The 61,164-nt window shown below is 37.7% G+C and overlaps 3 protein-coding genes and 1 long non-coding RNA gene across 4 annotated transcripts in view; all 4 read right to left on the minus strand.

Moving 5' to 3' along the window:
* Positions 1–17,654: 17,654 nt before the first annotated feature.
* Positions 17,655–20,889, minus strand: LOC104889291 (shikimate O-hydroxycinnamoyltransferase). The gene is given in 5 exon segments (XM_010674486.4): positions 17,655–18,082; positions 18,085–18,567; positions 19,902–20,261; positions 20,264–20,372; positions 20,374–20,889. Coding segments are annotated over 5 exon segments (1,353 nt in total). The 5' UTR covers positions 20,575–20,889; the 3' UTR covers positions 17,655–17,882.
* A 15,201-nt stretch (positions 20,890–36,090) lies between these two features.
* Positions 36,091–39,498, minus strand: LOC104889292 (anthranilate N-benzoyltransferase protein 2). Its single transcript, XM_010674487.4, has 2 exons — positions 38,631–39,498; positions 36,091–37,028 (listed from the first exon to the last, which is right to left on the minus strand). Exons 1-2 carry the CDS (start codon positions 39,295–39,297, stop codon positions 36,364–36,366), a joined length of 1,332 nt encoding a protein of 443 aa, XP_010672789.1. The 5' UTR covers positions 39,298–39,498; the 3' UTR covers positions 36,091–36,363.
* Positions 39,499–44,750: 5,252 nt separating this feature from the next.
* Positions 44,751–47,992, minus strand: LOC104889293 (shikimate O-hydroxycinnamoyltransferase). The gene is made up of 2 exons (XM_010674488.4): positions 47,001–47,992; positions 44,751–45,663 (listed from the first exon to the last, which is right to left on the minus strand). The coding sequence occupies exons 1-2, from the start codon at positions 47,671–47,673 to the stop codon at positions 44,978–44,980; spliced, it is 1,359 nt and encodes a 452-aa protein (XP_010672790.1). The 5' UTR covers positions 47,674–47,992; the 3' UTR covers positions 44,751–44,977.
* An 11,613-nt stretch (positions 47,993–59,605) lies between these two features.
* The window catches only part of LOC104889294 (uncharacterized), a 2,524-nt gene continuing 965 nt past the window's right edge, over positions 59,606–61,164 (minus strand). The window contains exons 1-3 of the long non-coding RNA XR_002039437.3: positions 61,050–61,164; positions 60,790–60,847; positions 59,606–60,523 (exon numbers count right to left, since the gene is read on the minus strand). The exon at positions 61,050–61,164 is cut by the window's right edge and continues 965 nt beyond it. This is a non-coding gene — a long non-coding RNA (uncharacterized LOC104889294). The remainder of the gene's footprint in view (positions 60,524–60,789; positions 60,848–61,049) is intronic.

Genomic DNA, 61,164 nt, shown 5'->3' on the forward strand with positions numbered 1-61,164 from the left:
GGCAGAGAACCTGGTCTGTATTCCAAAACGAGCACAATATTCCCGAGTTGGTCCACTGTTGAATTGCCGACCATTGTCCGAGACCAGGGCTCGGGGCACTCCAAACCTTGTGATTATGTTCCTCCAGATGAAGGCTTGGACCTGTTTGTCAGTGATGGAGGCAAGGGGTTCGGCTTCATCCACTTGGTGAAATAGTCTATGGCCACTATCAAGAACTTCCGCTGACCCGATGCTGGTGGGAAGGCCGAGCAGGTCCATGCCCCATTTGTCAAACGGTAGAACTGCTTGAAGGGATTGAGGGGGTAGCTGGGGATCTGGGAATATCCGAATGGATTTGGCAAGATGGGCATCTTTCACCAATTCTTGGCATCTGCCTTGAGGGTAGGCCAGTATACCCAGCCCTTAGAGCTTTTCCCTGCTATGGTTCTCCCCCCTTGATGGCTGCTACACGCCCCTTGGTGTATTTCCCTTAGAATGTAATTACCTTCTTCAGGGGTTCACACATTCAGCAATGGGTGCGTGTATGACTTCTTGTAGAGCTGCTCGTCATGCCATAAGAACCAACCTGCTCGGTGCTTGATCCTTTCGGCTTCTTTGGCATCTGTTGGGAGGACTCCATCCCTTAAGTATCCGACCACCTCATCCATCCAAGTGGCCGTTCGGTCTAGAATCAACTGTTCCTTGGCATTTATGCTGGGCTGGCGAAGCACCTCCCACATGATAGTCCGAGGGGCTGACCCTCTGCCGAACTAGCCATACGAGCCAGAGCGTCGGCTTGTTGATTCTCCGACCTGGGTATGTGGCTGATGCGGAAATGGGAGAGTTTTTTGATGAACTCTTGTGCCTTGGCCAGTACATTCTCATATTGTCCTCCTTGGCCTCGTACTCTCCCGAGACCTGACCGACTATAAGCTTGGGAGTCTGATCGGGCCTCAATGGCCGTGGCCCTGCAAGAATGCACAGCTGAAGTCCGAGGATGAGAGCCTCATATTCCGCTTCATTGTTCGACCCCGGAACTCGAATTTGATTGCATACTCCATTTTTTCTCCGACCGGGGGCTTAAGCACTAGCCCCGCCCCACATCCTGACTTGGTGGAAGAACCATCCACGTATAGTTCCCACTCTTCATTCTGGCCGACCGGGGGCCGAGTTGTGCATTCAGTTATGAAGTCCGCCAAGGCTTGAGCTTTGATGGCCCTTCTGGGCTCATATTCCAGGCCGAAATCAGCCAACTGGTCAGCCCAATCAGTCATCCGACTGGAGTGGTTCCTGCTTTCTATGACCTTGCGGAGAGGCTGTCCGGTAAGGACCTTGATTTGATGGGCTTGGAAGTATGGTTTCAGCTTTCTACTAGCCATGACGAGGGCGAAGACCATCTTCTCCACCTCACTATATTTTGCTTCTGCCCCTCGGAAGGCATGGCTTATGAAGTAGACCGGGTGCTGCGTCCCTTCCCTTTCGGCTACCAGAACGGCACTTAGGGCGTATTCGGATACGGCCAAGTATACAAACAATGTTTCCCCCGGCAAGGGGGACATGAGCTTGGGAAGAGTTGATAGATGAAGTTTGAGGGAGGCGAAGGCTTGCTCAGCTTCTTCGTCCCATGCGAATCTTTTCTCTTAAGGGCCTTGAAAAAGAATAGGCTCTTATCAGCCGACCGTGATAGGAATGTCCAGGGCAGCTAGACATCCGGTTAGGCGCTGCACTTCCCTGACGTTCCGGGGGATTTCATTTCCAGAACTGCCTTGATCTTGTCGGGGTTGGCCTCAATACCCCTTTCATCTACCAGAAATCCGAGGCACTTACCCCCTTTCACTCCGAAGACGCACTTTTTAGGATTGAGCATCATACGATACTTCCTCAGTGTGCTCAGCGTCTCCCTCAGGTCGTCTGGATGATCAGAGTGGGCCTTGCTTTTGACGATCATGTCGTCAACATATACCTCGATGTTCCGACCCAACTGATCACTGAAAATTTTATTAACTGTCCGCTGGTAGGTGGCTCCGGCATTTTTCAGTCCGAATGGCATCATTTTGTAGCAGTATACCCCTTGCGGGGTGGTGAAAGCGGTATGAATCCGATCATGTTCCGCCATGGGAATTTGGTGATAGCCTGCATTAGCATCCATGAAGCTTAGAAGGGCATGACCAGCTGTCGAATCGACTAACCTGTCTATTTTGGGCAGAGGATGGTTGTCTTTCGGACAGGCCTTGTTCAGGTCTGTGAAATCCACGCACATGCGCCAAGCCCCCTCGGCTTTTTCACCATACTACATTAGCCAGCCATTCCGAGTACTGGCATTCCTCAATGAATCCTGCCTCGAGCAGTTTTTTGACCTCCACTGCGGCAGCTTTGCACCTTTCCGGACCTTGATGCCTTAGCTTTTGCTTGACCGGCTTGTACCCTCCTTAATGTTCAGCTCATGACACATAATTTTGGGGTCAAGCCCGGCATCTCTGAGGCCTCATAGGCGAACACGTCCTGGTATTCCCTGAGCACTTGCACTACTTGTGCTCTTGTTTCTGGGTTTAGGGCCTTGCCCACTCTTACAGTCCGACCGGGTTCTGTCCCGATCTCTACTTCTTCGTCTTCCTCAGCTGGCTGAGGTCGTTCGTACTGTTTGGGGTTTTTGTTATGTACACCCCCAAGTTCCTTGGTGAACTTTCTTCCCTTTTCTCTTCTTCGAGTCCTCTTGGACGTCGATCTCAGTTCTGCTCTTTAAGCTATTAACATAGCATTCTCGTCCAGCCTGTGATCTCCCTGAATTTTTCCGACCTTCCCCTCATCTGTTTCGAACTGCATGAGGAGTTGGTACGTGGAGATAGCAGCTTTTGTTTTGTTCAGAGTGGGTCGCCCCATTATTATGTTGTATGGGAGGGGATGTCGACCACTAGAAAGTCGATCGGTAGGCTTCTGCCTTTGCCTTTCTCACCCATCCGAGTGGGAGCTTTATCGATCCCACGGGTTTACCGAGTTACCCCCGAAGCCTATGAGTGGCTGGTCGAGTGGTATGACATCCTCTTCGCTGTACTTCAGCTTTTTCAGGCATTCTAAGTTATGATGTCAGCGGACGACCCACTATCGACCAAGACTCGCCTTACCCGGGAGTTGGCTACCTTGAGCTCGATGACCAGGGGGTCATCGTGGGGTACGCTGACTGGTCGACTGGATTCCCCGAAGGTCATCACAGGACAGTCCGACCGGCTTGGTTTGACCTCGAGTACTTGGTGCTTGAGGTTTTGGAGATGAGCTTTCCTGGCTCGGCCGGTTAGGCCCCCGAAGCGAAGCCACCCGAGATGACCCCAATGTAGCCTTCAGTACCCCACTATTGGACTGACCGACCTTCTGCTTCCCTTCTCTTCACTCGTGTGCTTGAGGTAGCGGTTCAGCTTCCCCTGGTCAGCTAGATTGTCCAACCCTTCTTCAGCTCCCTGCAATCTTTTGGTATGACCACATTCCCGGTGGTACTCCGCACCACTGGCTTTTGTCCCTCCGGTAAGCTGAGGTCCGGATGGGTTGGGGATTGGGCAGCATGGACTTGTGCTTGATGTCCAGGTATATTTCTCTTCTGTTTTTATTGAAACGAGGGTCGTTTCCATGATCAGTGAACCTATCCGACCTACCGCCCGTTTTCTGCTGTTTGGGCTGATCTCTGTTTTTCCTTCTTCCTTTCTCTTCTTACTTCCCTCTTCCGAGTGGCGGCAAATATCCGCCGCTTGGATAAATCTTTGAGCCTTTGCCATGGCCTCTGAGAAGGTTTTGACCTCACTTTCAGCCAATGTCCATCTTAGCCGGCCAGGTTGTAATCCGGACATGAGAGCAGCAAAGGCCACACATCTTGTAGGTCGGATACTTTCAGGGACTCCTCATTGAATCTTTTTATGTAGTCGGCAAGACTTTCATTCTTCTCTTGCTTGACCCCCATGAGGTGCAAGCTAGTTTTCTTTTGCCTCTTTCCGGCCACGAACTGATGGGTAAACATATCCTCGAGTACGGTGAAGTCGGTGATGATTCCGGCCGGCAATTCTTGAAACCAATTTAGCGCGAGACCTTTCAGGTGGTAGGGAAGAACCGACACCATGTGGCCTCGCAGCTGGTCTGCACACTCATCTGGGCCTTATAGTGGCCATATGATCTTCCGGGTCGGTTAGGCCCGCGAATGGTTCAATAATGGCGTTTTGACTTTCCCCTGGGTAGGGGTGTCAATAATTTCTCGGCTGAACGGGGTCATGAACTTGAGACTCCCGCGCCGAGCTTTAGCGGTTTGGACTGAGCGGAGTCACCATGCCCCTCGCGCTGAGCAGCCTTACGATCTAGGAACTGACGAGCATCATATCCCTGACTACGGCGTTTCTCGTTAAGGATATTTCGAGCATCTTCCGGTTTGCGGCCAGGATTTCCCCTTGGCGATCTGGAAACATGGGTCTCCTCCCTCCGGAGGGCTGCTTCCCGAGGTGCCGACCTCTCGCCCAGAGGTGGGCGCTCATCTTGCCGAGAGGGGGGCCTTTGAGACCGAGTTCTCTCCTTAGCAGCTGACCTTTGCCGGTTAGGCTGGTCATGAAGGGAGCGAGGGTTTCGCTCTTCCCTATGAGAGGGCCTCTGAATGTTGTCCTCACATTGCTGGAGGTTGAGCTGGTTATGCCCTTGCCCTTGCTGGAGAGTGGTCAGCATCTGCATAATGCTTTGTTGCAAGGTTTGTTGCAGCTGAGCTGCTATGAGTGCAATGTCAGCTGTGAGTAGAGGTTGGGGGTCAGCGCGTTGTATTTCCCGAGAGGGAGAAGGCTGAAGTTCCTGAGAGAGCTCCAGGTTAGGGTCCAGTGTATGAACCGATGGGGATCTAGTTCGTGCTACCTCCTTGGTTGGGGTGAGGGTTCCCTCTCAGTTTGTTGAGGTTGGGTAGATCTGTTACGGGCGTTCTTGGAAGGTGCCATGGCTGACTAGCACTGTGATCAAGTCCTGCTGAGCAGCAAGAGAGTCTTTCGAAGTGGTGGCGAAGTAACTTTTTGTACAGTCCCCACAGACGGCGCCAAACTGTTTCTGTCTAGAAATTAAGGTTAATACTCTGTGCTGAACAAGTCCTTAGATCCGAGCAGGGCTGGTTATCAGTTCACCGGGAACCTGCAAAACACAGAAAAACTACCCCGGGGGTTGTTCCGGGATCGCCCCTCCGACGCTCAAGTCAGTTGATGATTGAGGTAGAGAGAGAGTCTAGAGTGAGAAACTCAAGTTAGTTAGGTGAGTATTCAATACCTTTGCATTGATGGGACAAGAGGTATTTATAGTGGTGAGATTTCCATAAAGTGGTGTGCTGGACATGACAGCTCACTTGGGGATTGGTGATACCTTTTCAAAGGGTGATTCTGGTGGGGCCCACGATCCTTAGGTGGCGGCGCCACGCAGCATGATTTCCTTGGAAGGATTTAATGGGCCCAAACAGATAGATTTATGATTGTTATGGAAGATCTTGGCCCATAACATAAAGATACATAATGTTGATGTTCTGAAATACATTGTATCGAGATATGTGGTGTGATTTATTGACACTAGGGTGACAATGAGACAGGTTAACTTGCGAGCTATTTGAGATCATGACTCGGTCAAAAATCGACTCGAGTAGCTTGAATCAAACTCTTGACTCGAGATTTTTCTGAGCCAAATTATTTACTCGACTAGAATACTCGTGATAAACTCAAAAAGAAAATTATTATTTACTACAAAAAATAAAGTGCTTAAATTCAACATAATATCTATTGATGAGGGACAATTTAGTATCACTCATGTATATATTCTAGTAGTTTTTGCATAGTAGTTTAGGAATTTTGGTTTTTTCTCCTTTGTTTTTCTTCTTTGCATACTTCACCATTGCATAATAACATCTAGGATCATTCTAGATCTTTCCCCCTCCCCTTTATCACTAGTGTCCACTTTGGTGTTGTTTTGTGGAGAAAAATGAGGAATGACAGGGGAGGAGTGAGCGCTTCTTAGAACCTAGGGGTTGACCGCCCATAGGTGTTTCAGGCTAAAACATAAGCTAAGCAATAAGTTTTGAGAGAGGTGTGAGCGACCACTGAGTGGACAAGGCAAGAGACTTTTAGCGACCTAGGAGCTACCAATGATCGAGCGATCCTGTGCTTAATTTGGTTAAGAGCGGGTGCTCCGAATTAGCAAGGAGTGGGCGCCCCTTGTTGTTCTGGCGACTTTTTTTTCAGCAACACATAGTACATAGAGAACATACTGCTATTACCTACCGACGCAACCGAGCAATAAAATCAATAATTAAAATCATTGCAGTCGTGGATCCAGTACTCGTTTACTGCTGTTCGTTCTTCAACAACGCCACCTACATATTACCTACCAACACGGGCGAATCCAGCGTGGATTCAACTGAACCCACACAAACTACAAAAGAGTGTTGTCACGACGCTTTTTAACCCATTTGGCGAAGCCAAAAAGCGTCGCTAAATTTGCTTGCGACGTTGTCAAAAAGCGTCGCGCCAATTGAGTAGGTAATTCACGACGCCTAAAAGCATCGCCCATTCTCGACGCCTAACATAGTCCCCAATTGTCTCGTCGCGTAAAAGCGTCTCCGTTAATGATGACTTGCAGCACCTTGCCGCGTCTATATCTGGACGCTTTTTGGCGTCGTTAAAAGAGAAGTTGGATTCAAATTTTAATATTTATTTGGCAAAATTTCATGGCTATAAAATGTATTATTTCGTTTTTGTATGTAGTCCCTTTTGCTATTTTTCCGAATTAACAAATAAATATATATACACACACACATATGTACATGTACATTTACTCTAGAATAAAAACAAACATTCAAACTTGTATATATATATATATGTATATATATATATATATATATATATATATATATATATATATATACATATATATATATATATATATACATATATATATATATATATACATATATATATATAATATACATATATATATATATACATATACATATATATATAATACATAATATATATATATATATATATATATATATATATTAAGGTAAAAAAAATACTTTGATCAATATATTATAAATGTATATATACTAAGATAATTAAAATCCCTACAAATATCATATTCACCAAAATCCTAGCCATAATATATGTATTTTTCTATAAACGTAATTGCAAATTGTATGTCGTAGTTAAGTCTAATTAATAAAAATATCCAAAGTGAAGTAACCTTGCTTGAAAATAAGCTAACTAATAAGATCTAGCGCGCTAGCAAAATAGATGATGATACGATGGTAGCTACTTTGAAGCCATCCGTTCTTGATCTGTTGCACCTTCATTATTTTCGAGTACCTTCAAAAAGAGATAAAAAGACAAAAAAATATAATCAGTAATGATAATATATATAAAAGTTTAGATCAGCAAGCTAAGAAAAATGGCTACAATTATGCACCAGCACGCATGAAACTTTTTAAAACGAACAAAATTTCATTATGTTAAGAAAGATAATAAATCATACAATAGGTTTTAGCAAGATGCATCGAGGTAGATACTGACATCTAGTCAATCTTCAAACTATTAATATATTAGCAAGAAGGAAAACACTATTTTGAACAACAATTCAGAGTGGAAATCATCTAACCTGCCATGTTCACGCAAGTCCAACAAATCTCTATTATATAAAGGAAGGGGGGAGCAATGGTGTCCTCTTTTGAACCGACTATTTTACCCCCTTCTCTTTCTAAATTACAAAAGAAATCTCAATACCAAAATGGGGGTTAAACAAAGCCACCGGAAATTAATTTTCAACAATCACTTATATGAGGAAACTTTACAAATCACTCATAAAATTGAGAAAATCACGTTGTAAAAATCACGCAAATCACTCAAATGATCAGAAAACTTTACAAAAACTAAAAATTAACCTACAAACTAAAACTATACACTAGGACGTCAATACATACAAAAACAGTCACAAAATTCACTTACAAATCATTGTTCTTAATAACCATTCACAATTACATACTCACAAAAATTATCTATAAACACAAATTTGAGAAAAACATAAGATTTTGACAGTGATATCACACATTCGTCCATCGGCGGTTTGCGAACTTTCAAATAGGTACATAATTCTTTTAATCTTTAAAGTTATTTCACATTAGTCGCCTGTTATGTAGTTGAAAAAATGGAGATAATAGCAATTAGTTGAAAAGGGCTTTTATATAATTAGACTTAAATTTGATTCATTTTCATATAAAATCAGAACACAAGATGTGTATAAAATTTGATTTATTTATGACACTGATGAAAAAGTTACAAATTTAGTTCTTTTTTTCAAATTCCAATATAAAATTTTTGCCCAAAACTTTTGCAGAATATCAATGTTCAGAAATAAATTTTGAAAAACAAAACAATATCAAACCTTTTTGCGAACAACTTTTGCAAAAATCCATTTTTAGAAAAAAAATACATTAATTTGCAAAAACCATTTCATGCAAAATCAAATTGTGTATGAAAATTTTGAAATTTCATTCATCCGTAACTGAAACTCAAAGTGTTCAAATTTAGAAAAGGAGAAAAATTAAAAATGATCATTTCATGCGAAATCAGATTGTGTATGAAAAACTTAAAATTCCTTTCAAATATAATTGAAACTCAAAATGTGAATATTTAGAAAAGGAGAAAAATTAAAATGATGAAAATTCTTAAATATATCAATTTGTGAAATTAGAATTTAGAAGTTAGACAAGGAAAAAAACTGAAATTGTATATACTTTTCGATTACAATTTTGGGATCATAGAGAAATTACTGAAATTCATATCAAAACCTATTACAAATTACAAAAATGAATAAAACCAAAAAAAAAAGAACATGACGACATTTAGTAAAGAACATCATATTGAATATAAAAGAACATGCGCATATAAGACTTAAGAAACAAAATTAAACTATTCAAAATCACAAAAATGAATAACAACACAAAAAGAACATGGAAGAATCTTATTCACAAAATGGAGGTGAACTTAAATACTAACTTCCATTTTCAGTTTGTTTACTACTTAGTATTAGGCCTAAAAATATCATCGCACGCATCGCGTGCACAAAAGGCTAGTTAAAATAATCTGAAGCCATCTATATACAAAACAAGTCTCTAAAACTTAAAATAAAGTAGTCTCAAAACCAAAGAGCTAGCAGTAATTCAACAAACAACAATCAGCATTCTAAGGCAGCATGGCCTGACCAAGTGTTGCAGATTGCAGAGTTGGCACACTTGGAGAATATAAGTCAGGAAGCTGATAAAAGAAGATCAAAAATACAAGAGATACTACAGAACACAGTAGAGGGCATGGTCTCCATGGTGAAAAATAGAGTGGCATGCTCAAATCAACTGCCACAAGATGAAAATGAAAATAACAAACTAGAAATGACTGCAAAGACTATACTTGCAGCAGCAAGAGGGGTTATGCAGATTGACAAGAGGCCAGGGTATTCAAAAGTAAGGCCTTAAAGACATGCTTTGGGTGTGGCTTTAAGGATTAGCAAGTAGCAACACACAAGTTGAAAAAAGCTCGTATTCTCAACGATATCATGAACCTAAGTAGTAATTGTGCTCTAAATTTCTAAAATTTGTCCAACACAAGACAGGAACACAACATCTCATCACGCAGCTGCTACTCTAGGGGATGAATAGAACTTTACATGTAATTTCCCTCAAGGTATACTTTCCCTTGGATGAAATGGACGCTAAATAATCAATTTCTTCCCCTCTTTTACCCTTTGAGAAACAACCAATTAAAGCATCTCTGGGGGGTGGGAAAGCAGCACATCCTGTTTCTTCCTCCCCCATGTCAATTTTAAGTTCTAGTTGTTTTGAGGATTATTACACTTGCTGGCTTTCTAGACTTCCACACTAAATTAATTCCTACACCATGTAATTGGACTATCTTTTCTCGCCAAAACCTTATAGATATAGCGGGCGAGTCCTAGTGTAGTGTGTTTTAGAGAACTAGAAAATAATTTACAGATAATAGTATTTACCCTGATAAGACAAATGCCTTGAACTCCAGCTTCTAATTCTAGAAGACATTTTTTCAACCAAATTCATACAATCTTTCACAGCTATTCTTTTAAAACAAATAGGAACCCCTAGGTACTTAAAAGGCATCTTGCCTAGTTTGAACCCAGAAGCATCCAATGTTCTTTGTACCTCATTACTACTCATGCCAGTAGTGTAGACTTCAGATTTATTCTCATTAACCTCCAAACCAGAAGCCTCTGAGAAGTGTTTGAAACCCTACAACATAGTGTAAACAGACACAAAATTTCCTTTGCTACACAAGATCACATCATCAGCAAAACATAAATGGTTCAGCTTGATACCAGCACATCTGGGGTGAAACTAGAAAAGATCCCTCTCACCTACATATTTCAGAGTCCTTGTAAGGTACTCCATACAAATCACAAAGAGAAGAGGGGACATTGGATCCCCCTGTCTCAGCCCCCTCTTTCCTTCAAAGAATCCACAATACCTCCCATTTATCAAGAGAGTGAACTTTGGAGACCTAACACATTCCATAATCATCTGTATCATTTTCTCAGGGAACTTCAAAGCTTTTAACATAGCCTCCAGAAAACTCCAATCTATGGAATCATATGCCTTTTTCATGTCCATCTTAATAATACACCCAGGACTACTATGTTTCCTTCCATAACCCCTCACTAAATCCTGACAGACCATCACATTATGAGCAATAAATCTCCCCTGTATAAAGACTCCCTGATTTTTAGCAATAATATCAGGAAGGACATCTTTTAATCTATTACAGATTATTTTTGTGATGCTCTTATAAATCACATTACAGCAGGCTATGGGCCTGAATTCAGATACACTACTTGGACACTTGACTTTAGGGATTAAAGCAAGTATAGTAGTATTGATCTCTTTTAAAAGCTTACCAGTATTAAAGAAATCCATCACTGCTCGAGTACGAAGCACTTATCGCAGGAATGACGTTAGTAGAACACATGGGAGCAAAGGCGTTGAAAGTTTTCAGCGACTCATTGTTGATTGTTAGCCAAGTCAAAGGGGAATTCACAGCAAAAGATTCAAAAATGGCTATGTATTTAGAGATAGCTCAGCGTAAGAGTACAATATTTAATCCATTTGACATTTTGCAGATACCAAGAGATCAGAACACGCAGGCAGACGCATTGGCCAATCTTGGATCCTCCTTAAGGGACGTTTCATTCACTTCCGTCCCTATAGTCCATCTAACAAACCCTGCAGTCGCTAAAGGTGATGGCGAAATCGTCGCGATAGTGGCTGAACGACTTCAAGACGACCAAGATATCGTTGGTAACGTCAGCAACATCATAGCTGCAAGCGACCTTGACACTGAGGGGGTAAGTGTCAGTTGGACAAAACTCTTTTATGACTATCTTGCTAACGATGTGCTTCCGGCAGACAAGGCAGAGGCGCAAAATTCGGTTTAAAGCGTAACGGTACGTGCTTATTCAAGGAGTACTATTCAAGAAATCTGCCATAATGCCCTATCTGCGTTGTTTGGAAAAAGATCAGTGGGGGCAAGTCTTAGAAGACATGCATGAAGGGACATGTGGAAATCACTTAGGAGCTTGTCCAATAGAGCGTTGCGCATGGGATACTATTGGCCCACAATAATGAGGAAAGACGCGATAAGGTATGTTGCTAAGTGCGATAGCTGTCAACGACACGCAGGTATGACACATAAACCTTGCGAGATTTTGCACCCTACTTTAACACCTTGGCCATTCATGAAATGGGGCATGGACATAGTTGGCAAATTACCTCCAGCCCCAGGCCAGAAGGTCTTTATATTGGCACTAACTGATTACTTTTCTAAGTGAATAGAAGCAGGTTCTTTCCAGCAAGTACGTGACAAGAAGGTGATTTCTTTTATATATACTAACATTATTTGCAGGCTTGGTGTCCCGTCCGAAATAATATGCGACAATGGGTCGCAGTTTATTAGCAACAAGACAAGACGATTCTGTGACGAATGTAATATAACGTTATTAACGTCAACGCCAAGATATCCGCAAGCCAACGGACAGGTAGAGTCTAGCAATAAGACGATCATTGACACTCTAAAGAAACGACTCACAGCTAAGAAGGGTAAATGGGCGGAGGCATTGCCTTCCATCTTATGGGCCAATCGCACGACACCGAGCACCGCGACAGGACACAACACTGTTCTCACTAGTATATGGGTGTGAAGCTGTTCTGCCTTCTGAAGTAAACGTCCCGACTGCGAGATGTGGTCTAACGATGGAGCAGCAGAACTGTGACGAGCTCGTAAACGACATGGACACCATTGAAGAGTTGCGCGACGCAGCGTTGGTACACATGGCGGCTCAACAGCAAGTAGTCGCAAGGAGTTTTAACCGAAATGTCCAAGCCAAATCCTTTGTTGAAGGTGATTGGGTCCTAAGAAAAGTATTTCAAAACACACAAGAAGCTAACGCTGGTAAGCTAGGGCCTAAGTGGGAAGGACCATATCAAATTAGTAAGGTAGTAGGCAATGGAGCCTACCAACTGGTCCGACGCGACGGAAGCTCCATACTACGCAGTAGGAACGCTACACATCTCAAACGATACTTCTTCTAGTTGAGTAATTTACTTTGCTTTCCTGTCATTGTGTAAGAAATAAATGATGTTATTATCATGTCTGCGTCGCTAACTGCTAGCAACCTTAGTGTTCTCTCATTGTGTGTTATTGACTTCTAGGCAAGACATCCTCACTTGTTCCAATAACGCTGTGACGGTCTTTACGACGTAACGAGTAAACTTGCATCTTATTATACAATAAAGCAAGAAGCAACGGTCATCATTATCCAAAGTCTTTCAATCTTTACCTACCCCAGCTAAACGTTACAACAGGGGCACTGCTATTCAAAGCCATAACTACTTTCAACGTTCGATTTATTTTTCTGGCAATCGCATGTAAGTGTTTATGTATTTCCTATGTGTATTTAAAGTTGCTAAGTCCAAACGTTACGTCTGAACGACCGACAAAGGCATACTAAGCGCCTGACTATGCCTTAGGAACGTCGGAACAACGACTGAAACACACGCATGTTGCACAAAGTAAAAACATAAGATTAAAAAGCACAAAGCATAATTGTCAAAGTTATGGCCACCCCCATGGGCGACCCAAAAGCATAAACATCAAAAGTTATGGTCACCCTCGTAGGTGACCCAAAAAGTACAAAGCAAAGAGTTGCTCCCTCGAGTGACCCAAAACAAAGTTTGATAAAGTTTAAAGAAAGAGGGAATAATGTAGAAAGGCTAAAAACTAAGCATCAGAAATCTTGCTAGCTTCCTTCTCCGGCGATGCAATAGCTGATGGAGTGACGACTAGGGCCTCCTTCTCAGTCTCTGGGTCGGGTGGCACGTCCGACGCTATAAACCCGGCATAAGACTGAGCATTCTTATCCACCTTTGATGAAGAATCCGCCGTCGCAGCCAAGTCTTCTTCGTCCAAAAGATCCTTCATTGACCCCATATACTTAAGGTAGAGGTCTATGGCTTTTTGCGGCGTCCACGATGCCGTCTTCTTCATCAAAAAATGATACATGAACTTAGCCCTGACCCTGGTGGTCACTTCAGCCTCAAGAAGGTCCAGTTCATTCTTCTGAGCGTCGACGCTCGCCTGGAGAGCTTCGACCTCCCGACGTGATGATTCTTCCAACTTAGCTGCCTTCTTCCTAATCTCCTCCAACTCTTCTCCATTTTTCTTCAAAGTTTCCTTCATGTCCTCCATAGTTTTCTTGTAAGACTCCAATTCAGTGTCTTTGGACTTTGCGTCTGACTCAGCCTTCTCCATCCTTTGCCTCATGGTCAGGTGACCCTTCAGTAGGGATGAGATCTCCCTCTTCGCCATAAGGAGATGTTAAGAGGACTATGCGAAGAAGAAAGAACGTGTATCAGTTGGTAGTTATCAATTATTGAAATAAGCGTCCTAAAGTGAGATGAGCGACTATACCTGGAATAGGAGCTCTAATCCGTCCGACATCATGCGAGGAAGAGTGTGTTCCTTTATCCTTTACATAGCACTAGGAAAAAGGAACCTGTCAGCTTTAGGCCATGTGGACCTCTCCAACAACATAAAGTCGTTAGGGACGGTCACAGTGTATGAGGGCCCACCCTTATCTGGAGTGGCCAAAAAGTCAGTTTTGCGCGTCTTAGACGTAGTGTCTTGCTCGTCGGCCAAGTGGACGACAATTGTTCTGTCTTTCTTTGTCAACATCGTCGACGCAGACACAATGTCAGCAGAGGATTCACTCTTGCGCTTGCGCAGCATTTCAGCCAGGGCTTGGCTATCCAAACTCCCCCTAGGGCGCGATTGTGATGAACCTGTCCATGAGCGTCTAGTCAGTAAAATGAATTCTTCCGACAAACGTTGTGCCTTAAAACAGAAAGAATAGGTAAACTTAGCAGATGCCATAGATGAACAACTGTCTTGAGAAGCGAATAGAATTCTTCTGAACTGCCTGTCGTCTTCTGGTACTTTTAAAAACTTGTCGAAAGACTCTGAGACTCGTCGTGATGCGACAGTAACTTGGGATTAAGACCTGCAATAAAAGCGATGTAAGAGTAGTGTTAACGACGCGACACGAAAGTAAAAAAACTGAAAATAAACACACCTTCAGTGTTCTAGCCGCCAATCAGGGACTTTCCAACTTCCCCTTGTGATGACTTCTTCACAAACACATATCTGTTTTTCCAACCTCTGTCGTTCGACTGAACTCCCCCAACCAGAGGTTCTAACCTCGCCTTTGCATGTAAGGCTATTCTATTTTTGGCTTTGACCCTAATTTCGTAATACAACAGTAAGTCGTGAAGGGTGAAGGCTTCTTCCCACGACGCCGTCACCCTATCGATGATTTGGGGCATAATCCGCCATACTTGGGGCATAATCTGCCCAGGCTGATTTGGTAGATCTGTATGAGGTCTCTTGCTAAAGGAGTGAAGGGAAGTCTCAGGCCTATTTTGAAAGGGTACTCATAAAGCACCACCCAGGTGGTGTGACGTGTTTCTGGTGGTTCGTACGACTCGGCATTTCTAATAACAGTGTTGTCTGGCAAATTTCCTAAGTCTAAAAACCTTAGCATGTCTTCCTCTGACATAGTTGACAGTTCATCCTCATTTTCATTCCTCTGTTCTACGACTTTTTCTTTGCCTCTCGATTTTTTCTGGTTTTTTACGAATGTCCTAATGCTACGTCTACTAGGTGCCATAAGTGCGATTGAGGAAGAGAGAAAAAAAGTGCGAATTAAAGAAATTGATGAACGGACAGTAGAAAATTACCTGGTACTAGTGATAGTTTTTCCGGCGGAGAGAAAAATGGGAGTTATGGAAACTATCTTGCTTAAGGAGAGAAGAAAGATTTGGTGGGTTGAAATTCTCAACCGCCCACGATATTTATGCCCTCAAAAACAATCATGACTTTGGGCCAACAGTTAGAATTAAACGGCTATTTAAAAACAAAAAACTACCTTTTTCGTTTTGAGACCTTTGGGTTGCCCAATATAACCGCTCAAGTGGATTTTGTTTCCTCCCTTATGTTTTTTCCATAAGATATTTTCTACATTTGTCGTATGAAATTCTTTCTATGCTTTTTTGGTAAAGTGCCTTGATTACATTAAAGATTCTTCGTTTGGTTTAATGATTTTTTAACAATTGTCTCATGGTTTTCGTGTTACCCCGATTCGACAATTGGGGACAAACTGTTATGGCTGAGTTTTTGCAGGATGACATTGACATGATGACATGATGATACGACGACTGTGACATGAAGACGCGACGAAGAGACACGAGGAAAAAGTCAGTCGAAGTACAAGTAACGGACTATCTGAAAATGGAAAGAGTTCAGCAAGGCATTAAATTAGCCGTGAGATCCGTCGATAAAGAGTAGATTATGCAAAGGAGGAAAATAGATGGCAACATTGGAGTATAATTAGGAAGATCTCCTATAATCAAGCTACCGTTAGCATTGTAATAGATTTAGAATTTATTATTGTATTCTTTGGAAAAAAGCCAAAGAAAGAAAAGGCATACAAAAGAGAAAGAAGCACCATGAGATAGGACTACGAAACACTTTTTTTTTTTATTAAGAGAGAAGAACAACATAATCTGTAACGATTGTCACTAGCCTATAGCGACAGTCAACGATAGTAGATTGGTGGATCTACATCCACCCGCGGTTTTTACCCATCTTCATTGGGGTTTTCCGCGTCAACATCTTTGTGTGTTCATCCCCTTTGATCCCCATTGCATCCATTCATTGTTTCGTCTTACATATAATCTGGTTGATTCGTCCCAAACTTTAATTCCGTTGTAAGAGACGAATTTTAGCATAAACAGTTACTATATGCGAGTTGTAGTATGCTAGGACTAGGTGATATATTATGTGCCAAAAAATAGTAATATAAAGTTAGGATAATTATTATTTTCTTATAGTTAAGGAAATATATAATTATGTTAATTTTATATAACTATATAAAAGAAAAAAGATATTCGAAAAGCAAGTTTATTAAAAATAAAAAGTTTTAATAAAAACGTTTTATCAAAGAATTTTTCATTAAAACGTAATTTTGAAAAATCGAGTATAAAATTGTTTTTGGTAAAAAATAAGGTTTTCGAAAATAGTTTTTAGAAAAAAGAATTTTTGAAATAAAACAAAGAGTATGAGATAAAAAGAAAGTCCATTGGTTATCAAAGATATAGATAAACATTGATTTAAGAAAAATTTTTCTTTTTAGAATTGAAGATAAAGATGAAAAAGGATAAAGTTTGTTTTTATAAAAAGGAAAGTTTTATCCCTTAAATTAAGGAGTAGAAGGTAAATATTTTTTGAAGGATTTTCGATCAATCCTTATCCCCTAAATTAACGAGTAAAAGATAAATACATTTTGAAGGATTTTCGTCCACACCATGTACTATAAAAGGGTTTATAATTCATTCTCATAACTCACGTTTTCAGAGAAAATAATCGGATATATTAAGAGCTGAAAACAGTTTCCTAAGGCACAGAGTACATCACTGTTCAAGTCAGTTTAAGTAACTATTCAACGATTGTAATTGTCCTCGAAATTGCTTGAATAAGAAGCACATATTTGAGGATCGTTTTCTTTCTGTAATCTTACAATTATAGAGAGTGTCAACACTTAGAGTTAAGTGTTGGGGGTCACTACTAGGGTTACTAGTGAGGGAATTCTTATTGTATCAAGAGGTTGATATTTTAGGATTTGAAGAAATAAAAGAGTTTTTGTTTCTTGTGGACGTAGATCTCAAAGGTGAGGTTGAACCACGTTTTATCTTGAGTTTGAGTATTGGTTTAATATAGTTTTAGTTTTAATTTTCACAAAACATCAAAACAGAAATTTACGAGCGTTTCACACAGTGTCTGGCACTGTGCCATAACCTAGGTTTTGCGAAAATCGATTAGATTTCGTCACTCAATTCAACCCCCCCCTTCTTGAATGTCACCTTGTGTTCCAACAAGATATTGGGTGACGTTTGGTGAAGATTGGTAATGTAAAAGTTATAGTTATAATAACTTATTTTTTGTTTTAAAAAGACTTATACATGTTTTATTAAAGTAATGATGAGAATTTCCTTGCAAGAAGGGGAAAATCGAAAATCTTAATTGTAGATTCAGTGTTATTAGTAAATGTTCATAACACGACATAACATAATAGTTAAACAGGCCAAAACATCTATAATGACATATAAGATCTCTATCGAGGTGACGATGTCACAAAACTCAAGCACCACACTTACTAGTTACTACCTCACAAGTCATAACAATAACCGACCAAATGATGGATTTGGTCGCGGGTTTCTTAAACAAAATAACTTATAAACAAGGAAAACTTACAAAATCATACAAGTAGTTCTCGAAGAGATTCATGTGAACGGTGAATAGATTGATGCTCAGTGAAAAACTACCATCGTCGTTTGGGCTCGGGACGAAAAACGATTGCCCCTCGTATCTAATCCCGCCATGACCCACAAACTTAGGCTTCCCCAAACTAAAATCTGCTTTATGAAAAGGAGCCTACCCCAAGAGTTTATTGATAGGTTAGGACATGCAACAGTGTGGGGCCCACGAACAAGAGTCGTTAGATCCGCCTGTTGTTCTAGGTAATCAATTGCTGATCTCAAGTACTCGATGTCCTCCACATTTTGTAATGCATCATGAACCTTACTTACAGCATACCATAGTGGCTTGGACGAGATATCACACGCTTTAGCAATACAAGCTGTGAAAAAAACTACATTCCCAAAGTACCCTTGCGGTAGAGTTGGATCCTTTAATCTGGATCGTCCATCAGTTGGTATGTACAGTTTTACGGGTTGATCACCTCCTAAGCCGCGTGCTTTGCATGCACTCCGCCATATATGCCCAGCTAGCACCTCATATGTGGTTGGGTCGTTGTAGCTTGGTACTTCCTTGGAAGGAAATCTTGCTTGTAATTTCAAGATATCAATTTGACGCTTAGAAAGTTTGAACAAACCCTCCTTTGTGCTTGTCATCCCACCTGATTTAGTAAGTACATCAACAATATAGTCAAAAAACTTCATAATGAACTCTTACGACAATTTATAAGAAACACCCCCTTTATTAAGTTACGTTTTATAATTAGTTGTTACTGTTGAATTTAGGGATAGTACAAGAGAAGAGAAGAGAAGAGAAGAGAAGAGCAGAGAAGGGAAGATATAAAAAAGATAAACTGCTTCCTGTATTTATTTCTCTAAGATATATATATCCCACAACTTAACTCCTGAGTAAAAAATAAGCTGTCCACTATTTCCACTAACAACATACTATTAACAAGTTAAGTTTCTCTTGAACTATGCCTTAAATTAATTATCCGAGGTTAGGATTAACTAAGCACGGGAGTCGCGTTGTTCGGTCAGCGAGATGGGATTTAGGAGTGAAACATGTCTGGTGGGGATTAGGGAACAACTCCCCCAACAACTTTGATTCTTGTGTTAATTTTTCATTAATTATTTATTTCGTTAATTTCTATTTTTCTATTATTAAGGAAAGAGGAGGGGGACACCAAAAATGGTAATTCCTTTTATACCCTTAACTAATAAATACAAATTCATCATCTTTTATCATTATATCCTCGATTAACAAAATACTTACATCATCATTGATTTATTGGCTTTCAAAAAACAAAAGAAAAATATACAATGAACTATATGAATAATTTCGTATATATTATTACGCAATTGACCTTTTATTTATTTTTGCATGCATCGCGTGCATATGGAACTAGTTGTATATATCACAACAGTTTCTTATATTCTTTATTAACTCATCAAATACACATGCTCCGAAACAATAGAAAGTAACCACCCACTATTTTGAAGGGACTAATTCCAACAGTTACCAGAGTATCATTTACCAACTTACCATCTTACTATCTCACCTACTTCCTCCACATCGATATGTAAGACACTAAATTTTTTGACTGCAGATTATTTTATATACATATAGTTGAAGATTATAAATCAACAACTATTTACAAAATTAATATATATTCCTCCGTTTCAAAATATAGTTTATGTTCCTATTTTGGATGTTAAATTTTAAAATCGTTAACTAAATCTTTTTATTCATATAAAAAAAACATATTCATGTGGGATCTTCTTAAATTTGCCTCAATGTGTACATTCATAATATAAACTTTTTATACTATTTACTAATATGATATAGAAAATATAGTAGGTCAAAGTTACATATTAGAGCCGTGAGAATGAAACGAGACGGGTAATCGTTATGATTTCGTCAATTATATGTAGTAATAAATATCAGTGATAAAAACAAAATTATTTGATACTTAAATAGGGAATTATAATTAACCTGAAAATCCTTTGGGAGATAAAGGTGGTAAAGGTGGCTCATACTCCAGATGCCGGAACTTGACCTGAGGTGGGTGACGGGGAGCCAGGTAGACGGTCCTATCAAAGCTGGGCTGAACATCGAGCTCAAGGCCCCTAACAAGTCTTGACCATGAGTTAAGAAAGTTTACAAATCCAACTCCATCGGTTAAATGGTGATGGGTGCCAAACCCAATACACATGCCACCGCATAGGAAGCGGGTGACTCGCACCAATAGTAGGGGGAACGACGAGAGACCGCCGGAGTAATCGCATCTAGGCACGATCAAGTTGCGAAGTTCAGTAGTAGGCTTAAAGCCTTCAAAATCCGCAAGACAGTGTGTTGTTCTACCTCTTGGAATAAGACTCCACTCGAATTGCAATCAATCTCGAATCGATCATTCTCTTCATTCTTCTTTAATCTACCCGCCACCGGATAAAATGGCACTAAAATTTCTACTAAGAGCTTCTCTTAGAATTTTAGTTTCCAGACACTTTGAGCCCGTAAAATCCTCATTTGGACTATAAATGTAAAAGAGCGGAGAGTGTGAATAAGGCATGCGCGCGATCATGTCTATTCTTGAGAGCCAAAGACTGTGTCTTGGAGTCTCCTCTGCTGGGCACACCAAAGTGGACTCTTTTACATTCACGCTCATCTTGTTTGTTCCTATTTTTCAGTTTTATCGTATTTAGTTGTGTTGTTGTTAAGATACTGAAGATATGAACCTTCAAAATAGATCCAAAAAATTTACAGCAGATCCAACGAGCAACCAATATCTATTATATTGAAATTATGAGAATAGAAGAATCCAAAATTAGTATGGTGACGTCTAAAACTGCAATTCTTGGCTAGGATAGGTGCATATGAACTACAATGGTCAATAGAGATATCAACAACTACCCCACGTAAGTAGGTAGCAAATGCTAGATTTTATTTTGCTTTGTAAGTTACTTGGTAGCCTATAAAAGTTACAAGGCATGGTTTCTTTCTAGTTTAATTAAATGAGAATGCAACTGCAGTTCTTTCCAACGTTATCTTGTAATTTCCATTCTTATCTCCAACATATTATCAATAAGCAATCTTTGTATTGCAATATATTAAAGTAGAAATTATAGATACCACATGTTAAATATGACTTGAAATCTAGTGAATGGCATAAGGCTAACTTTGAATGCACATATCTCTCAATCTATAAATGATTTTGATGTGATTCAAATTGGAGGTGATAGCTTGTTCAAAGAGCTTTCCAACGATAGGTCATATGCCCAATTTCAAAGAAACGAGAAAGTTATGACTGTTTTACGAAAAACTGACGAAGCAGTTTTGTCCCGGGCCCGATCGGGCGGATTTGGCCCGACCCAATCGGCGGTGCGCGATTTTGGGCGCTGAACGCGTTTTTCCGATATTTTCGTTTTTAGGTTATCTTTTAGGGTTTGTACGGGTTCCTTATGATTATAAAAGGGCTCTTAGTGTTCATTATTATTAACACAACTTATGAAACACTTTTAGCCTCTAGATTTAGGACTCTTGTATTATTCTCTCTGATTTTCTCCATTATAGTGAAGAAGCTCTAATCCCCCACCTGTGGATGTAGGTCAAATTTGACTGAACCACGTAAATCCTTGTGTTCTTTGTTTGTTCATCTTTATTATTTTCTCACCTTCATTATTTCATTGATTTTCTATTCCGCATTAATCAAACTACAACACCGATTTCCTAACAAATTGGTATCAAGAGCCTGGTTGTTTAAGATCTTAGGTGTTTATAGAAAAAGTTTGATTTTTTTTTATTATGTCAATGAAATTCGATATTGAGAAATTTGATAGGCAAGTAAATTTTGGCCTATGGCAATTAAAGATGAAAGCCATCCTGGTTCAAAGTGGTTGTCACAAGGCTCTAGAAGGTGCATCCAAAAAGCCTTCGGGTATGACGGATGAGAAGTGGAGGAGATAGATTTGAAGGCACTCTCAGCGATTCATTTAAGTCTTCTAATGAAGTTTTGAGAGAGGTTGCCAAAGAGACAACTGCTGCGGGTTTGTGGTTGAAGTTGGAGTCACTCTATATGACAAAGTCTGTGACCAACCGTCTACTACTAAAATCTAGACTTCATGATCTTCGTCTAGTAGAAGGTAAACTGCTTGATTCTCATTTAGATGAATTCTTCTCTATAATTATGGATTTGCAAAACATCGATGTTGAGATCGATGATGAGGATATGGCTATTAGGTTGTTGTGTTCTTTACCACCTTCTTATGAGCACTTTCGAGATACCTTATTATATGGTAAAGATGATTTGAGTTTGCAGGATGTTAAGGAGGCCTTAACTCAGAGAGATTTAATTGACAATAAATTGGTTAATAAATCTAATAATTCTGCTCACACAAATGCTTTGGTTGCTCATGGTGGAAAGAATTCAGGCAAAATTTGTAACTATTGTCATGTGAAGGGTCATATTAAATCTGAGTGTTGGAAATTAAAGAAGAAAAATGGAGAAAGGTCCAATGAGGATCGATCTGCAAATATTGCCGACGCTATTTCTGATGATGATCTTGCACTTTAGGGTTACAAGATTTGAGGCTGCGGTTTCTACGATCTCGTTATGTTTGGTGCCCTCTTGAGATCTCTTGGTAAAACGAGAAACCGTGTGGATTTTTGTTTTGGAGTCTATGATAGATTGTTTTTGAGTTTGTAATAAAGTAGCAATCTTTTATCATTAGATTTTGTTCTAGTTATGCTATTTCTTATCTCAAATTTGGTACTTTTGTGATTATTAAGTACTATTGCAATTTAGAAATTATCGTTGTCATTCAGTTTCTAGAATTGCTTTTGAGTTTGTTGTTGAAAGAAGTGTTTGAAGAGAGTTTGGTCAATTTGAGAAGCATGCTTGGCGTTGGTGACTTTATACTCTCGATCTAGGCCATGTGATGGTGTTGTATACGGATTTTGTGTTCGAAGACGCATCGGTACACAAGTTATAGAAGATGTCCGTTCTGGATTGCCTACAATGGGTAGGTTTATGGAATTTTGTTTAAGATGGAGGTTCTCTATGGTGTTTGGTTGAGCATCATTTTTGGTTCAAGGTGGAGTTACTTGTTGATTGGTTTTCAAGTCAAGGTGGAGATTGTTAAATATGACTTGAAATCTAGTGAATGGCATAAGGCTAACTTTGAATGCACATATCTCTTCAATCTATAAATGATTTGATGTGATTCAAATTGGAGGTGATAGCTTGTTCAAAGAGCTTTCCAACGATAGGTCATATGCCCAATTTCGATAAGAAACGAGAAAGTTATGGCTGTTTTACGAAAAACAGACGAAGCAGTTTTGTCCCGGGCGCCGATCGGGCGGTTTTGGCCCGACCCAATCGGGCGGTGCGCCGATTTTGGGCGCTGAAACGCGTTTTTTCCGATCTTTTTCGTTTTTAGGTTATCTTTTAGGGTTTGTACGGTGTCCTTATGATTATAAAAAGGGCTCTTAGTGTTCATTATTATTAACACAACTTATGAAACACTTTTAGCCTCTAGATTTAGGACTCTTGTATTATTCTCTCTGTTTTCTCCATTATAGTGAAGAAGCTCTAATCCCCACCTGTGGATGTAGGTCAAATTTGACTGAACCACGTAAATCCTTGTGTTCTTTGTTTGTTCATCTTTATTATTTTCTCACCTTCATTATTTCATTGATTTTCTATTCCGCATTAATCAAACTACAACACCGATTTCCTAACACCACAAGTCACTATTTATTTAAAAGTTTTACTGTCTAAATCATTTGTAATAGGAAAATTATGGTAACCCTGTAGTTTATGGTTTTCTCAATAGTAATCTTGTGATTTTCAAAATCTTAAAAATGACCTTGTACTTCTCTTGAATTTCCAAATGTAACATTTTCCTTTACATCTAACCGTTAAATCAATAAACGAAATTAAAATATTTATGGAATGCAAATTGAAGGGTATCTGATCGTTTTTGCACATTTCGATCTCGAATTTGATCCATACAGGGGGAAATTGACCCCAAAACTTAGCCTGACAAATTTTTCGGCATACAAAATGATGCACGTAAATCAAAATGTTTCCAGAACGCAAATTTTTTTCAAAAAAATAGATCGATCAAGGTTTTTGGGGGTCATTTTAGCCCATTATGGGTCAGATTTCACGTTGATTTTTGCAAAAAAGGATCCGATTCGCCTCAATTTACATTCCAAAAACATCTAAATTTGCGTTCATTGATTTAACAGTTAGATTTAACGAAAAAATTCACATTCGGGAATTCAACAAGAATACAAGGTCATTGTTGGATATTTTACAACCATACGGTCACCATTGGAAAATCGAAAAACTACAAGCAAAGTTACCAATGGGAATTTTCCTTTGTAATGATATATTATAGGAAATAAAATCTTGTACATAAAAATACTATAATATTTATAAAAATACTTAAGGTAAACGATAAAGCAAATACGAAAATGGTGGTCAATGGCCGAATCCGACAAAAGGTACATTTTTGACAATATATATGCTTTAAAAGTAATTTCTGCCTTTAGTGTCTCCTCCAGTTAATAATTGCGAGCTCACAATTACTAGTTAATACAACTTTCTCTTCCAAGGTGTGAAGTAGGAGAGAAGGGATGTCATAATCTGGTTTTTGAATAAGACGAACTTTTTGTTTTTTTTTTCTTTTTGAAACACTATAAAAATGAGAGTTCTTAAAACTTATTATCACCATTTGGGAGTCAAGTCATAACTTATTTTTATAAGGTAGTTATAGAGTAGTTTATGACAAAAAAAAAATTTATGAAAATTTTAGATTTTCTTTTTAAATTGATAAACTAGTTTTATAATAATCTAATTCAAAATTTTCAAACTGAATCAATTAAAGTTTTTCCGATAAATTTATGTCGAGATAAACTCACACTTTCTCTATTTCGTTTTAAATGCAAAAAAGGAATATTATATTAGATATAAAATATTCTTTTGCTACATTTAAAATGAAATGGAAAAATTATAACCAAATTAAAAAAAAAAAAACGAGGCGGGCAGCAACACCTACCGTGAGCGAGACGCTCTGCGAGCCTGGCTCAGGCGCTTAGCAGTCAGCAGTCAGCATTGGCAAATCTATAACAAATGCTGGCCCACTGAGAGTAAGTCACGCACCTTGCTTTATTGTTTATTAGGTAGGCTTGCTAGATGGGACAAACAGAGGAAGATGAAAGGAAAAATAGCTACAATGATTGTAAAATAAAATAAAAAAAAGTAGCTAACATAAGAAACATTATTTATATATTTGTCGGTGTAAGAGTAGAGCACTCGAGCAACACAAGGATCATATAATTGGGATAAACAAATAACAAACCTTATCATTTGATGAAAAAACATACTGTTTATGCTACTATTTGTCAAAGAAAAAGAAATGCAAAATTATTGACCAATGAAATGTAACAGTGGAGTTCCTCAAGTTGGATACTGTTTATGCTACTAAATTTTGTCTTAGGGAAAAAATTGAAGTTAGGGACCATGACAACCAGATACGCGTACAATCACTAAGAAAATGAATGCAAATGGGGATTTTCAGGGAAATGACACAGAGAAATGGCGACGCGGATAGTGGCGGATCGAGAAATCTGGGAATAGTTGGTCACACTCTAGGTAGCACGGAAACGGATATAGGGACGGCCGGATGGGTACAGGGATGGAAAACGTCAAATTAAAATTTTAAAAATGGGTACGACATAAATTCAGCTAAAAGAAAAAAAGAAACAACTTAACTTGCAATTGCAGAACCAAGGCTAGCAGCATATGCTATTTACAATTGCTCTAAACTTGCAATGTACACGATTCCGAGTGAAATCACTTTCTCTCCACAAATAATCATCAAACTATTGATGTATCAACAAAAATCAGAAAATACTCTCTGCGTGGCACTTTGCTAATGTGCGTTGCAAAGGCTAATTTGTGTCGGACCCCTTGGCCGATCCGACGCAAATCAGCCCAAAAGCCCAAACCTAGCGCCTTTCAAATTCCCTCTCTCACCCTTAATCCCCCAAACCCAAAACAATGCAGCGTCTCTCTCAACCCCTATCTTTCTCGCACCCTCAAACCCTCAAAAAAAAAAAATTGCAGCGTCTCTCTCAACCCCTCTCCTCTCTCTCACCCTCAAACCCCCAAAACCTAAACAATGCGGCATATCTCTCAACCTCTCTCTCTCTTCTCTATCTCTCTCACCCTCAAACCCTACCTTTCACCCTTGCCCCTCAGTCCATTCCCCTATCCCTCACTCTTCGCCTAAAAAACCCTTCTCTTTCACATTTTACAGCATCTTTAGATTATTCGCACAAAAAGAAGGAAGAACAACTCAACAACACTCAAACTCCTTCAATGGTAGAAGAACAACAAGAAGAAGAAAAACAAGACTCAAACTTAGCGCGTTGATGGAAACCAACACCCACCCTAACAATTCGAAAGGGGTAGAACACGACCAAGGCATATTGAAGAAATTGATTCCGGCGACTTCTCTTTTTTTTTTTTCCGGCGACTTCAATTGACCAAGGCTGACAGGTTCCATTTTTTTTTCATTTTTAGATCTGATTTGTTTGGAATTTATCTTAGTTTATGGTTTCATTTTTACATTTTTTTTAGATTTGATTTGCGGTTTCAATTTTCAGATCTTAAAATTCGTTTTTCATTTTTAGATCTCAAAAAAAACTTTTTACTGATGTTGGTGACAGTTCATGCAATTGAAAATAATGGCCTTTATTTTTGTTTCTCATATCTGATTTTTTTTGGCATTTATCCTAGGATTTTCATATCTAGCTTTTTCGTTTTAATTTTCTGTTCTGAAATTCTTTTTTTTTTTTTTCAGATCTAGATTTTGTTCTTCACGTCGTCTTCTTCCTCGAGCTCATCGGAAACATCGCAGAATCATAAGCTACTCACTTTCTTCCTTGATTGTTCTAGATTCAGTTTTAGATTTACGTTTTATTTACATACTTGCAATGTAATTTGTTTGGTGGTTTGTAATAAATTTTTGACATTGTCAACACCAAACATCGCACGAATAATTCTCTACAAATTTAATTAATGACTATATTTTTTTAACAAAATAATAACCATTTGCGTCAGACTCTAGGTATGTTCGACGCAGATGGCAAGTTGGCAACTCATCTGCATCGCACATAGCGCATAATCTGACGTATATGGCTGATGTATGACGCTGGCGAGCATCATGTGCGTCGGACGTAAAGTTATATCCGACGCAAATAGCTCAACATCTGCGTCATATCCTCATGCGACACAGATCCTGTGTCTTTCATTTGCGTCGACGCTTGTGCCGTCGGACCCATGTTCGACGCAAATGGGCGCCTCGCATCCGACGTAAATCGTGGGTTCTGTACTAGTGAAAAGTGATGAATATTTCGATAGAATAGTTGTGAAATTTCGAAGATTTTTCTTTCGAATAACCAAACCAAACTTCAAATACAACAAATTGAAGCATTAAAAGAGCGAAAAATCAATGAAAATCTAATGAAAAAGCAGAACCCTAAATCCATGAAACTGCAATTTTGACAAGGCCTCCAATTCATCAATAAAATCAACAACCAAATCATTTAATTTAATAACAAATCCGAAAAATCTCGAATCAAAATTATCTAATTTCAAGAAAATTACGTAAAACGAAAACCTAAGCTGTGAAAAATAGGAGATTCAAGAGGACGATTCGAAGAAGAAGAATTTCGCCGAGTTTCACCAATCACCATAGTGCGAGTTACGACACCAACCCGACAACACACGAGTTTTTCCCCAAATTCTAGGGTTTTGAATGATAATTTTTTATCTCAGCAAGATGTAAAACGGGTATCAATCGGTAGATCAAGACGTACGATATGATAATTTTAGTTGAAGATTTGAAAGAAAAAGTATATTCATGTAAACAAAATTCAAGAATTTTAGTTAACAACTTGAGGTTGAAGGAGAGAGGAAGAGAAAGAGACGTAAGAGAGAGAGAGAGAGAGAAAAGGGGCAGTGTTTTTTTTTTTGGTCAGTGAAGGAAAGAGAGTTTTAATTATTATTTTTTTTCCAAAATAAAGTTGGTCAAGGACCAACTGTGACCCTACATACTTCGCCACTAGACGCGGAAAACCCCAATGAAGGTGGATCAAAACCGCGGTGGAAATGAGTCCACCAATCCACTATAGTAATTGACGTCCAAAGTGAACGACAATCAGTACAATCTTAGTTGTTTGATCTAAGTACAAGTAACAAGTAAATATTAGTGTATTGAATTTTTTTTTATGTATTTTTCTCTTGATGTTGAGATAAACTTTCTTTGGCCTTTTCAATACTTAAATACTGTCAAGCTTGAACTGACTCCAACTGGTCTCTGTCGGAATCTCGGGAAATCCCCGTATAGCTTAACTCCAACTGAATCCTTTCCCTTAGCAACCTATGTGCTCCTTTATTCCCATTGGCGAAGCATATTAATAGTGATTAGCTCAATCCCTTCAATCTCGGACAATCAGTTTGGACTATGTTGACCTAATCTTTGCGTCAACGACCTTTAAAATGATGTCATCAATCTTATGTCAATGCGTCAAAGACCTTGTGTCATCGCGTCAATGTTAACCTGCAATTTCAGCCATAACAATTTACCCCCAATTGTTGAAATGGGGAAAGTCCAAGAGCCATCAAAACAATTGTTGAATACATGCAACTTTCATCTGATAAAAATTATTGGGATCAATATGACCAACATCATGTTAAATCATTGGCCAACAGATAAAGAAAAAACAAGTGATCATCTGATTTTGATAAGACTTAACAGAGATAAACCAAAGGTTAGTGAGTAAAAAAATAAAAGATAACTTAAAATTATGCATTTACTCACTTTTCCGTTGTAAATCTCATGATTGCAACTATAGCTATAAAAACCATGCCAAATAATTCAAACATACACCGTTTTTTTCTCTCTCTTCAAACACTTGATTTTATTCTAGAATCTCCGCTAAACTTCGCCGTAATTGTTCTTCAAGTAATTTCTCGCCATTGTAAACTTTGTTTATCAGTTTTCCCTACTTTAGTTTAACTTATGGCTCCCAACAGACGCAGTATAGAAATTTCTTTATTAATCAAGAACAATCAAAGGGGAAAGAAAAATGGTAGAAAAGAAGGTGAATTCAGGATGAGCAATCAAATATAACGAAGGAAGATTTAATGAAATTTTTAGAATGGGGAACTTGCCAACCAACACTGTCCTTAGAAACGTCGAACCTCATGAATAGCCTGAGACATGCCCAAGTGATTTGGTGGTTCTTTATGAATATCCATTTAAAATAGGAAGATTTAATGAAATTTCTAGTTGAGACATGACACTACCTTCGTTAGGTAGTAATTTCTTACTAGGATCCATGGGTGTTGATACAAAAGAGCAACCACTAACATCAAATTTCTTAAGAACCTTTTTGATGTAGTGAGTTTGAGACAAACTCAATTTACCTTTGCTTCTTTTAATTCTAATTCCTAGAATGACATCCGCCTCTCCCAAATCTTTCATTGAGAACTTAGACGAAAGAAAAGATTTAGTCCACTCAACTTGAGATAAATCAATTCCAAATATTAACATGTCATCTACATATAAGCAAATCATTACACCATGACCATTGTCATCGAATTTGCTATATACACACTTGTCTGAATCGTTCAATTTGAAACCGTTAGACAACACTACCTCATCAAACTTTTGATGCCATTGCTTAGGTGCTTGTTTTAGCCCATACAAAGATCTAATTAATTTGCAAACTTTTTATTCTTGACCTTTGACAACAAACCCAACCGGTTGTCTCATGTAAACCTCCTCATCTAACTCTCCATTCAAGAACGTTGTCTTGACATCCATTCGATGGATCACAATATATATATATATATATATATATAATATATATAATATATATATATATATATATATATATATATACTCGTAAAATTAATACTTCAACTCAAATAAAATAAGAACATTCAATACATAATTAACTCAATAGTAATAATACTTTTAAATAAAGGCTTTTAAAAATAGCATATTTGTTTATTGATATATGTATGGGCTTACGAAAAGGTGATTGTGCTCAAATAGAGTTTAATGATTAATGAAATTAGGTTTGGGTCCCCATACCCAACTAAGAGTCCTTTTTCTAATCTCAATAGTATTTGGGTTCCTCAAGTCCACTTAGAATCCTTTTCCAAATTTAAAAAGTATTTCAAATATTTTTCAAAGCATGCCTAACAAATTTTTTTTAACTTCTTTAATTCATTAAAATAATTCCTTTGACTTTCAAATAGTCAACCTTTAAAGAAATAAATCATTTCAATACTAAATTATGTTTAAATATAAATATCTATATATTAAATATATTTATAAAATTCATAAATTTACGGGGGATTACATAATCGATACTTTGCAATTTTTGAAATTGAAAAAGTAGATTTGCGGGGCCTGTACATTTTTGCGTGGGCTTCAGATTTTATCAATATATCCTCACTCATACATTATTGCTGCATGTATATTTATATTTGATATTGTTTAGTCGATTTGATTCCATAAGAATGCAACAAAACTTGCTTTGCTTTGCATTATTTCTTCTATATTTAATGATGTTCATAAATTGATACTCACTAGTCACAATAATTGCAGACAGCGATGTCAGTTGAAGAGTGGCCCCAAACACGTGAAATAGGTAAATTGATACTTATAGTTAACTTCATACGACAGAACAACGACAATGTTAAGAGGAGGAATGATAGATTTATGATTGTTATGGAAGATCTTGGCCCATAACATAAAGATACATAATGTTGATGTTCTCAAATACATTGTATCGAGATATGTGGTGTGATTTATTGACACTAGGGTGACAACGAGACAGGTTAACTTGCGAGCTATTTGAGATCATGACTCGGTCAAAACTCGGTCAAAACTCGACTCGAGTAGCTTGAATCAAACTCTTGACTCGAGATTTTTCTGAGCCGAATTATTTACTCGACTAAAAAACTCGTGATAAACTCAAAAAGAAAATTATTATCTACTACAAAAATAAAGTGCTTAAATTCAACATAATATCTATTGATGAGGGACAATTTAGTATCACTCATGTATATCAGTATATATTCTAGTAGTTTTTGCATAGTAGTTTAGAAATTTTGGTTTTTTCTCCTTTGTTTTTCTTCTTTGCATACTTCACCATTGCATAATAACATTTAGGATCATTCTAGATCTTTCCCTCCCCTTTATCACTAGTGTCCACTTTGGTGTTGTTTTTGTGGAGAAAATGAGGAATAACAGAGGAGGAGCGCTTCTTAGAACCTAGGGTTGACCGCCATAGGTTTCAGGATAAAACATAACTAACAATAAGTTTCGAGCGAGGTGTGAGCGACCACTGAGCGAACAAGACAAGAGACTTTTAGCGACCTAGGAGCTACCAATGATCGAGCGATCCTGTGCTTAATTTGGTTAAGAGCGGGTGCTCCGAATTAGCAAGGAGTGGGTGCTCCTTGTTGTTATAGCGACTTTTTTTTCTTTAAATGTAGTGTTTAGTTAATAATATAAATACTCTTCCTATATTGGAAGGAATGAACCTTCTATTCTGTAAACAAATATATAAGAATGAATATTTGTGGTTAGATTTCGATCATTTGAGAAGAGAGACAAGGTATTGAATGGCAGTAATCCTCTCTTTGATCATAAACCAGTGATAATGAAAGCCTGGGATCCAAATGTTGATATACAGAGAGAGGAGATTAGAACATTGCCTATATGGATTTAGTTGAAGCTTGGATTCAAATACTGGGGGGAACAATGCATTTTTAAAATTGCAAAGTCAATAGGCAAACCAATTAAGCTAGATCAGGCTACGCTTAAACGAGAGAAATTGCAATATGCGAGAATGTTGATTGAGGTTCAGTTGGATCAGCATTTTCCGCAGAAGATTGAATTTATCAATGAGGTGGACAGTATCATGGAGGTTGAGGTGAAGTATGAGTGGAAACCTATTACATGTTCAACATGTAAAGGAATAGGGCATAATGAGGAGACGTGTAGGAAAACTGAGGTGAAGAAGAGGCAAGTGTGGCGTGCAAAAGGAGCAAATAAGAACTGAAGTGCCTGTAGTGGAGAAGGAGTTACCTCAGGAGGTAAAGGAGTTCTCTACTGTGAAAAGATTCACTAAAAGCCAAGAGGCTTCTACTAGCCAGATCCCTCTTCAAAATGGCTTTGGTGTGTTAGCAGATGAAGGTGATATGAAGACTAGAAATGTGAAAGATCAAGATGTGGGGCAGGATGAAGAGGCGGAAGGTGGAAGTCCTTCCAAGAAGGATGGATAACATAGTCTGCTGGAATGTAAGGGGTGCTAACTGTCTTTCTAAGCAAAGAGAAATCAAGAAGTTCTTGAACTCTAGGAAGGTGGGACTAGTTAGCCTCCTTGAAACAAAAGTAAAGGCATGTAACATGGGCAGCCTTTACTCAAATCTTTTCCATGGATGGTGTTTCACATCTAACTCAGATCTGCATAAGGGAGGGAGAATTGTGGTAGCTTGGAAACCAGAAAGCTTTACCTTGGATATACTAGCTATGACTAGCCAATTGGTGCATTGTAAAGTTATTGCTAGTCAGGGTAAAATTAAATTTTATTGTACTTTTCCGTATGCTATGAATGATGCTCAAGGTAGAAGTCTTGTTTGGAGTGATTTGAAAGAATTAAGGGTATTAAACGCCCTTGGTTACTCTTTGGTGACTTTAACTGTGTTATAAATGTCAATGAGAGGATTGGTTCAGTTGTGAGGCACTAGGAGATTAAAGAATTATGTGTTTGTATGAATGTGTGTGGAATGCAGTTGATGTCAAGCACTGGTTGTATGTTCACATGGAACAACAAATAGTAGGGTGAAAGTAGAGTGTATAGCAAACTAGATAGGGTTATGATAAACCAGGAGCGGATCAATCAATTTCACAACTCAGCTGCTCATTTCCGACCTGAGGGTCTGTTTGACCACTGTCGAATTGAAGTGAATGTGTATCCCCATATGAGGATGGGGAGGAGGCCTTTTAAGTACTTTCATATGTGGAGCTTCTCTGAAAAATTTAATAATATTGTTTCTGAAGCTTGGAATATCCATAGGGAGGGGACTCCTATGTACCAAGTTGTGCAGAAACTAAAGAAAGTTAAAGTGGCACTTAAAAGGTTAAACAAGGAAGGTTTTGATGAGATACAATGCAAGGAGAATGCTGCTGTTCATGAATATAATTCCTTGCAAGCCCAGCTGCACCTGCACCCTGGAGATGTTGAGATTGCTGATAAAGAGAGAGCTGGTGGTCATGAGTATAGCAGAATCCACAAACAGTATATGGCTTTTTTGTCTCAAAAAGCTAAAGTAGCTTGGTGCAAAGGTGGAGATGAGAATAGTGCTATTTTTCATCAATCTATAAAAGCTAGAAGGATGCAAAACACCATCTATGCTATACATGATGAAAATGGGGTCTGGCAAGATAATGTGCAGGGTGTGAATGATAGTTTTCTTAGGTTCTACCAAAAACTATTAGGTAGTACTATGGAAGAGATCAGAGAGTCCCTGTAAAGAAGGAAGTAATTGAGAAAGGTCCAATAATAACAGCATATCACATTGCAATTCTTGAAGCTGATTATACAAGAGAGGAAGTGAAGAAATCTATGTTCTCAATTGAGGGGAGCAAAGCCCCAGGCCTGATGGCTTTGGAGCTCATTTCTTCAAAGATGCCTGACACACTGTTGGGGAAGAGGTAACACAAGCTATTCTCAACTATTTCCATACAGGCAAATTGTTAAATGAAGTTAATACAACCATTTTAACTTTGATTCCCAAAGTTAATTGTCCTGGAAGTGTTGCTGAATTTGACCTATTGTCTGTTGTAATGTAATGTACAAATGCATTACAAAGGTGCTATGTAATAGATTAAAACTTGTCTTACCTGATATTATAGCAGAGAACCAAGGTGCTTTTGTCCAGCACAGGTACATAATACACAATGTAATCATCTGTCAAGATCTTGTGAGGTTCTATGGGAGGAAGAGTGTCAAGCCTAGTTGTCTAATGAAATTAGACATGAAAAAGGCATATGACACTATTGATTGGGACTTCCTACAGGAGATGATGACCGAATTAGGCTTTCCTAGGAAGTTTAGAGAGTTAGTTATGAACTGTGTAAGAACTCCTAGATTTTCTCTAATGATCAATGGCACTCTTCATGGTTTTTTTGCATCCAAGAGAGGGCTCAGGCAGGGGGATCCTATATCTCCTCTCTTGTTTGTCATATGCATGGAGTATCTCTCCAGGATTATGATGAAGCTAAGTGAACTTAGAGAATTTCAGTATCATTCAAGGTGTAAAGCTCTAAAGTTGACTCATCGAGCTTTTGCTGATGACATCATTCTGTGTTGTGGTGGTGATTTCCAATCCATATATAAGCTACTCCAGGCTTTTAAACTCTTCTCTCGATCATCAGGCTTGTGTGTGAATGAGAAAAAAATCAGACTTCTACACTGCAAATGTAGAAGGAACAGTTATTCAGAGAATTAAAGAGGTGTCTAGTTTTAACCATAGTAGATTGCCTTTCAAATATCTGGGAGTCCCCATATGTGCTAGAAGGATTGGGGTTGCTGAGTGTGAAACTCTTCTGGCAAAGATGTGTGCAAGGATCAAAACTTGGAGTAGCAGGAATATCTCCTATGCAGGGATAGTCCAGTTGGTCAATTTAGTGTTGATGAGCATTCATATATACTGGGCTCAAGTGTTTATGTTGCCTAACACTGTGTTGAGGGACATTGAGAAGATATGTAGAGCATTTCTGTGGTTTAAGTCATATTTTAGTGGTGCCCCTGGGAGTATTAAGTGGGAGAAAGTGTGTAATCCTAAGTCAGCAGGAGGGCTTGGATTCAGAAGAATCAAGGAATGGAACATAGCTGCACTTGCTAAGTATGTGTGAGCCATTGCAACAAAGCAAGATAACTTGTGGATTAAGTGGGTGCATGCAGTGTATGTCAAAGATGAGGGGTGGTGGAGGTACAATCCTCCCAAGAATTGTTCTTGGTACTGGAAACAACTATGTAATGTTAAAGAGGTTATGAAGCTTCACTACACTGAAGATGAAATGCAAAATATGACTCAATTCAAAGTAAAAGAGGTGTATAATAAAATCATAGGGGAAAGGGAGATGGTTTACTGGGATAAAATGATATGGAATAGGCTGGCAGTGCCTAAGCATAGAATGATTAGCTGGCTAGTTATTCAAGGAATACTTAAGACAACATATAGATTAAGTCAAATAGGAGTCACAACTGACACTCAGCGTAAATTTTGCAGTGCACATACAGAGAATTCTGAATTATGTTTTTGAGTGGCCGGGACTTAGATGCAGTCAAGATCAACTGGTTAGAGTGCTGATGCTGTTGAATAGAAGAAGGGGGAAGTCCAGAATAGAGAAGCAGATCCAAGCGGCAGTGATTATAGCTAGTGCCTACCATGTATGGTGGGCAAGGAATGAGGTTCTTTGGAATATGGTGGTGTTGAGACCAGAGAAAATATATAGAATGATTAGAGAGTGTATAGTCATGTGAATCTCTAGTATAATGCCTAGGAAGATATCTAGTAAAGATATTGCTTGGTGGGAAAATGTAAAGCATAAAATCGTACAGTGTGTATAGCTTATAGCTAAAATAGTGTAGCTTGCCTTGTGTGGAGGAGTCCAACCTAGTTGGTTTGCTCCCCTAGGTTAGCTGTTGGTTGTAATGGTATTTTTGGTGATAATACTACTCTTACTTAGCAAAAAAAAAAAAAAAAAAAAAACAACCCACAACTCACTAATCAGTACTTAACAGTTAACAACTTTAATAAAAACCAAGACACCCTTTATTAGTTATTTTCATGCAAACATAAATCAATATATGGATTATTGCAAGCTTAATCATTTCAGGAAAGTAATAATTAAACTATCCAAGCTGCAAATTACCTAACTTCACTGTTATTTTAATTCTTCTAAGAAGACTAACTACATCCACATGCCTAAAATTCTTCTAATTTACAAGACAAATATGAATATTAAAGATTAATGATAATAATAAAAAAAGTCCTAATAGCTTCAAAACACGTAAAATCTATCCCAAGCTGGATATAGTAAAATTGTATATAAGGAAAAATCCTATTACAGATAGAATTTGAGAAGTCCACTTAGAATGAGATGCCACTAGGAAAAGCTACCATTCTTTCTTTGGTACCCACTATTAGCTTAAATGACCTCCAAGAAGGAAATCCATGCATGCAACCACATCAATTGTATAGTCAAGCCAAATAAGGTAATATTGCATTGACTACAGCACAAGTGTAGCTCTATGAACTCACATACATGATACATTATAAACCGGGAAGACATTAGAAGTCATACAAGTAGTTTTCAAACAAAGGCATATGAAGGGTGGAAAGATTAATGCTTAGTGAAAAGCTGCCATCTCTGCTAGGGCTTGGTACAAAGAACGCTTGTCCCTGTACTCTAATACCACCATGACCTACAAACTTGGGCTTTCCCCACCCAAAATCTGCTTCATCAAAGGGAATCCTTCCCCAAGAGTTTATATAGAAGAATGGGTTGTTCACATCACGAGGCCCACGTATAAGATTTGTTAGATCAGATTGCATTTCTAGATAATCAATTGCTGATCTCAAGTAGTCAGTTCTTTCCACATTTTTTAGTGCCTCGTGAACTTTACTCGCAGCATGCCATAGTGGTTTGCTAGTGATATCACATGCTTTTGTGGTACAGGCAGCAAAGAATCTTACATTCCCAAAATATCCTTTTGGTAGGGTGGGATCTTGTAATCTCGATCGTCCATCGATTGGTATAATGAGCTTGATAGATTGATCACCGATTAAACCACGCGCTTTGCATGCACATCTCCACACATGCCCAGCTAGCACCTCATATGTACTTAGCTTGTAGCTTTGTACTTCTTCGGATTGGGATGTTGCTTTTAATTTTAGGGTATCAATTTGATGTTTAGAAAGCTTAAAGAGGCACTCCCTTGCGATTTCTGTATCACCTAATATCATAGTGATATATAAAAATTTAAGCATGAGAATGATTCCATATGAAAAACTCTATTTAGTCAATGCTTTGATAGCAAACAAAAAAAATTTAGTTACCCATTTATCCTTATTAATTCCAAGAAAGAAATAAATAATCTGATATGACTTGATCGCTGATAATAATTGCATCTCTTATTTGGTACAAAATAGTTTGCCAAAATATAGTTTTTTTTTTCTAAAAATATTACGTATATGTCATGATAAGATATGCAAACTACAATATATATTTTTTGGTTAATTTTACAATGTTTGTAACCAAAATCTTTGTCATGCAATTTTAAGGGTGTGAGAAATAAGGTAATAAGAACACTGGTAAAAATAATATAAACAAAAATAAAGAGTAAATTTGTTATTAGGCATTTGAAATTCTTTTAACAGTTGGTGGTAATTTGCCTTTTTCTATCATTCTCCTAATGATACGTGTCAAGCTCTAGTTGTAGATATATAAAAACCGGGAAACTATAATTACTAAACACATACTTGATTTCTTTTCAACTAACTAGTCTTATATGCACGCGACGCGTGTGAAAACAAATAAAAAATTCGATTGTGTAATAACATGTATGAATTTTTTTTCAGAACGACGTTCATTGTATTTCCTTTTTTTTAGATCAATAAATAAGAGATGTTATAAATATGATTGTTATTGAGAGTATAATGATAAAAGAGGGATAAATTTGTATATTTTTAAGAATATAATGGGATTTATAATTTTTGGCGTCTCCCCTCTCTTCACTGATATATTAGACATACATGTTGGACTTTAACCCATTTCACATTAACCATTGTTTGTGTGGGCGCAAAGGTTTCCTCGCGTCGAACGGAGATTACACACACAAACACATTACTCACACTTGGGAATGGCAAGTGTTCGCACGCACAAGTTGATGGATAACATAAAGAAATCAAATAATAACAACTCTAAAATTATGTATCTCGACTATAATGAATTAATACAAATATAAATCCTAGCCTAAATAATGAAATAATAAGACTCAAAAGGCAGAATGCGCGCTTTATATAATACCAATGAACTATGCATACTAGAGTTAATGACAAGAGTACAGGGAATGCAAAAGCGTCTAGTAGGATGGAGGTTCAGGTCAACACACTAGAAATTCAGCATCTTGAGATGCCTGAACAGGTTGTAATGCAGTAGGAAGAGGAAGAAATTACTCTTCCTAATGGATAGGATTGGTAGTTGGAATGGTGAAGGCTAGAAAAAATCTCAAAAGTCTTCCCTGGGATTTGTCAGGGATGGTTTGTCATTAATAATTATCAATATCATGATGGAGGGCTTCAGGGAAGTCTTTTGATGTCACTGTGGTTTATGGGGCTAATATATTATTGTTGAATTAGTCTTAAAATGTCAATTTTTTTTATAAGTTTTTACTAATCAATCATTAAAGATATTTACTATCAAAGTAGTACTTTAACATGTGAAAAAGTTAAAATGTTCATGTATTTAGAAAAGGAGGTATTTTTTTAGAGTTGCAACTTACAAGTTACAAGTATGCATTGTGTACAATCAGTCAATCATTTAGCTCATGACTCACCATAATTTCCCTCGATTGGTTGAGCTGGCGCGTATTCCAAATGCTGAAAGTTGACCTGAGGTGGATGACGAGCAGCTAAGTACACAGCCCGGTTATGCAAGGGTTGAACATCGAGTTCAAGCCCCCTTGCAAGTCTTGCCCATGAGTTGATGAAGTATGAATATCCATTTCCATCAGCCACATTATGATGTGTTCCGAAGCCAATGCACACACCCCCGCACTCGAAACGCGTGACTCGCACCAATAATAGGGGGAACGACGAGAGACCGCCCGAGTAGTCGCACACGGGCAACACCAACTTGCGAAATTGAGTATTGGGCTTAAAGTCTCCAAAATCAGCAAGAATGTGCGTTGTTTCAACCTCTTCAAACAAAACGCCTGCCGCATTGCAATCAATCTGAAATCGGCCATTTTCCTCATTTTTACTTAATCTCCCCGCAACAGGATAAAATGGCACTAATGCTCTACTCAAAGACTCCTTTACAACATGGGTATCAAAACTTTTTGACCCCTTATTTTCCACCTCACTTGGACTGTAAATGAATAACAGACGGGAGTGTGAATTGGGGGAAGGGGTCATCAAGTCTAGACATGAGAGCCAAAGGCTATCTCTTGGAGTCTTCTCTGCCGGGCACACTATTGTGTACTCTATCATGTTCACGCTCATCTTCTTTCTCTAGTCCCCTTCTAATATTTTTTCTTTTTAGGTTTATTGATTTTGCAGTTATTACTTATTTGTATAAGAGCTATAATAATGGTGGAATCAGGCCGTCCCCATCATCATAATTAAAGGCTGTATGCAACTAATATAAAATGAGGCTCTTAATTTGTAATACCATTTTCTCCTTTTGTTTTGAATTGATGGTTGTCCTTTTCGTTCATACTTAAGTCATTTATCAATTTTTTGAATGTTTTTTTTTGGTAAGTAAGTAAGTGGTATTAACTTTTCCAAAAAACTTTACAACCTAAACTTCAATAGAGAGTTTGAAGCAAAACTGGCCAAGGGTGGCCTGGAATTTACAAATTGTTAAACCAAATCACTTTCTCTACTGCTCCATTTGGCAGATTTAAAAAAATTGGTTCTAACTTTAACTATACATTTTATCAGGGCCATCTTAAATATTTTAGAGGCCCTGTTCTAATCTTAAAAATTTGGCTCTAATATTAGGAAAAATGAAATTTTCATAATAAAAAAGTATGTACTAAACATTGTCTAAATTGGCCCCAATTAGTCAATTGGTAATTAACAATAATTTCAACCTAAAAAATTTAAGAAAAAAATCTCAATAAATTATACACAATTCCACTGAGCCTGAAAATATTACTTCTACATTACAACATTACATATTGCAAGTTAGTTGAGTACCCGTTGTAATCTAATTGTTTTCTTTGTCATACACTCATATGGAGCAATTAAACTACTACCAACTTCCAACAGTTTCAAACCAAAAAAAAAAAAAAATTCAATTGATAAATTAAACGCAATTGAATAATCGATGAATGATAATGTATTAGTGTAGATATCTAGAATTTACCTTATCTCTTACTCTCTTCTTTCTTCGATCTTCAACCTTCATCACTCAAAGATATGCACGCCGAGATTGAAAACGGAGAAACAATATCTTCACACGTAATAAGTATTAATTTTATACTACCTTTGTGTCTTTTTCATTGCAACAAATGTCTTTTTGCACAAATATTAAGTAATGATTTCCTTCAGAAAAAAATTAGGAAAATTGGACAGGAATAACCCCACCTTTGGCCGATCCGTCAAAAATAATCCCACCTTTGGATTATTCTAAAATAATCCTACCTTTGCTTACTAAATCGATTTTTTGGTCCCAAGAACTTGTAACTTCGCAAACCGGTAACTCCAAGTTAGTTTTCCCTCCTGGACCCAGCCCCAGCCACCGGATCATGCACCACCCACCCACCAGGCCCCTCCCCAGCCACCAGGCCCCATCCCCTCTTTCTTCCCGTCGTCGCTTCTATCTTCCTCATGTCTATCTCCTCTTTGCAGATTCTAAGGTGGTGCGAACGATGGAGATGGTGTTGCGAATGGTGGAAATGATGGTGTGAACGGTGAGATGATGGTGGTGAGATGGTGCGCAGGGGTGATAATGAGCCTGACAAGCTCGAGAGCAGCTGGGGCTCGGCTGGATCGGTCAAAGCTCGGCTCGTTGAATCTCGGCTCGAGACTTAAACGAGCCGAGCCGAGCTAGACAAAGCTCGGCTCCTAAAGCTCGTTAACAGCTCGATTATTATTTTATACCAAAAAAAAAATTACATTAAAAAATATTTTACATAAAAAAAATTTAATACAAATTTATATTTTAATTTAGATTACAAATTATATATTTTAATTTGTGATCTAATTTCACCTTTACTCCACTAGGCACTAAAGTCCTACATTGGTTAAGAAAACAAGGATCAACTTAATTTCTTTATAGATAGCTACTATTACTGACTTCAACTTAAAGTTTAATTTTGTATCTCCTTGGTTGGAAAACAAAAACTATACTTTATTTTCTTCACAAAGGGAATGAAGTATATTTTTAAATATTTGGTTATTTAATATTTAAAATATTTGATAATTGTTTATTTAAATGCACTTAAGAGTATTAATAGTACAAATATGATTTTTTTTTTCATAAAACATGAAGTCCCACATTGAAATTTTAACAATGCTAGGAGGGATTCTGAGTTATAAAAGCATATGTAGGAAGAGTTTAAAACATGGAGTCTTACATTGAAATCTTAGCTACGGAAACCATGTTATAAAAGCATGAAAATAATGAGTTTTTTTTTTCTTTAACAAAACATGAGTCCCACATTGAAACTTTAGCAATGCTAAGAGAGATTCCAAGTTATAAAAGCATATGTAGAATGAGTTTGTTTATCTTAAACAAAACATGGAGTCCCAAATTGAAATCTTAGCAATACTAAGAGGGAAACCAAGTTATAAAACATGGGTATAACGAGTTTGTTTTTCTTTAACAAACCATGGAGTCCCACATTGAAATCTTAGCAATGCTAAGAGGGAAACCAAGTTATAAAAGCATATGATGGTGAGTGAACAAGTTCACCTACTTTGTACTTGACCTATACGATTGGGCTTACCTCCTAAGTATTGATGTAGTATTGACGTGGGCCTACAGGGTTGGGCTTCGAGCTTAAACGAGCTTACTAGTCGAGCCTAAACGAGCTCACGAACTGAGCCTAAATGAGTTCACGAGCAAAGCCTAAACGAGCTCATGAGCCGAGCGCGAACCGCAAATTCTAATCACGAGCTCCAGCCGAGCTTGGCTCCCCCAAGCTCGGTGAGCTCACGAGCCGAGCCGAGCCCATGAAAGCTAAACGAGCTCGAACTAAGCCCAGTACTATTGGGGCTCGACTCGCTCGATAAGCACCCCTATTGGTGCGAATGGGAGAGGGTGGAGGCTGCGAATGGTGAGATGATGGTGGTGAGATGGTGCAAAAGGGAGGGGGTGGGGGCTGCGATGGGGAAGGGGGAGGGGGCTGTGACAGGGGAGGGGAGGGGGCTACGACGGGGGGTGGGGAGGGTGTGGGGCAGTAGGGGTGGGGTGAGGGCTGCTGGGGGTGATGGTGGGGGTGGGGCAACAGTGAATTGTTACCGGTCACTATGTTGTTGGGACCAAAAACTCAATTTAGTAAGCCGATGTAGGATTATTCCTGAATAATCCAAAGGTGGGATTATTCCTGTCCAATTTTCCAAAAAAATAAGGATTGACAAAGTAAAATTTGCCCAATTTTCCATGCTTTTTTAATGTGGGGTAGATAAAGTAAGAATATATAAAATGGCCAAAATGACTCAAAATCTTTACCAAAAAAAAAATATTACATTTAAACAAAATACTTAAAAATTAAAATGTGGGGTAAAACCAATTATGGCAACTAATCAAATTTTGCTACGTTCTTATGTAGTAATTAAACTTAACCAAAAAAAACAAAACTACCTTTTTCGTTTTGAGACCTTTGGGTTGCCCAATATAACCGCTCAAGTGGATTTTGTTTCCTCCCTTATGTTTTTTCGATAAGATATTTTCTACATTTGTCGTATGAAATTCTTTCTATGCTTTTTTGGTAAAGTACCTTGATTACATTAAAGATTCTTCGTTTGGTTTAATGATTTTTTAACAATTGTCTCATGGTTTTCGTGTTACCCCGATTTGACAATTGGGGGCAAACTGTTATGGCTGAGTTTTTGCAGGATGACATTGACATGATGACATGATGATACGACGACTGTGACATGAAAACGCGACGAAGAGACACGAGGATAAAGTCAGTCGAAGTACAAGTAACGGACTATCTGAAAATGGAAAGAGTTCAGCAAGGCATTAAATTAGCCGTGAGATCCGTCGATAAAAGAGTAGATTATGCAAAGGAGGAAAATAGATGGCAACATTGGAGTATAATTAGGAAGATCTCCTATAATCAAGCTACCGTTATCATTGTAATAGATTTAGAATTTATTATTGTATTCTTTGGAAAAAAAGCCAAAGAAAGAAAAGGCATACAAAAGAGAAAGAAGCACCATGAGATAGGACTACGACGAAACACTTTTTTTTTATTAAGAGAGAAGAACAACATAATCTGTAACGATTGTCACTAGCCTATAGCGACAGTCAACGATAGTAGATTGGTGGATCTACATCCACCCGCGGTTTTTACCCATCTTCATTGGGGTTTTCCGCGTCAACATCTTTGTGTGTTCATCCCCTTTGATCCCCATTGCATCCATTCACTGCATCGTCTTACATATAATCTGGTTGATTCGTCCCAAACTTTAATTCCGTCGTAAGAGACGAATTTTAGCATAAACAGTTACTATATGCGAGTTGTAGTATGCTAGGACTAGGTGATATATTATGTGCCAAAAAATAGTAATATAAAGTTAGGATAATTATTATTTTCTTAGAGTTAAGGAAATATATAATTATGTTAATTTTATATAACTATATAAAAGAAAAAAGATATTCGAAAAGCAAGTTTATTAAAAATAATAAAGTTTTAATAAAAACGTTTTATAAAAGAATTTTTCATTAAAATGTAATTTTGAAAAAATCGAGTATAAAATTGTTTTTGATAAAAAATAAGGTTTTCGAAAATAGTTTTTAGAAAAAAGAATTTTTGAAATAAAACAAAGAGTATGAGATAAAAAGAAAGTCCATTGGTTATCAAAGATATAGATAAACATTGATTTAAGGAAAATTTTTCTTTTTAGAATTGAAGATAAAGATGAAAAAGGATAAAGTTTATTTTTATAAAAAGGAAAGTTTTATCCCTTAAATTAAGGAGTAGAAGGTAAATATTTTTTGAAGGATTTTCGATCAATCCTTATCCCTTAAATTAACGAGTAAAACATGAATACATTTTGAAGGATTTTCGTCCACACCATGTACTATAAAAGGGTTTATAATTCATTCTCATAACTCACGTTTTCAGAGAAAATAATCGAATATATTAAAAGCTGAAAACAGTTTCCTAAGGCACAGAGTACATCACTGTTCAAGTCAGTTTAAGTAACTATTCAACGATTATAATTGTCCTCGAAATTGCTTGAATAAGAAGCACATATTTGAGGATCGTTTTCTTTCTGTAATCTTACAATTATAGAGAGTGTCAACACTTAGGGTTAAGTTTTGGGGGTCACTACTAGGGTTACTAGTGAGGGAATTCTTATTGTATCAAGAGGTTGATATTTTAGGATTTGAAGAAATAAAAGAGTTTTTGTTTCTTGTGGACGTAGATCTCAAAGGTGAGATTGAACCACGTCATATCTTGAGTTTGAGTATTGGTTTAATATAGTTTTAGTTTTAATTTTCACAAAACATCAAAACAGAAATTTACGAGCGTTTCACACAGTGTCTGGCACTGTGCCATAACCTAGGTTTTGCGAAAATCCCTTAGATTTCGTCACTCAATTCAACCCCCCTCCCTTCTTGAGTGTCACCTTGTGTTCCAACAAGATATTAGGTGACGTTTGGTGAAAAATGGTAATGTAAAAGGTAAAGTTATAACAACTTATTTTTTGTTTTAAAAAGACTTATACATGTTTTATTAAAGTAATGATGAGAATTTCCTTGCAAGAAGGGGAAAATCGAAAATCTTAATTGTAGATTCAGTGTTATTAGTAAATGTTCATAACACGACATAACATAATAGTTAAACAGGCCAAAACATCTATAATGACATATAAGATCTCTATCGATGTGACGATGTCACAAAACTCAAGCACCACACTTACTAGTTACTACCTCACAAGTCATAACAATAACCGACCAAATGATGGATTTGGTCGCGGGTTTCTTAAACAAAATAACTTATAAACAAGGAAAACTTACAAAATCATACAAGTAGTTCTCGAAGAGATTCATGTGAACGGTGAATAGATTGATGCTCAGTGAAAAACTACCATCGTCGTTTGGGCTCGGGACGAAAAACGATTGCCCCTCGTATCTAATCCCGCCATGACCCACAAACTTAGGCTTCCCCAAACTAAAATCTGCTTTATGAAAAGGGAGCCTACCCCAAGAGTTTATTGATAGGTTAGGACATGCAACAGTGTGGGGCCCACGAACAAGAGTCGTTAGATCCGCCTGTTGTTCTAGGTAATCAATTGCTGATCTCAAGTACTCGATGTCCTCCACATTTTGTAATGCATCATGAACCTTACTTACAGCATACCGTAGTGGCTTGGACGAGATATCACACGCTTTAGCAATACAAGCTGTGAAAAAAACTACATTCCCAAAGTACCCTTGCGGTAGAGTTGGATCCTTTAATCTGGATCGTCCATCAGTTGGTATGTACAGTTTTACGGGTTGATCACCTCCTAAGCCGCGTGCTTTGCATGCACTCCGCCATATATGCCCAGCTAGCACCTCATATGTGGTTGGGTCGTTGTAGCTTGGTACTTCCTTGGAAGGAAATCTTGCTTGTAATTTCAAGATATCAATTTGACGCTTAGAAAGTTTGAACAAACCCTCCTTTGTGCTTGTCATCCCACCTGATTTAGTAAGTACATCAACAATATAGTCAAAAAACTTCATAATGAACTCTTACGACAATTTATAAGAAACACCCCCTTTATTAAGTTACGTTGTTATAATTAGTTGTTACTGTTGAATTTAGGGATAGTACAAGAGAAGAGAAGAGAAGAGAAGAGAAGAGCAGAGAAGGGAAGATATAAAAAAGATAAACTGCTTCCTGTATTTATTTCTCTAAGATATATATATCCCACAACTTAACTCCTGAGTAAAAAATAAGCTGTCCACTATTTCCACTAACAACATACTATTAACAAGTTAAGTTTCTCTTGAACTATGCCTTAAATTAATTATCCGAGGTTAGGATTAACTAAGCACGGGAGTCGCGTTGTTCGGTCAGCGAGATGGGATTTAGGAGTGAAACATGTCTGGTGGGGATTAGGGAACAACTCCCCCAACAACTTTGATTCTTGTGTTAATTTTTCATTAATTATTTATTTCGTTAATTTCTATTTTTCTATTATATAAGGAAAGAGGAGGGGGACACCAAAAATGGTAATTCCTTTTATACCCTTAACTAATAAATACAAATTCATCATCTTTTATCATTATATCCTCGATTAACAAAATACTTACATCATCATTGATTTATTGGCTTTCAAAAAACAAAAGAAAAATATACAATGAACTATATGAATAATTTCGTATATATTATTACGCAATTGACCTTTTATTTATTTTTGCATGCATCGCGTGCATATGGAACTAGTTGTATATATCACAACAGTTTCTTATATTCTTTATTAACTCATCAAATACACATGCTCCGAAACAATAGAAAGTAACCACCCACTATTTTGAAGGGACTAATTCCAACAGTTACCAGAGTATCATTTACCAACTTACCATCTTACTATCTCACCTACTTCCTCCACATCGATATGTAAGACACTAAATTTTTTGACTGCAGATTATTTTATATACATATAGTTGAAGATTATAAATCAACAACTATTTACAAAATTAATATATATTTCCTCCGTTTCAAAATATAGTTTATGTTCCTATTTTGGATGTTAAATTTTAAAATCGTTAACTAAATCTTTTTATTCATATAAAAAAAACATATTCATGTGGGATCTTCTTAAATTTGCCTCAATGTGTACATTCATAATATAAACTTTTTATACTATTTACTAATATGATATAGAAAATATAGTAGGTCAAAGTTACATATTAGAGCCGTGAGAATGAAACGAGACGGGTAATCGTTATGATTTCGTCAATTATATGTAGTAATAAATATCAGTGATAAAAACAAAATTATTTGATACTTAAATAGGGAATTATAATTAACCTGAAAATCCTTTGGGAGATAAAGGTGGTAAAGGTGGCTCATACTCCAGATGCCGGAACTTGACCTGAGGTGGGTGACGGGGAGCCAGGTAGACGGTCCTATCAAAGCTGGGCTGAACATCGAGCTCAAGGCCCCTAACAAGTCTTGACCATGAGTTAAGAAAGTTTACAAATCCAACTCCATCGGTTAAATGGTGATGGGTGCCAAACCCAATACACATGCCACCGCATAGGAAGCGGGTGACTCGCACCAATAGTAGGGGGAACGACGAGAGACCGCCGGAGTAATCGCATCTAGGCACGATCAAGTTGCGAAGTTCAGTAGTAGGCTTAAAGCCTTCAAAATCCGCAAGACAGTGTGTTGTTTCTACCTCTTGGAATAAGACTCCACTCGAATTGCAATCAATCTCGAATCGATCATTCTCTTCATTCTTCTTTAATCTACCCGCCACCGGATAAAATGGCACTAAAATTCTACTAAGAGCTTCTCTTAGAATTTTAGTTTCCAGACACTTTGAGCCCGTAAAATCCTCATTTGGACTATAAATGTAAAAGAGCGGAGAGTGTGAATAAGGCATGCGCGCGATCATGTCTATTCTTGAGAGCCAAAGACTGTGTCTTGGAGTCTCCTCTGCTGGGCACACCAAAGTGGACTCTTTTACATTCACGCTCATCTTGTTTGTTCCTATTTTTCAGTTTTATCGTATTTAGTTTGTTGTTGTTAAGATACTGAAGATATGAACCTTCAAAATAGATCCAAAAAATTTACAGCAGATCCAACGAGCAACCAATATCTATTATATTGAAATTATGAGAATAGAAGAATCCAAAATTAGTATGGTGACGTCTAAAACTGCAATTCTTGGCTAGGATAGGTGCATATGAACTACAATGGTCAATAGAGATATCAACAACTACCCCACGTAAGTAGGTAGCAAATGCTAGATTTTATTTTGCTTTGTAAGTTACTTGGTAGCCTATAAAAGTTACAAGGCATGGTTTCTTTCTAGTTTAATTAAATGAGAATGCAACTGCAGTTCTTTCCAACGTTATCTTTGTAATTTCCATTCTTATCTCCAACATATTATCAATAAGCAATCTTTGTATTGCAATATATTAAAGTAGAAATTATAGATACCACATGTTAAATATGACTTGAAATCTAGTGAATGGCATAAGGCTAACTTTGAATGCACATATCTCTCAATCTATAAATGATTTTGATGTGATTCAAATTGGAGGTGATAGCTTGTTCAAAGAGCTTTCCAACGATAGGTCATATGCCCAATTTCGATAAGAAACGAGAAAGTTATGGCTGTTTTACGAAAAACTGACGAAGCAGTTTTGTCCCGGGCCCGATCGGGCGGTTTTGGCCCGACCCAATCGGGCGGTGCGCGATTTTGGCGCTGAACGCGTTTTTCGATCTTTTTCGTTTTTAGGTTATCTTTTAGGGTTTGTACGGGTTCCTTATGATTATAAAAGGGCTCTTAGTGTTCATTATTATTAACACAACTTATGAAACACTTTTAGCCTCTAGATTTAGGACTCTTGTATTATTCTCTCTGATTTTCTCCATTATAGTGAAGAAGCTCTAATCCCCCACCTGTGGATGTAGGTCAAATTTGACTGAACCACGTAAATCCTTGTGTTCTTTGTTTGTTCATCTTTATTATTTTCTCACCTTCATTATTTCATTGATTTTCTGTTCCGCATTAATCAAACTACAACACCGATTTCCTAACAAATTGGTATCAAGAGCCTGGTTGTTTAAGATCTTAGGTGTTTATAGAACAAGTTTGATTTTTTTTTATATGTCAATGAAATTCGATATTGAGAAATTTGATAGGCAAGTAAATTTTGGCCTATGGCAATTAAAGATGAAAGCCATCCTGGTTCAAAGTGGTTGTCACAAGGCTCTAGAAGGTGCATCCAAAAAGCCTTCGGGTATGACGGATGAGAAGTGGGAGGAGATAGATTTGAAGGCACTCTCAGCGATTCATTTAAGTCTTTCTAATGAAGTTTTGAGAGAGGTTGCCAAAGAGACAACTGCTGCGGGTTTGTGGTTGAAGTTGGAGTCACTCTATATGACAAAGTCTGTGACCAACCGTCTACTACTAAAATCTAGACTTCATGATCTTCGTCTAGTAGAAGGTAAACGCTTGATTCTCATTTAGATGAATTCTTCTCTATAATAATGGATTTGCAAAACATCGATGTTGAGATCGATGATGAGGATATGGCTATTAGGTTGTTGTGTTCTTTACCACCTTCTTCTGAGCACTTTCGAGATACCTTATTATATGGTAAAGATGATTTGAGTTTGCAGGATGTTAAGGAGGCCTTAACTCAGAGAGATTTAATTGACAATAAATTGGTTAATAAATCTAATAATTCTGCTCACACAAATGCTTTGGTTGCTCATGGTGGAAAGAATTCGGCAAAATTGTAACTATTGTCATGTGAAGGGTCATATTAAATCTGAGTGTTGGAAATTAAAGAAGAAAAATGGAGAAAGGTCCAATGAGGATCGATCTGCAAATATTGCCGACGCTATTTCTGATGATGATCTTGCACTTTAGGGTTACAAGATTTGGGCTGCGGTTTCTACGATCTCGTTATGTTTGGTGCCCTCTTGAGATCTCTTGGTAAAACGAGAAACCGTGTGGATTTTTGTTTTGGAGTCTATGATAGATTGTTTTTGAGTTTGTAATAAAGTAACAATCTTGGTTATGCATTAGATTTTGTTCTAGTTATGCTATTTCTTATCTCAAATTTGGTACTTTTGTGATTATTAAGTACTATTGCAATTTAGAAATTATCGTTGTCATTCAGTTTCTAGAATTGCTTTTGAGTTTGTTGTTGAGATGAAGAAGTGTTTGAAGAGAGTTTGGTCAATTTGAGGAAGCATGCTTGGCGTTGGTGACTTTATACTCTCGATCTAGGCCATGTGATGGTGTTGTATACGGATTTTGTGTTCGAAGACGCATCGGTACACAATTATAGAAGATGTCCGTTCTGGATTGCCTACAATGGGTAGGTTTATGGAATTTTGTTTAAGATGGAGGTTCTATGGTGTTTGGTTGAGCATCATTTTTGGTTCAAGGTGGAGTTACCTTGTTTGATTGGTTTCAAGTCAAGGTGGAGATTGTTAAATATGACTTGAAATCTTGTGAATGGCATAAGGCTAACTTTGAATGCACATATCTCTCAATCTATAAATGATTTTGATGTGATTCAAATTGGAGGTGATAGCTTGTTCAAAGAGCTTTCCAACGATAGGTCATATGCCCAATTTCGATAGAAACGAGAAAGTTATGACTGTTTTACGAAAAACTGACGAAGCAGTTTTGTCCCGGGCCCGATCGGGCGGTTTGGCCCGACCCAATCGGGCGGTGCGCGATTTTGGCGCTGAACGCGTTTTTCGATTTTTTCGTTTTAGTTATCTTTTAGGGTTTGTACGGGTTCCTTATGATTATAAAAGGGCTCTTAGTGTTCATTATTATTAACACAACTTATGAAACACTTTTAGCCTCTAGATTTAGGACTCTTGTATTATTCTCTCTGATTTTCTCCATTATAGTGAAGAAGCTCTAATCCCCCACCTGTGGATGTAGGTCAAATTTGACTGAACCACGTAAATCCTTGTGTTCTTTGTTTGTTCATCTTTATTATTTTCTCACCTTCATTATTTCATTGATTTTCTTTTCCGCATTAATCAAACTACAACACCGATTTCCTAACACCACAAGTCACTATTTATTTAAAAGTTTTACTGTCTAAATCATTTGTAATAGGAAAATTATGGTAACCCTGTAGTTTATGGTTTTCTCAATAGTAATCTTGTGATTTTCAAAATCTTAAAAATGACCTTGTACTTCTCTTGAATTTCCAAATGTAACATTTTCCTTTACATCTAACCCGTTAAATCAATAAACGAAATTAAAATATTTATGGAATGCAAATTGAAGGGTATCTGATCGTTTTTGCACATTTCGATCTCGAATTTGATCCATACAGGGGGAAATTGACCCCAAAATCTTAGCCTGACAAATTTTTCGGCATACAAAATGATGCACGTAAATCAAAATGTTTCCAGAACGCAAATTTTTTTCAAAAAAATAGATCGATCAAGGTTTTTGGGGGGTCATTTTAGCCCATTATGGGTCAGATTTCACGTTGATTTTTGCAAAAAAGGATCCGATTCGCCTCAATTTACATTCCAAAAACATCTAAATTTGCGTTCATTGATTTAACAGTTAGATTTAACGAAAAAATTCACATTCGGGAATTCAACAAGAATACAAGGTCATTGTTGGATATTTTACAACCATACGGTCACCATTGGAAAATCGAAAAACTACAAGCAAAGTTACCAATGGGAATTTTCCTTTGTAATGATATATTATAGGAAATAAAATCTTGTACATAAAAATACTATAATATTTATAAAAATACTTAAGGTAAACGATAAAGCAAATACGAAAATGGTGGTCAATGGCCGAATCCGACAAAAGGTACATTTTTGACAATATATATGCTTTAAAAGATAATTTCTGCCTTTAGTGTCTCCTCCAGTTAATAATTGCGAGCTCACAATTACTAGTTAATACAACTTTCTCTTCCAAGGTGTGAAGTAGGAGAGAAGGGATGTCATAATCTGGTTTTTGAATAAGACGAACTTTTTGTTTTTTTTTTTCTTTTTGAAACACTATAAAAATGAGAGTTCTTAAAACTTATTATCACCATTTGGGAGTCAAGTCATAACTTATTTTTATAAGGTAGTTATAGAGTAGTTTATGACAAAAAAAAATTTATGAAAATTTTAGATTTTCTTTTTAAATTGATAAACTAGTTTTATAATAATCTAATTCAAAATTTTCAAACTGAATCAATTAAAGTTTTTCCGATAAATTTATGTCGAGATAAACTCACACTTTCTCTATTTCGTTTTAAATGCAAAAAAGGAATATTATTATTGAGATATAAAATATTCTTTTGCTACATTTAAAATGAAATGGAAAAATTATAACCAAATTAAAAAAAAAAAAAACGAGGCGGGCAGCAACACCTACCGTGAGCGAGACGCTCTGCGAGCCTGGCTCAGGCGCTTAGCAGTCAGCAGTCAGCATTGGCAAATCTATAACAAATGCTGGCCCACTGAGAGTAAGTCACGCACCTTGCTTTATTGTTTATTAGGTAGGCTTGCTAGATGGGACAAACAGAGGAAGATGAAAGGAAAAATAGCTACAATGATTGTAAAATAAAATAAAAAAAAGTAGCTAACATAAGAAACATTATTTATATATTTGTCGGTGTAAGAGTAGAGCACTCGAGCAACACAAGGATCATATAATTGGGATAAACAAATAACAAACCTTATCATTTGATGAAAAAACATACTGTTTATGCTACTATTTGTCAAAGAAAAAGAAATGCAAAATTATTGACCAATGAAATGTAACAGTGGAGTTCCTCAAGTTGGATACTGTTTATGCTACTAAATTTTGTCTTAGGGAAAAAATTGAAGTTAGGGACCATGACAACCAGATACGCGTACAATCACTAAGAAAATGAATGCAAATGGGGATTTTCAGGGAAATGACACAGAGAAATGGCGACGCGGATAGTGGCGGATCGAGAAATCTGGGAATAGTTGGTCACACTCTAGGTAGCACGGAAACGGATATAGGGACGGCCGGATGGGTACAGGGATGGAAAACGTCAAATTAAAATTTTAAAAATGGGTACGACATAAATTCAGCTAAAAGAAAAAAAGAAACAACTTAACTTGCAATTGCAGAACCAAGGCTAGCAGCATATGCTATTTACAATTGCTCTAAACTTGCAATGTACACGATTCCGAGTGAAATCACTTTCTCTCCACAAATAATCACATCAAACTATTGATGTATCAACAAAAATCAGAAAATACTCTCTGCGTGGCACTTTGCTAATGTGCGTTGCAAAGGCTAATTTGTGTCGGACCCCTTGGCCGATCCGACGCAAATCAGCCCAAAAGCCCAAACCTAGCGCCTTTCAAATTCCTCTCTCTCACCCTTAATCCCCCAAACCCTAAAACAATGCAGCGTCTCTCTCAACCCCTATCTTTCTCGCACCCTCAAACCCTCAAAAAAAAAAAATTGCAGCGTCTCTCTCAACCCCTCTCCTCTCTCTCTCACCCTCAAACCCCCAAAACCTAAACAATGCGGCATATCTCTCAACCTCTCTCTCTCTCTCTATCTCTCTCACCCTCAAACCCTACCTTTCACCCTTGCCCCTCAGTCCATTCCCCTATCCCTCACTCTTCGCCTAAAAAACCCTTCTCTTTCACATTTTACAGCATCTTTAGATTATTCGCACAAAAATGAAGGAAGAACAACTCAACAACACTCAAACTCCTTCAATGGTAGAAGAACAACAAGAAGAAGAAAAACAAGACTCAAACTTAGCGCGTTGATGGAAACCAACACCCACCCTAACAATTCGAAAGGGGTAGAACACGACCAAGGCATATTGAAGAAATTGATTCCGGCGACTTCTCTTTTTTTTTTTTCCGGCGACTTCAATTGACCAAGGCTGACAGGTTCCATTTTTTTTTCATTTTTAGATCTGATTTGTTTGGAATTTATCTTAGTTTATGGTTTCATTTTTACATTTTTTTAGATTTGATTTGCGGTTTCAATTTTCAGATCTTAAAATTCGTTTTTTCATTTTTAGATCTCAAAAATAAAACTTTTTACTGATGTTGGTGACAGTTCATGCAATTGAAAATAATGGCCTTTATTTTTGTTTCTCATATCTGATTTTTTTTGGCATTTATCCTAGGATTTTCATATCTAGCTTTTTCGTTTTAATTTTCTGTTCTGAAATTCTTTTTTTTTTTTTTCAGATCTAGATTTTGTTCTTCACGTCGTCTTCTTCCTCGAGCTCATCGGGAAACATCGCAGAATCATAAGCTACTCACTTTCTTCCTTGATTGTTCTAGATTCAGTTTTAGATTTACGTTTTATTTACATACTTGCAATGTAATTTGTTTGGTGGTTTGTAATAAATTTTTGACATTGTCAACACCAAACATGCGCACGAATAATTCTCTACAAATTTAATTAATGACTATATTTTTTTTAACAAAATAATAACCATTTGCGTCAGACTCTAGGTTATGTTCGACGCAGATGGCAAGTTGGCAACTCATCTGCATCGCACATAGCGCATAATCTGACGTATATGGCTGATGTATGACGCTGGCGAGGCATCATGTGCGTCGGACGTAAAGTTATATCCGACGCAAATAGCTCAACATCTGCGTCATATCCTCATGCGACACAGATCCTGTGTCTTTCATTTGCGTCGACGCTTGTGCCGTCGGACCCATGTTCGACGCAAATGGGCGCCTCGCATCCGACGTAAATCGTGGGTTCTGTACTAGTGAAAAGTGATGAATATTTCGATAGAATAGTTGTGAAATTTCGAAGATTTTTCTTTCGAATAACCAAACCAAACTTCAAATACAACAAATTGAAGCATTAAAAGAGCGAAAAATCAATGAAAATCTAATGAAAAAGCAGAACCCTAAATCCATGAAACTGCAATTTTGACAAGGCCTCCAATTCAGTCAATAAAATCAACAACCAAATCATTTAATTTAATAACAAATCCGAAAAATCTCGAATCAAAATTATCTAATTTCAAGAAAATTACGTAAAACGAAAAGCCTAAGCTGTGAAAAATAGGAGATTCAAGAGGACGATTCGAAGAAGAAGAATTTCGCCGAGTTTCACCAATCACCATAGTTGCGAGTTACGACACCAACCCGACAACACACGAGTTTTTCCCCAAATTCTAGGGTTTTGAATGATAATTTTTTATCTCAGCAAGATGTAAAACGGGTATCAATCGGTAGATCAAGACGTACGATATGATAATTTTAGTTGAAGATTTGAAAGAAAAAGTATATTCATGTAAACAAAATTCAAGAATTTTAGTTAACAACTTGAGGTTGAAGGAGAGAGGAAGAGAAAGAGACGTAAGAGAGAGAGAGAGAGAGAGAGAAAGGGGCAGTGTTTTGTTTTTTTTGGTCAGTGAAGGAAAGAGAGTTTTAATTATTATTTTTTTTCCAAAATAATAGTTGGTCAAGTGACCAACTGTGACCCTACATACTTCCGCCACTAGACGCGGAAAACCCCAATGAAGGTGGATCAAAACCGCGGGTGGAAATGAGTCCACCAATCCACTATCAGTAATTGACGTCCAAAGTGAACGACAATCAGTACAATCTTAGTTGTTTGATCTAAGTACAAGTAACAAGTAAATATTAGTGTATTGAATTTTTTTTTATGTATTTTTCTCTTGATGTTGAGATAAACTTTCTTTGGCCTTTTCAATACTTAAATACTGTCAAGCTTGAACTGACTCCAACTGGTCTCTGTCGGAATCTCGGGAAATCCCCGTATAGCTTAACTCCAACTGAATCCTTTCCCTTAGCAACCTATGTGCTCCTTTATTCCCATTGGCGAAGCATATTAATAGTGATTAGCTCAATCCCTTCAATCTCGGACAATCAGTTTGGACTATGTTGACCTAATCTTTGCGTCAACGACCTTTAAAATGATGTCATCAATCTTATGTCAATGCGTCAAAGACCTTGTGTCATCGCGTCAATGTTAACCTGCAATTTCAGCCATAACAATTTACCCCAATTGTTGAAATGGGGAAAGTCCAAGAGCCATCAAAACAATTGTTGAATACATGCAACTTTCATCTGATAAAAATTATTGGGATCAATATGACCAACATCATGTTAAATCATTGGCCAACAGATAAAGAAAAAACAAGTGATCATCTGATTTTGATAAGACTTAACAGAGATAAACCAAAGGTTAGTGAGTAAAAAAATAAAAGATAACTTAAAATTATGCATTTACTCACTTTTCCGTTGTAAATCTCATGATTGCAACTATAGCTATAAAAACCATGCCAAATAATTCAAACATACACCGTTTTTTTCTCTCTCTTCAAACACTTGATTTTATTCTAGAATTCTCCGCTAAACTTCGCCGTAATTGTTCTTCAAGTAATTTCTCGCCATTGTTAAACTTTGTTTATCAGTTTTCCCTACTTTAGTTTAACTTATGGCTCCCAACAGACGCAGTATTAGAAATTTCTTTATTAATCAAGAACAATCAAAGGGGAAAGAAAAAGTGGTAGAAAAGAAAGGTGAATTCAGGATGAGCAATCAAATATAACGAAGGAAGATTTAATGAAATTTTTAGAATTGGGGAACTTGCCAACCAACACTGTCCTTAGAAACGTCGAACCTCATGAATAGCCTGAGACATGCCCAAGTGATTTGGTGGTTCTTTATGAATATCCATTTAAAATAGGTTTTCACCTACCTTTTCCCCCCATAGCTAGAGATCTGATGCAGATTTATAAAATTAGTCTTGGGCAAATAATGCCCCAGGTGTGGAGAATTTTAAGTGTCGTTGATTGGGTGAAAGCGTCCTGGGAAGAACCTTTTATCCTCCACGACTTGCTATTGTGCTACGAAATTAGGGTTAAGGTTAACAACAGGGTAGCCTTTCATGCTAAAGCGAGGCGAGAGGTGTTGGTGAACGGAGTTCAATTGAATGACAGAGGTTGGAAGAACCGATAAGTCTTTGTGAAGAAATCTTTCTTGGGGGAGGTTGGAAAGATGTTAATTGGAGGCTAGAACGCAGAAGGTTCGTAACGTTTTTGTCGTTTGTTACCATGTCGTGACGTTAACATTATTATTACAACGTTTCTTCTGAAGGTCTGAACCAGAAATTGCTCACTCATCGCGACGAATTTCCTCAACTATGCGTGAAATCTCTAGAAGCGTCAGAAGAACAATTTAAAAAAAATTTATTTGCTAACCATGATAGCTTCTCATCGATGGCTTCTGGTAAGTAACTTCTGCATCACTCCTTAATTTTCGTCGTCGTCGAAGTTTTCATCTGCGCTACTGATTCAAAAAAGTCTTCTCAGTCACGTCCTAGGCGTTCTATGGATAGACAGGCACTGGCTGAGACGCTGTGCAGGAAGAAGAGGGAATGGGAAATATCTACAATGGCTACGCCCGCGCCATTGAGCAAAAAAGATTCCACTATCGTTGTCCAACTAGAGGATGATGAGTCTGAGGTTGCGCCAAAGATGCGCAAAACTGACTTCGTGGCTCCTCCGGACAAGGGAGGTCCGTCGTACAATGTGACGGTTCCCAACGACTTCATGTCGTTGGAAAGGTCAATCAGGCCTAAAGCAGAGAAATTCCTCTTCGCATGCATTGAGGAAAGACTAAGGAAGCTTACCCTTCCTCACATGATGTCAAATGGTTTAGAGATCATTTTCCAAGTACTTCTACTGTGTCTTTTTTTACTTACGTCTGAAATGAGTTGCAATTGTCCACTTACTGTTACTCGTCGTTATGCAGGCTTCGCAGCATTTTCTCATGGCGAAGAAAGAGATGTCGTCTCTGCTGAAGGGTCATCAAATAATGAAGACTAAAGGTGACAAAAGCGAACTAGAGGTGAAAAACAAGGATGCATAATTGAAGAAAAATCAATTGGCTATGGTAAAATAATGTAGGAAACATTGAAGAAAAATGGTGAGGAACTGGAGGAAATAAAAAAGAAAGCTGACCCTCTGGATAAAGTGTCGCGTCTAGAGATTAGGGCACTTTAAGCTCAGGGCGACGCTCAAAAAAATGAGCTAGATTTGCTAGAAGATGAGGTAACTACCACTAGTAGAATAATTGCTTATTGTTGCGGTTATATTGTTGCGGTTTTACCCATACACAACAATATATCACGTAAAAAGAAAAAAATATAAAATAATCATATTGTTGCGGTTTCGGTCGAAAACCACAGCAATATAGTTTCAACGAAATTTTTTTCAAATATTTTTGACTACTTGAGCCAACATATTGCCGTGGTTTCTCGATAAAACCGCAGCAATATATTAAAATAATAGAAAAAATATTATTTTAATATATTGCTGCGGTTTTATAAAAAAACCGCAGCAATATGTTGTTTTAAATATAACAACAATTTCGGCCCAACTAGGTTTGGTTTTCCCTCTCTCCCTCTCATTAACACATCCGTTTCTCCTCCCTCTCCTCAATATCCTCTCTCCTCTCTCTCCTCACTAGGGTTTTCGCCCTTTCTCTCTCATACCGTGACTCCTCTCTCTCTCTTCAGTCGCCCTCTCTCTCCTCTTCGGTCGCCCCCTCTTTCTCCTTAAACCGTTCTCTCTCCTACTCTATCCTTCTATCTCGTCGCCTTCGACGAAGTGGTGTGCGAGCAGTGTGTGTATGTGCGTGGTCGTTCGAAGCGGACCGACGAAGGTAAAAAGTTGCTGCTTGTATATGAATATATGTCAAAAGCACTAGGGGAAAAAGGCAGAAGGGCTGCGCAAGAAGGGCTGCGCAAGAAGGGCTGTGCTTTTGTAAAAAGGCGCAGCCCTACAAAACAGAAGGGCTGCGCTGTTTCAAAAAAGCGCAGCCCTTCAATTGGAAGGGCTGCGCTTTTAAAAAAGCGCAGCCCTTCACCTTGAGAAGGGCTGCGCTTTTAAAAAAGTGCATCCCTTCAATTTGAAAAGGGCTGCGCATTTTAAAAAGCGCAGCCCTACTAAGTGAAGGGCTGCGCTTTTTACTACTAGCGCAGTCCTACTAACTTATTTTTTTTTCGATGATTCTTATGCGCGCCCTGCAGTACTCCTTCCCACTTTCCCTCTTAATTTCTTTCACCCAATAGTTTTAGTGCGAAAAACTGAGTGCACCACCACCACCTTAATTAACCGACATTGCTCCACCACTTTGCGCGACACTACCACCACCACCACAACATTGCGTCGGAATCGGAGTGCACCACTGCCGCCCACCACAATTTCGAGTACCCTTCTCTTCTCATTTTCTTCTCCACCACATTGTGGGTCCACCACCACCTTGCGCGCCACCCACATTGCGCGACGCAACCCATATCTTCTCTTCTCTTCTCTTCTTTTCTTTTCTCTTCTCTTCTCCATCATCACCACTACCCTTCTATTCTCTTCTCTTCTCATTTCTTCTCCACCATTTGAGTGGTTAATTAGGTATGAATTAATTTTGTTTTTAAGTTACTTTTGTTTTTCTTAATTGAATTAAATGATTAATGTGCAATCACTACTACATTAAAAGGCAAAGGTAACACACCAAAATCGTTGCAATAGGGCTAAAAGTCGTTGCAGTAGACCTACTGCAACGGTTTTGTACCGTCGCATTTGTTGGCGTTGCAATAGGCCTACTGCAACGACTTTTAGCCCTATTGCAACGGCTAAATGTGTCGTTGCCTTAGATCATATATCTTTTGCAACGGCTTTGTTAGTGGCAGGTTATGCAACATTCTTGGCTACTGCAACGCCTACTTTTTAAGCTATTGCGACGGCTTGAAGCTACTGCAACGGAATTTTTTTTTCCCATTTTTTGGTGATATTGCAACGATTATTAATGTAACATGTTGAAAACCTATAATATTACAGCTCTTGATATATATTAAACGATGCCACAAATGCAAAAGTAGTCTTGAAATGCCAAAAAAAATTGTCATATATATCTGTATCATAATTTCCAAAACTAATTAAACTAAGAGTACTATACATAACAAATCCTAATTAACGAAAATTAACGTACTTAATCAAACCCAACTAATAAATATTTGTTTTAGTACCAGAACATTGATGTTTACCTTTTACAAATATTCTCCAGTAAGAAAAAGAATCTTCAACGTACATAATGTAATTTATCCAACCAAAATGGAGACACAATATTGAAACACTACTTGACAAGGCTAAACCTCAATTGTCAAAGTAACACTACAGCAGAGTCAGAGACAATGCTGAACTACGAAGTTTCACACAATCATCATCCCACTTGAACTCTGGGGCAGTCGCTCCAGCAACAACTACCTACACCATTAGTAAACAAGCATAAACATTATCATATTGTCGAAATTAACAAAATGAATCCTTTCAGTCTTCATTATGATTCAAGAAGCATGTGCTTTTGCAATGGCTGCAGTTACATTGATTATAAATGCAATGCCTTATTCAGTGAAATCAAGAGTACATCTTATTATGTAAGTGACTAGAAGTCTAGAAGGAAGCTAGAACTGTAAACATTTTCTAGATGCATACTCTCTGCATTCGAAATCAAGAGGCACGTAATGTTTTAGGATAAGAAGAAAAACATCCACCTTTCCAATTATTGTAATGATTTATGATTAAATTTTGCAATGAGCCACTAATTTTTTCAAGTGATGGCGGTGACAGAACTTACATCACTGTTATAAAGGATCTTTTGTTAGAATAATGTCATACCGTTGTGGATAGAGTATTATATTCCTCATTATGACTTCAACTCAAAGCATAAAATACCACATCTTAGTACAACAAAATACCAACCCGCCACTAACAGCAGCCACAAGAGCGACATGTTGTTCATCTCTGCTGAACTCATGAAAATAATATGTCCTGGGAAACATGAGAGACAACAAACATGAGAATAATTACTCTGGGAAGAGTCAAAACAATGTTCACATTAATGGTCAGGTTGATGCCCCAACCCAAAAATACGCCTAATGTAACTTTTGGAAGAAATCTCATCTACATTATCAAAATGCCATCCATCAAGAATCAAATTTCCTTTTTAACCTCTTGTTCATAGCCAAGATAAAGAAAAGAGAAGTGAAGGATGTTACTATTTACAAGTTAGCACCACTTAAACAACAAATAATTACCTGAAACCTTCATCTTCTTTTATTTTTATTGTACGTGCGGAGTACAGTGATGACCCACCTGCCATGCCACCAAGCAAATAATAAACAACAATATTTTTTGAAAAGTCTTACTACGGCATAGCATAAAATCAGGAAGCCGTGAACCAGCAAATCGAAGCAAAAGAGCATCAAATCAAACAGCTGCATGTCTGACATGTATTGCAAAACTCACCTTATTCCCAAACTTTTATCTTGGTGAAAGGAAGGAGACGAGAATATACCTGGAATGAAAATCTTTGTTGCCTCTTTTAAAGAACCTAAATCAGTAATGTCTTGAGCCTGCAATATCAAGAAAACGTTTATCAAGATAGCAGTCTGTAGGACAGAAAGCAAGCG

Source organism: Beta vulgaris, chromosome 3, assembly GCF_026745355.1.
Source record: "Beta vulgaris subsp. vulgaris cultivar EL10 chromosome 3, EL10.2, whole genome shotgun sequence".
NCBI lineage: Eukaryota > Viridiplantae > Streptophyta > Magnoliopsida > Caryophyllales > Amaranthaceae > Beta > Beta vulgaris.

What these genes read in the sequence shown, in the direction of transcription:
- LOC104889292 (XM_010674487.4), bottom strand. Translation starts at nt 39,297, where the DNA reads ATGAGCGTGAACATGATAGAGTACACAATAGTGTGCCCGGCAGAGAAG. An exon ending in ACCAATCGAGGGAAATTATG is followed by an intron (nt 37,029 to 38,630) that starts GTGAGTCATGAG and finishes CTATGATATTAG; the next exon opens with GTGATACAGAAATCGCAAGG.
- LOC104889293 (XM_010674488.4), bottom strand. Translation starts at nt 47,673, where the DNA reads ATGAGCGTGAATGTAAAAGAGTCCACTTTGGTGTGCCCAGCAGAGGAG. An exon ending in ATCTCCCAAAGGATTTTCAG is followed by an intron (nt 45,664 to 47,000) that starts GTTAATTATAAT and finishes TTACTAAATCAG; the next exon opens with GTGGGATGACAAGCACAAAG.